At 37.5% G+C, this 72,089-nt stretch overlaps 2 long non-coding RNA genes across 2 annotated transcripts; both read right to left on the bottom strand.

Moving 5' to 3' along the window:
• Positions 1-13,598: 13,598 nt before the first annotated feature.
• On the bottom strand, positions 13,599-48,984 carry LOC148132738 (uncharacterized). Its single transcript, XR_015746883.1, has 3 exons — positions 48,694-48,984; positions 45,599-45,713; positions 13,599-14,712 (listed from the first exon to the last, which is right to left on the bottom strand). It is a non-coding gene; the product is annotated as an uncharacterized LOC148132738 (long non-coding RNA).
• Positions 48,985-59,103: 10,119 nt separating this feature from the next.
• LOC113425938 (uncharacterized) lies at positions 59,104-61,320 on the bottom strand. The gene is made up of 3 exons (XR_015748645.1): positions 61,160-61,320; positions 59,465-59,582; positions 59,104-59,286 (listed from the first exon to the last, which is right to left on the bottom strand). It is a non-coding gene; the product is annotated as an uncharacterized LOC113425938 (long non-coding RNA).
• Positions 61,321-72,089: the final 10,769 nt, after the last annotated feature.

Genomic DNA, 72,089 nt, shown 5'->3' with positions numbered 1-72,089 from the left:
TCTCTAAATCAATCCCATATGCAAAATTCTTCCCCCAAACAATCATAGTTTATTTATTTATTTATTTGATTTGCCAATTGTTTACAAGATAATAAGTATAAGTGTATACATAGTTGTGAATACATGAAATGGGTACATATATAAGAAAAATAAAAGAATAAGAGAAACAATAGGACAGGGACGGTAGGCACGTTGGTGCGCTTATGCACGCCCCTACAGACCTCTTAGGAAAGGGGTGAGGTCAATAGTAGACAGTCTAAGGTTAAAGTTTTTGGGGTTTTGGGGAAGAAACTACAGAGTCGGGTAGAGTATTCCAGACATTGACCACTCTATTGCTGAAGTCGTATTTCCTGCAATCAAGTTTGGTGCGGTTAACTTTGAGTTTGTATCTATTGTGTGCTCTTGTGTTGTTATGGTTGAAGCTGAAGTATTCATTGACAGGTAGGACATTGCAATGTATGATTTTATATACCATGTTTAAGTCAGACCGAAGACGGCGTAATTCAAGGTTTTCTAGTTCTAGAATTTCAAGTCTGGTGGCATAAGGTATTCTACAACGAGTAGAGGAGTGGAGAACTCTTCTTGTGAAATATTTCTGGACTTTCTCAATTGTGCTAATATCAGATACGTAATGTGGGTTCCAGACTGATGAACTGTATTCGAGTATTGGTCTAGCAAATGTTTTGTATGCTCTGGTTAGTAGTGTGATATTACCAGAGAAAAAGCTACGTAGGATTAGGTTAACAACTCTTAATGCCTTTTTGGCTATGTAGTTGCAGTGTGCTCTAGCACTTAGATCATTAGAGGTGAGTATTCCAAGGTCCTTTACAGAGCTTGGGTCATCAACAAGATCTTGACTATTCAGCTTGTATTTTATTTTCTGATTTTTTTTGCCAATATGTAAGACAGAGCATTTATTTGTTGAGATTTGAAGTTGCCATTTGTTTGACCATTCTGATACATAGTCAAGATCTTTTTGTAGGGTAGCAGTATTGTCTGTGGTATTGAACAGCTTTACATCATCAGCGAAGAGAACGCAATTGCTCTTAATATGATCACAGAGGTCATTTATGTAGAATATGAAGAGAGTTGGTCCTAGAACACTGCCTTGGGGGACACCACTATTGACAGGTACTGGATTTGATAGGACGCTCCCAATTTTGACCATTTGTTGTCTGTTTGACAGGAATGCTTCTATCCAGTTATTCAGTTGTCCAGAGATACCATAGGATTTTATTTTTAGGAGTAGTTTGTCGTGTACCACTGAATCAAAGGCTTTACAGAAGTCTATGTAGATTGCGTCTATTGCTTTGCCCTGGTCGAGTTGTGTCGTCCATATGTTTTTGCAGTGTAAGAGTTGCAGATTACAGGATAGTTTTTTTCTGAAACCAAATTGTTTATTTGAGAGTAGGTTATTTGTCTCTAAGTGGAGGATGATGGATTGGTTAATAATTGATTCCATGACTTTACAGGTGACGCAGCATAAGTAGATTGGCCTGTAATTTTCAACTAGGCTTGGGTCTCCCTTTTTGAAGATGGGGATGACTGTGGCTTGTGACCATAGGTTAGGCAAGGAGCTGGTCCTGAAAGATTTTTCAAAGATTATGCTTAGAGGTTTGGCTATGGCAGTGGATAGCTTTTTTAAGAAGTAGGCACATATTCCATCCGGTCCAATAGATAGGGATGGTTTTAGATTGCGTAGTGCTTTTTCAACATTGTCTTCTGTGAAATCGATATGTATTAGATCATTGTTGTTATCTGTGGTACGGCTAGGAAATACTGGGCATGATCCATTGCTGTTTACAAATACTGAGCCGAAGAATGTGTTAAAGTTGTTGGGTTTAATGGTGTCATCGTTGCAGTCTTTACCATCAGGTCCTATCATGGGAGGGATGGACCTTGAGTCTTTTAGTTTGTTGTTTACAAAATTGTAAAAAGCACGGGTGGAATTGGTGCTTAGAAGGTTTTCCTCTTGTTTAATGTGATAATTGGTGCATTCGGTCTTTATCTGGTGGCATAAATTTTTGTATCGGTTTTTGAAATTGGCAACGTGACCAGATTTGTCTTTCCGCCAGAGTGATCTCTTTTTGGATTGAAGTTTCCTTATTGTTATGGGTAATCTGCTTTTTTGTTTTGTTTTGGGAGTTGTTGTTGGTACATATAGTTTGATGACTCTTTTGACTTCAAGTAAAAATATGTTGTAATGGTCTTCAACAGTATTGCATCCAGTGAATAGAGATTGCCAATCAAGGGATGAGAGATCGTTGTCTATAAGATCATAGTTGCCTTTTTTGAAGTTACAATTGGGGATTACATCATTGTGGTGATTTTTGTGTGGACGTATGTTGAGACAAAAGTCAATCATATTGTGGTTACTACTGGAAAAGGGTTCTTTAGTTTGTATTCCGTAAATTAAATTCAAACTATTGCAGAAGATGAGATCGAGGCAGTTGTTTAGTCTAGTGTTGTTGGTTACTAGTTGTTCCAGTCCCAGATTTGTAATAGCATTGTAGAAGGTTGTGTGTATGATTTCAGTTGTACAATCATTTAGGGTCCAGTCAATATGAGGTAGATTGAAATCACCAAGAAAGATAAAAGGGTATGGGCAGGATGCAGCCCATGTTAGTAATGTATTTAGCTTGTTTACATGTTCGATGTCATAATCAGGTGCTCTGTAACATAGTAAGAATCGAATTGTGATATTTAAGGATAGTTCACAGATGATGGTCTCAGGAAGAGCAAGCTCCTGGGTAACTTGGATATTTTTTAGATGTAAGGATTTTTTATAGAAGATAACAACACCACATCCTCGACGATTTTCACGATCTGATCGGTAAACATGATAGTCTCTTACTGTGGTAATGGAGTCAGGGAGAGATGCATTGAGCCATGTTTCACAGACAAATATAATGTCGAAGTTAGCCATATTTAGTAGGATGAGAAATTCAGGTATTTTATTCACGAGGCTTCTTGCATTGAGTAGTTTGCATTTAAGGCCGGCAGTAGTTGGAATTGAGGTAGTTGGGGGCGTGCGTGCCTAGTCTTGGGTGATGGTGGATGGGTTGAGGTAGGGTTGTGGTTGAGGGTAAAAGCTGAGTATTGGGTTGCGTGGCTTACTTTTGATACAGTCAGCATGGTAGTCAATGTACAGGTCCTTCTCTCCATTGTCTAGACGGTTTTTGAGTCCAATGCGGAGTACACGGGAGCGGGCACGTTGCTGTATGGTTAGGTCAGGGCGACAACGGAGGTTCTTATGGTTGGTGTTGGTTTTGGCGAGTGAGTTTATAGTATAAATGAATTTACATTTGCTTGATTCATTTTTGCAAATGACTCTGCACAGGCGTGGGGCCACAGAGCCGTCACTGTTATTGAGCTCTCGGCCAATGCGTGAAATGTCAAGTATTTCATCAGCGGAGATGGTTGATGCTTGATAATCCCTGATGATGTTTCGGACAGTTGTGATGTCATCATTGTTATTGGTGACCTCTAGACCAAATAAGATGGCGTTTGGACGTTTCTGTTCACGCTCAACAGCTTCTCTGATGAGGATAGGGATATCAATATTTGTCTGGGTTGTGTTTATTTGTGGATTGGGTTTTTGATTGGGTTGTGGTTGTTGGGTAGAGATGTGGTTTGTAGCTATTGGAAGTTCAGGTTTTTGCGTTGTTTCTTTTTTTTCAAGGTTGGATATTCTTTCTTTTACGGCGTCCAGGGATGCTACTATGGTTTCAATGGTATCAATTCTTTCCAACAGATCCAGTTTGGGTTTGCATGATTTGCAGTAATATGGAAACTCATTGGATGATTCCAGGTATTGAATAAATTGCTTGGTTAATCCCAAGCAGTCATGATGAGTGTATTTCTTACACAGAGAACATTTGATGGAGTTTTCATTATCCTTTAGATTTTTGTAGCATTTAAGGCATGTGCCATACCAAAGTCTTGTGGATCATTGGTGGGGATTATGTTCTCTTTAGGTTGTGATTTGGCATTGGATTTTTTTTTGGCATGGTAAGATAGTATGTTGATTGAATTAATTAAAGAAACAGTTTTAGGTAATCTATATAGCTAATATCACACCAACCACTCAATTGCAGTAATCTCTCTAGTCAGATAATATTTCTGGGCAACAATCAGCCTAATCAATTAAATATTCTAAACACTAATCAATTAATTACACTAATCATTAATCACACTGTTCATTTAAATTCACTAAATCATTGATTTTACTATTCAATTAAATTACATGAATCTTGATCTTTTCAACTAGTCAGTAATCACACTATTTGCACTAAACACTCTAGTCACACTAATCAATTAGGACGATAAATCAATTGAACCATTAATAAAATATTTTATAGAAATTGATTATCTAACCGTAGATATAGGTGATGAGGTAGAAAAGTTGTAAGTTTTGAGGTAATGAGTTAATCAGTGTTTGATTAAAGTAATGAGGTAGTATTAAGAGTCTGCAAGGAAAGGGTTAATGCTGTTGTTGACTGAGAGGAAATTATTGCTCTTTGTAATAGTAGATTGCTATTACTCTGTAAACAAAAGACTGTAATACGATGCTCAAAGGGTTTTTGAAATAGTGTAAAACTTTCGTAAGCTGTTCAAGTTGAGTAGTAGAAGAAAATACAGTCACGTGGCTTGGGTTAACTTATCCGATTTGTCATTTACTTCCAACTAAATCTGGTAGTAACTCCAGATCATTAAATGGACCTCAGTTCTCCATAATTCACAGCCATTCAGAATCACACCCTCTGTCAGTTCCGTCTCTTTCTCTGCAGCTTAAAATCACACTGTCCACCAGTCACAGCTCATTGAATGGCTCAAAATCAGTCTCTCTGTAAGTGTCCGAATCACACACTCATAAATTACAGCTCGTCCAGGCTCTTATCTCTCTCTGCTTCTCCTCAAGTCTTTGCCTCTCTCTCCTCCCTCGTTGTTTGTCCCTGCCAGCTATCCACTGGCTCCGGGGAAACTTGTCTGGGGGATTTGAAATGAGACACGTTGTCTGGCGTGGAAGATTCTCCGATTAGCTGTGTGTGGGATTTAAATGAAGGTGCGTTGTTTGTGCTCCACTGGCTCCAGCTCGCTTGAGTTCCACCGGTGTGGTTAATAGGGATCGAGGGAAGGAGCTCTGCTTCTCTGGGGAGGGCTCCGGAATTCAGTGTTGTTACATTTTTGGAATTTAACGCTCCTGCTAGCAGGAGCTCCGCTGGCGTGATTAGGGCTCCAGGGCTTTAACTTGTTCTTTAACTTGTTCTTCCTCTAGTTTAATTTCCAGTAAATAATCATATAATTTTTTAATCACTTTTTCATCAGTACCTGTCAAAATCTTATCTAAGTCAGTCAATTTATCATAGAATCCCTCTGTTTTAGAATCTTTAACATACCTCGAGTGTATTTGCGCATATGAAAACCAATTCATCTTTATACCTTGTTTTTCTAGATTTTGCATCATTTTAAGTTCACCCTTTTCATCCAATATTTCCCCATATCTAACTGTTTGTTCCTTCTTGTATGTTATAGAATAAGAAAAAGCTTCAATAGTTGATAACCAAACTGGGATTTTCAAATAACATTGTCTCTTAATTTTCTCCCAGTTTAACCATAAAGACTCTCGTATATAATGCCTTCTAAAATAGCCCTGCGATTTAGTTCCCTTATACCACTGAAAAGCATGCCAGCCCAGTAATAAATCATGTCCTTCTAGTGTCAACAATCTAGTCTTTCTTAATGTTATCCATTCTTTGGCCCACATCAAATTTGCAGCTTGATAATACAACTCCCAATTAGGGAGGCCAAATCCTCCTCTAGTTCTAGCATCTTGTAACAGTTTTAATTTTATTCTTGATTTCTTGCCTTGCCATATATACTTCAACACAATTTTATTTAAGTCTTCAAAATAATCTTTGCCAAGCCTAATTGGTGTTGTTTGAAACAAATATAAAATTCTGGGTAAAATATTCATCTTGATTGTTGAAATTCTGCCTATTAATGACAGTTGTAGGTTTTCCCATTTCTTCAGATCAAGTGCTATCTGCTGTTTAAGTTTAATATAGTTATTCTCTTTCAATGTAGTACATCTTGACGTCAAATATATCCCCAAATACTTAACCTTATTTGTGACTTGAATTTTCAATAGGTCTGCCAGTTCTTCTCTTTGTCTTAGTAACATGTTCTTTGTCAGAATCTTTGTTTTATCTTTATTTATTTTCAAACCAGCCATCTCACCATACGTCTCTATCTTTTCCAATAGTTTTAAAGCTGTCTCTAAAGGATCCTCCAGAATGAAAACCAAATCATCCGCAAAAGCTTGTAGTTTAAATTCCTCCTTTTTGATTTTCATTCCTTTTATATTTTGGTCCTCTCTAATATTTCTATTCAACACTTCCAAAGTCAATACAAATAACAAAGGTGATAATGGGCATCCTTGTCTTGTGCCTTTTCTTATGTTAATAGAGTCTGTAAGTTCTCCCTCTATCATTACTTTTGCCGTTTGCTTATAGTATATGGCTTCTATTGCTTGAATAAATTTTCTGGCAAAACCCATCTGTTCCAGCAGTAGTAACATAAATCTCCAGTTCACATTATCAAATGCCTTTTGGGCATCTAGGAATATGAAAGCCATTTATTTTTCAGGATGCGCCTCATAATATTCCAAAGTGTCCAGAATTACTCTCATATTGTCTTTGATTTGTCTCTTTGGCAGAAATCCATTCTGATTGGGATGAATAAAATTATTTAAGTATTTTTAAGCCTTTCTGCCAAAATTGAAGCAAAGATTTTATAATCTGCATTCAATAAAGAAATAGGTCTATAGTTCTTGATTTGTACTGGATCGGCCCCTTCTTTTGGAATAAGTGTAATGTAAGCTTCTGACCATGTTTTAGGTATATTCTTATTTGACATAACTTCATTCATGACTTCTAGCAATGGAATGCTCAACGATTCTTGTAGTGTTTTATAAAATTCTGCTGGAAGCCCATCTGGACCTGGTGCTTTCCCATTATTTTGTTTCTTAAGTGCTTCAGTTAATTCCATCATTGTTATATTGCTTTCTAACATTTTTTCAGTCTCTTTAGATATCTTAGGTAGATTAGCATTCTGTAGGTACTGTTTGACTCTTTCCTCATCAATATTCTCTTGCTTATATAGTTGCCTGTAGAAGTCTCGAATAATTTCCTTTTTCTCTTTATTACCATAGCAAACTTGGCCTTGATCATCTATTAACTGCAATATTTTCCTTGATTCTTTCTCCTTTCTCAATTTATATGCTAGCCATCTACCTGGTTTATTTGCATCTTCAAAATAGTTCTGTTTAGCATTTCTAATTTTCTGTGCCAATTCTTCTTTCTCTATTTGACCCATTTTATGTTTAACTATGTCCAATTTTAGTTTAATGTCTTTTTTCTGTGGTATTTTCTGTAGTTCTTGTTCAAGTCTTTTATGCTCATCTTCCAAAACTTTAGTGGCTTGCCTTTTCTTAATATTCTTTTTCCTTGTATAGTCTATTATCAAGCCTCTAGCATATGCCTTCATTGTATCCCAAACATTCTGAATTGAAGTATCTTCTTTTTTATTTTCTCTAAAGAAAAAAGGCAATTCTTTCTCGATCCATTGTGTAAAATCTTTTTCCTTTAAAATAGTATTATTTAGCGTCCATCTCGATCTTTTTTTTTGTCCTTTCCATTTAATTGTCATTGGATTATGGTCTGCCCAAGTACTTGTTTCAATATTTATTTCTTGAATATTAGATATTAGTTCTGTTGAGATCCAAATCATATCTAATCTGGACCATGATAAATGTCTGTTTGAATAAAAAGTGTATAGTTTAGTTTTAGCATTTCTTTCTCTCCATATATCTTTTAAATTTAATTCATCTATCATTTTAAAAAAGGATTTAGGGAGAGTCTTTCTGTTTTGCTTTGTTGTTTTTGCTGTATAGTCCAGTTTATTGTCCACAATTCCATTAAAATCTCCCACCATAACTGTATTGGCATAGTCCAGTCCAATTATTTTCATGTGTAATTTATGAAAATTTTTCCTTCTTTTAACAGCTGAATTAAGTCCATTTATATTCATTGTAATCAGTTTTTTCTCTTCCATGATTATATTTTGTAATTTGGTTTGGCAGCTCTCGTAGATCTTGGTTCACATTGTTCTTTGATTTCCACCTGTCCACCTACTGCGCCTTCTTCTTTTTCAGTCCCCATTTGGTCCTCTTGGAATTCAATTAGTGAGACCTCTTTTCTGCCTCTTCCTCTCTCCTTCCAAAAAATTCTGCGTAGAAAAGTTCTGCTTTCTCAATTGAATCAATTCTATGTCTCTGTTCTTGCCATGTAAACATTAGTCCCTGTGGAATCAACCATCTATAATTCACCTTCTGTGGAATCAGCCATCTATAATTCAGAGGGGAGGAGCTGGTGTCGTGACGGTACGGTCTGCAATCGAGTTCCAAGATTGCAGCCGATATCTTTTCCCCTGGCCAGTCCAAATGGACCTAAACCGTCCCGTAGAGATGGTGATAGCGAAGGGTACATCCTGTGGGTCCCAGGGACACTGCAAAGTCCCTGGTTGATTCAGGAGAAGTCCCTTTTGCCAGCGGCGGAGAGGCAGCCCCAAAGCTGCTGAAGTTGGGACAGCTCCGGAAAGGAAGAGACTGAAAGAGAAAGTGTGTCGGCTGGGTGAGAATCCTTTTTTTACTAATATTTTGAGACTTGAAAGGACACCCTAAGTATAAGAAGAAATCTGTAAGATTTCTGACAAAATTGAATAAGCGGCGATTTTTAAAGGGAGACGTCAAAGTGAGGCTTGGCTTTTTATTTCTTTACTTTTTTTACTGGACTTTATTGCGACTTAGCAGTTAACTGGACTGAATTTTCCTTTATATATATTCTTTTTTTCTCTTCTCCTTTTTGATTTTTCAATTTTTTAGATTAGAAGCTCCCTTTAGTTACTTTTCTTTATATATATATATATATATGTATATACTTTTTTTTTTTTAACCTCAATTACGTTTTTCTGGGAAAGTAGGGGGAAAGTGAGAACAAAGAAACTTTGTAACACTGCCAACTAGACGCTTGAAAATATTTTATTTGAAGTGGAGAGAACTGTGAAAGACTCCTTCTCAAGGACATTGCAACTTGATAAGATAGAGGGAAGAGTGCGGGAGAATATTATTACAGGTGTTCTTCTGGACTTCTATCAACAATCTAACTCTTGAAGCTTGGCTTTGAAGTTTGTGGAGAAGAGAGTCATAATAAGAGCCTTGGATAATTGAATAAAGTGCAGTGTGTTTTCTTCTATTTTATTTTAGTTGTGCTACTCCTCCTTACCAGCTCTACTGTAAACTTTTATTTTTGCAATATTTTTATTTTCGCTTTTTATTTTAAAGGGAAAGCCTCAGAATTTTTCCCTTTTCTTTTTTTTCATTGGGATTTTTGCTTCTTCCATCCATGTTTTGGTTTATTTTGGTTTCTTTTTATTATTGAGATCTTTCAATTGGATTAAGGTGTGAAGAACCTGAAGAAACCTTTTTCTTATTTTTTTCTTATTATTTTTGGGCTTTTTCCTTCTTCTTATTTTTATCCTTTATTGTGGATTATAATTGACTATTTCATAATTGGATTAAGGTCCAGAAGAACCTGAAGAATTTTTTCTTTTCCTTCTTCCTTTACTATCATTGGGCTTTTTACTCTCTACTATTTTTATTTCCCACTTTGGATTATAATTGGCTACTTTACTAATTGGATTAAAGTCTAAAAGAATTTGAAGGTCTTGAATCGTTCAAAATGAGTAGGAAACTCATACCTTGTGGCATCTCTACCTCTACTTCTGCCTCCTCACCATCTGGAGGACAATGTTTAATTCAGACAATGTTAAAGCAAGATAAAGAACAAGAAAAAGTGACCCTGCAGATGATTATGCAAGGAATCCAAGATCTCAAGATAAAATCAGACACCATTGAAAAGAGAACAGAGAATATTGAACAAAGAATAGAGAACATTGAACAAAGAACAGGGAAGACCAATGAAAAAATTGAAAATATCCAACAAATGATGGCGAAGTATGACAAGAGATTCCAAAAAATTGAAGAAGATAAACAAAGAGAGGAGAAGATTGGAAATATTGATAGCAGATTAACAGTGGTTGAACAAGATAAAAGTGGGATGCTGAAGTGGGAGATGGATAGGTCAGAATTCTATCTTAGATTTCAAAATATAGAGGAAGAAAAAGGACAAAATTTGGCTGCAATAATGATAGAAATTCTGGCTGAAGCTTTGGAAATAACAGAGGAAAAGATGATGGATGGAGTAGATGAGGTATATCGAGTCTTTACAAGATATGCGATGAGAAACAACTTACCAAGAGAAGTTCACATCAGATTTACCAAAAAATCCATTAAAACACAAATATTACAAGTGGCAAGAGAGAAGACGTTGAAATACAAAGACAAGGAGATTGTGGTTTTAAAACAAATACCTAGAAGAGTGAGAGAGATGAGAAGAGAAGAGAATATCGATTTTTGACTAAAATGCTATTGAAAAAGGAGGTGAATTATAGATGGTTGATTCCAGAAGGACTAATGTTTACATGGCAAGAACAGAGACACAGAATTGATTCAATTGAGAAGACTATCTGTTTTTGGTTTAAGGTCACTTCCACCATCAAATTTCTCCCTTCTTTATCTTTGAAAATTTGATTGGCACCTATTGTTTTTTTTTTAAATATATAATGCCACTCCTCTTCTTTTTTGTTGCGATAGTGAGTAAAATAGTTTTCCCAATTTAGGGTACTCCAATAATTTATTGTGGTGGTTTTTTTTTAATTCTTGAAGTGGTATTATGTCTAATCTTAATCTTTGTAAGTTTTGTAAATAGTTTTTTCTTTTCATAGGGGAATTCAGTTTATATTAACTGATAGCATTATTTTTTCTTCTTGCATTGCTTTACTTATATATAGGTCTTATGCTCCTAGTTGCTCTTATTTCTCTATGTTCCTTTGCTCTTGCTCCTTCTCGTTCTGCTCATTCTTTTTTCTCCATTTTACTTTCGTCTTGCTGTGAATGTTTTTCTTCTACCATCGACGTGTCTTGGCCTTTATGCACTATTTTTCCTCTCATTTTCTATTCCTCTTCCATGTTAAAGTGATGATCATAAAATTACATTGCTTTGTCCAATGAGTGCAATCTTTGTCTTTTTTCCTGCCAAGTAACTAATATTCCTTCAGGTATTAGCCTTCTAAAATTTACATTGTATTTAATCAACATTGTAGTAAAAAAAATGATATTGTTTTCAAAGGTCCCTTACTCTCCTTAGGATCTGTTTCAAGACTACTAATGATAGAACATCCACATCTTCTCAAGGCAGGCCATTCCACTTAATTTTTCTCACCGTTAGGACATTTCATTTCTCCTTCTAGATTGTTTATCTCTTTGATTAGCTCCCATCCATTTTTTATCTTGCCTTCTGGTGCTTTGGAAAATAGATTAACCCTCTCTTCTTTCTGTCAGTCCCTTAGATATTGGAACTCTGCTATCATGTCATCCTCTGTTCCTACTTTTCACTAGACTAGACATACCCAATTTCTGCAATCATTCTTCATATCCTTGGCTTCATAGATTTAGAGAAAAGTATTTTTACTAGGAATAAAACTGAAAGCAAGAAGTTCCAGGCAAGCTCTGAGGCAAAGCACAGGAAAACAGCAACTTGAAATAAACTGTACAATCCTACCCGCTTGTAGGTAGGCAACCAGAGGCCACTGCATACCAGAGCTAACGGAAATGCATACCACAGCTAGCACAAATGGCCTTGGAGAGACATAGGTGAAACCCAGGCCATAGTTGCAAAACTGAAATGAAAAATTCTCCACTGACACCTCCCCAATTTTCTATGGCAGCAAGCAGCAGGCTACCTGATATTAGCCTCCTTTGTTTCTCTGTTCGGCACTCTTTCCAGAGTCTCAACACCTCTTTTTATAATGTGATGAACAAAAGTGGATGCAGTATTCTAAATATGGTGTTACTACGGCTTTATAAAGTGATACTAGCACTTCATGTAATCTTGATTCTAACCCTCTATTAATGCAATCTAGGATTACATTGGCTTTTCTGGCTGCTGCTGCATATTTAAGTGGTTATCCACTTAAATATCCTTCTCACAGTTACTGCTACTGAATCAGGTTTCACTTAATCTGTAATTTTTTGCTTGCCTAAGTACATTCAAGTCTGTTGAGAGTAATCTGGATTTTGAGCCTATCTATGTACTGTGTATGTTTGTACGTATATATGTATGTATGTAGTATGCCTATGTGTGTAGTAGTCTCTATTATGTAGTAATTAAGATATTCATATACATTTGAATTAATGAAATAGGTCTGTAATTAGCACAAACATTGGGATCCTTATCTGACTTTTAAAATACCTTATATACATATTCATAATACAATGATGGCCATTTGCCATTCATAAAATATTTATGATGTGCTTCCAAAAGTCTAGGAGCTAGGAAAATTGCCAAGGGTGGAATTCTACCAATTTGGACTGGTTCAGGCAAACCGGATATTAAGTTTGCATCTGGTTCACTGAACTGGTATTTTAACTGACCAGCTGGTCCTGCCCACCCCACCATTCCCAGTTGTCTCCATGCAGCCCATTTTCAATGCAGGTAAGTTCAGGGTCAGTTCTGGGAGGGGGGAAAATGGGCCTTCTGGAACTCGAGAAACATGGCTTTTTTCTGGCTTACAGAGGGCCTCCAGAGCCTGGGGGACATCATTTTCGCTCTCCCAGAAGCCCGGTGGAGGCCTCCAGACCCTTGGGAAGGCAAAAACAGCCCTCCCAGAAGTACCAGAAGTACCAGAAGTCTGGAAATGGACCTGTTCCAGCTTCTGGGGGGCCTCCAGAGCCCAGGGGAGGCTGTTTTCAGCCTGTTGATGTTTTTGCTTCAAACAATGTACCAGAAATTTATTGGCTTTTTCCATGGAATCTCAATACTCTTAACAGGTTTCTTTAGCACATATTTAATGAGGTTCCTATGACCAGTCAAACCTGACCTCATAGTGAGGGTTCAGGTTGAGTTCATCTGTCATCTTATGTTTGATTGTCATTTTTACAAAAATATCTGTAGAAGGCTCTTCTTTTGTCTCTTCTCTCATGATTCAGCTCAGCCTGAGGAATTTTAGCCTGACTTTCTTCCATCAAATAAAGAAGATTTTATTCCATATGATTGGTGAGGTGTTGTAGAGCAGCAGTTATACAATAAAGTAAATACCAATGTAAGCCTTAGACTAATTTTTAAAAAACAAAGGCTTACATTGTGGTAATTACTTTATTATTTGTATTTTAAATGGTTTTTTCCTGTGGTCTATGAGTAATAGCCCGGATATTCAGCAAATAAATAAAGGGGAATAATGACACTATATGACATAACATGGGCTTGAAAAGTGGGGAAAGATTTCCACACCGAAATTTAAACAAAAATATACGTGAAAGTACACACACATACACATATAGACATTCATGCAGTCTAATGATTATAGTGCTCCAAACCCCTCTTAAAGAAGTCACATAATAACTGCAATGCCCATTTAGCTGTATTTCAAGGACAAAATGCCAAATTTTACTTCAATGCATAAATGTTTTACAGTTTCATAGATAGTGATTTGGATTTATACAAAACAAGATAAAGTAGGTGGTGATGTCAGGTCATTGGCCACATCTTGAAGATATCCGGCTAGCAAATGGAACTCATATTATTTTATTGGATACCTAAAGAAATGAGATAAAACAATATACACAATCAATGTGTGTTCAATATTTATTCTATCCCCTGAACTGCAAAACCAGAACTTCCTTCATCATAGATTTCCCCTGGAAACTCTTTTCCTTTTCATGCCATTGCCTTGAAATGTTTGTTAATTCAGACAAATTATCCCAATTTGTATTTGTGGCATCTCTATTAGGGAAGGATTTTCTTGCTGTGAGGGTGAAGGTTCATTGTCCAAGCTTGTGGATTGGTTTATGAACATTTCATTACCAGGTTCAATAATATCTTCAGCAGAGTTTAGGCAAAGGTGGGCTGCACTTTTGTTGACAAGGAGTTTGCTGGTCGTGAATGTGCACATACCGCTTTGGGGCTGCAATACAGCTTCAAACAGGCAGCTAATTGATTCAGGCAGCTCCGGTGAGTACAGCAAGGTGGTGCAGAACTCACCTGGGCATCCTGGCTGGGGAAAAAAGTTAGTTATTTAGGGAAAGCATAGAACAAGGGTGGGTGGATGGGCCCAGCCAGAGATCACAGCAAGGGGTTTGCCCGAACCTCGCCAACCATCCAGCAACCTACCACTGTGTTTAGGGGATGTTGGTGTCAATGGTCTTCTGTTTATAAGGGCTTCAGGTGTGGGTGTGTCAAGTGAGGATTTTGTGAAGGGTCAAGTGTGAGTCATCAGTGAGAGGCGTGTGATGGTTCTTGTGATGGGGAGGTTAGATCAGTGCCATTCGGAGGTGAACTTGTGGTGGGGGTGGGGCTTGCATGAGTTGATTGAGGATCCATTGTGGTATTGGTTGGCTGTGCAGTTGATTTGGATTTATCCGGTCTACAGCACACTTTATGATGACGACAATCCATTTTTCCTATGGAATAATAGTCAGCAGGACAGTGATGAAAGCAGGTTCCTCCTTCAATAGTACACACATCAGTGCATTGCCTGTGAAAAGGAAAAGAGGAAACAGGTGAATGATGATGAAAGGTACTTCAATGTTTACTTACATTTCCTCTTCCAAAACACCACCACCAATGCAGAAGAACTATTTCTTCAGGCAGTTTCATCTGACCATAGGAATCAATTTCTGCTTGTTCCCCCTGCTCAGCCCTGGCTCTGAGTAGAATTGACTTGCACTTCTTTACTGCTTTTCAAGAGAACTACATTGGGCTGTTCACATAATCCCCAAGAGTCTTATAGACTGAAAAATACAGCAATCTGTTCTGATAAATCTCCTCATTATCTATGAAAATGTTATTCCCCAAAAGTGACAAAAGATTATAGAACTTACAATGAAATGGGTCAAATGAATCCTTAATTATTTTTTACACAAACAATGTAGAAAATATTATATTCATCCTTCAAGTACATTCTTTGGAGAATCCTATACACTAGATATAATTTTAGGATCTTTCAACTTTAATCTCAAATCCTTCAATAACATTTGATCATTTTCAAGAATAAGAAACCACTGGGAGGGTGGAGCTGGTATTGCGGTGGTACAACGCGTGATCTTGATGCTCCAAGATCACCGTCGATATCTCCACTGTTGGACAGTCCCACCAGACCTAAACCATCCCATAGAAATGGTGATCGATAAGGGCGTGTCCTGCTGATCCCAGGGACACCACAAAGTCCCTGGTAGATCAGGAGAAGCCCTTTTTGCTGGTGGCAGAGAGGCAGCCATTTAAGCTGCTGAAGCTGGGACAGCTCCAGAATGGAAGAGATCAGAAGAAAGTGTGTCAGTTTGGTGAGATGATTTTTTACTTACTATTTTTTGGAGAGAACACCCTAAAAGACTTAAAGTGAAATCAAAAGTGAAGAGAAAAGAGGTCAAGCGGCAATATTAAGCTAGTTAAACTGAGGGGTTCCCCCCCCCCCTTTTTATTGGAACTTGGAAATTGGCAAAGCTTCTCAATTTTAAACTGGACTGGTCTTTTTTAATTTTTTATTTTCTTTAACAATTTTCTTGAAAGTCTGTTTTGATTAAGACTCGTCTTTCTGATTTGAGATTTATTTATTTCCCTTTTTTAAAAATAATACTTTTTTTTAATCTGTTCCTGGCTTTGGATATATGAGGCGAAGTGAAAGTGAAGGAAAATAAGTAGCACTGCCATCTAGAGGCTTGGATATATTGTTTTCTTTTCTCTCTTGTTTGTGTATTGGTGTTACATTCAAGGACTCTGAACTTTTTACTGAAAAAGATAGTGGGATGAGCATGTTTATACAGGTTTGTTTATACAGGTGCTCATCTATGAAACTATACATAACCGGAGTCTGGAGTTGAAGTTGAAAGAAAGAAAATTGAAGTGACTTGAAAATACTGGAACTGAAAAGTCTGATTTGATTTACTAAAGAGCCTTGGACATTTAGTGGCAGTGGTTTGCTTTTTGGTAGAATTGCTTGCTATTCCCTTTTTTTTTTTTTTTACTTCCGCTCTAGCTGGATTTTTATGTTTGGATTTTAGCCTTTTAACCCAGGAACTATGTTTTTCTCTTTGCTTCCTTTTTTTATTAAGGGAAATAAATAGACTATTATTTTTTAATTGTTTTTCTTCTTTCCCTTTATCCCTTTTTTTTTTAAAAAAAAATCTTTTCTACTCTTTTACCTGTCCCCTTTTTCACATTTTCCTCCTTTTCTTTTTGCATATTACTGGAACCAATTGGATTAAGGTATACAAGTGCCTAAAGATCTTTTCAACTCCTTTTTTATTTTTTTGGAGTGGCAGCTTCTTGCTTTTGTTTTCTTTTTTCCTTTTTTTATTGCTAAGTATTACAAGATGAGCAGAAAGACAGCAGCCCCAGCTTCTTCAATGCCAATAGCTTCCCCTTCACCATCTGGAGGACAATGATCAATACAGATGATGTTACAACAGGAGAAAGAGAAGGAAGTGACATTGCAAAAAGATTTCAAAAGGAAGGATTATGCAAGGAATCCAAAAGATTGAAAAGAGAATAGAGAATATTGAGCAAAGAACTGAAAAGACAGTTGAGAAAGTAGAGAATATCCAACAGATGATGATGAAATATGAGGACAGATTTAAGAAAATTGAAGAACAAGATATACAAAGAGATAAGAAAATCGGAGATATTGATACTCGATTGAGTGAAGTTGAAAAGGGCAGGAGTAGACCATTAGGATGGGAAATTGATATATAAGAATTCTATTTGAGATTTCAAAATGTAGAAGAAAAAAAGGGTGAAAACCTTGCTGAATAATGATAGAAATACTGGCAGAAGCATTAGAGATAACCAAAGAGAAAATGATGGATGGGATGGATGAAGTGTTCCATGTCTATACAAGATATGCAATGAGAAATAAGTTACCAAGAGAAGTTCACATCAGATTTACTAAGAAAACTATTAAAACACAGATACTGCAGGTGGCAAGAGAGAAAAAATTAAAGTACAAAGATAAAGAAATTGTGGTGCTGAAACAGGTGTCAGCCTTCAAGATTTTCTCCAATGTCAGCCTTCAAGATTTTCTCCCTTTGCTTTGCATCTTTCGGCTGTCATAAGTAATGGGGGGAGGAGGGTGGAATGGTTATGGGAAGTGAGCTGGAGGTGTTACAAACCAGAAATGTATAAGCTGGGGGGGGGGATACATTCTTGCTTAGGTTTCTATCCTATGCTATGCGCAGCTGCAACTCTTTATCAAACCATGTCAAGGTCAACGGACAGAAGCCTCATCACCACCTGGAGATGCCCACATGATGACATACACAACTTTTAATTGGATGAGCCAATTGAACTATTGGGGGTTGCCATTACTTTGTATATGTGATTTACGTGCCCATTTTCTCAGATTCAGAATTCTTTTGTTGCTACCACTTGATTTCCAGTAAAAGATATCTTTTCTCTGATTAAAGGAGTCTAAGTATTTCTTTCTTGGATTTTGAATGGAGCAAGAAGAGTAAGAGAGATGAGAAGAGAATACTTATTTTTGACTAAAGAGTTACTTAAAAGAGGAGCAAATTACAGATGGTTGATACCAGAAGTTCTCTTGTTCACCTGGCAGGAACAAAGACACAGAATTGACACAGTTGAAAAAGTGGAGCTATTCTATTTAGAATATCTTAGAGAAAAGGAGGAAGACACAAGAAAAGAAGAGTTGCTAATCGAATTTCAAGAGCAGTGTACAGCAGTAATTGAAAAAGAAAAAGAAGAAGGTGCAGTAGGTAGTGTATCCAGAGAACAATGAGAACTAAGTTCTACTAGAGCAACAAAACCCTCCTACAAAGCCTAATATGGATGAAAGAAAATTGATTATGATTAACATAAATGGACTTAATTTAGTTACTAAGAGAAGAAAAGTATTTCATAAATTAGAGAAATTAAAGTTTGATATAATCTGCCTATAAGAAGTGCATATTAAAAAACAACATGAATATATATTGAAACAAAAAATAAATTAGGGAAATTATTCACGTCATTGACACAATGTAAAAAAAGAGGTGTGGTGTTATGTATTAGAGATACAATTCTGGCAGAACCAATGTACACAGATGATGATGGAAGGATTTTGATGGTGGAAATAATGGATAATAATGTAAAAACACTTTTAATAGCAATTAATGCTCCAAATGATAACCAAGAAGAATTCTACAGGAAATTACATATGAAAATAATTGAACTGGACTATGTTAATATTTGTATGATGGGAGACCTTAATGGAATAATTAATGATCAGTTGGACTATAAAACACAGAAATCTACAAAGAAAGCAAGAAAAATATTACCAAAATCTTTCTTTCAAATGATAGAGGAAATAAACTTAAAAGATACACAGAGAGAGAGAAATGTGGAAAATAAAGCAATATACTTTCTATTCAAACAGACATGCATCATGATCTAGAATAGATATGATATGGATATCAGCAGAACTACTTTTTAATATACAAGAAATTGAAATAGACCATAACCCAATGACAGTTATTTGGAAAGGACAAAAGAGGATATCTAGATGCACCTTAAATAATACAATATTGAAGGAAAAAGACTTTAAATAGAAAATGGAGAAAGAATTGGTTTTCTTTTTTAAAGAAAATAAAAAAGAGGATACATCTGTACAGAATCTCTGGGACATGATGAAGGCCTACACAAGAGGCTTTATAATAGATTATACAAGGAAAAGAAATATAAAACAGAAATAGACTTTCAAAATACTGGAAGATGACTATAAGAGACTGGAAAAAGAATTACAGAAGTTTCCGCAAAAAAAAGACATTAAAATTAAAATGGACATAACTAAACATAAAATGGGACTAATGGAAAAAGAGTAATTAGCACAAAAAATTAAAAATGCTAAACAGAATTACTTTGAAGATGCAAACAAACCAGGCAGATGGTTAGCCTATAAATTAAGAAAGGAAAGAGAATCAAGAAGGATTAGTCAATTAATAGATGAAGAAGGACATGTTTGCTATGGAAATGAGGAAAAAAAAAATTATACAAGATTATTATGGAAAACTGTATTATCAAGAGAATATTCAAGAAGAAAAAGTTAAGAAATATTTACAGAAAGCAAAGTTACCCCAGATACCCAAAGACATTGAAACAATGTTAGAAGGAACATAACGATGATGGAATTAACAGAAGCCTTAAAAAAACAGAATGCTGGAAAAGCACCAGGTCCAGATGGATTGCCAGCAGAATTTTACAAAACTTTCCAAGAAATACTGAATCTTCAACTATTAGAAGTCATGAATAAAGTTATGTCAAAGAAGAGAATACCCAAAACATTATCAGAAGCATATATTACAATTATACCGAAGGAAGACACAGACCCGCAGCAAGTTAAAAACTATAGACCTATATAGATTGCACTTATGTTTTTAGATGCAGAGAAGGCCTTCGATAATTTAAATTGGCAATTTTTAATCCAAAAAATTTATAATATGAATTTAGGCACCAAATTTGAAAATATTATAACAACCATTTATGATACACAACAGGCGAATATTATAATAAACGGGAAATATATCCGCCCAATAAAAATAGAAAAAGGAGTCAGACAGGGCTGCCCACTCTCATCCCTGCTCTTCATATTATCACTGGAAGCATTATTAACACGAATTAGACAGAACCCAGACATAAAAGGATTAAAGGGTAAGAAAGAAGAATATAACTTGCAAGCGTTTGCGGATGATATGATTTTTTTCATTGAAGAACCAATAGAAAGAGGACAAAATTGATGAATGAAAGGGAGCCTCCTCGCTGACGGACCATAGATCGCGACTCTCTGCGGCTATGGTCTTTGCTCTTTCGTTGGAGAGCCCCAATTATTATGATTAGGGGCTGAAGCTGCCTTAGAGGGGTGGCGGAGTAAGGGGAAGCCGCAGGCCAGGTGGAGGGGAGCTGCATTTCCCCCCCTGGGCTTGGTCTTTTTCCCCCCGAAGACGATTGCAGCAGTGGTTTAAAATGGCCACCCCGAAGAGGAGGATTCAGCTGGATTAAGATTTGTGTAGGAGGGAAGAAAGAGGTGGATAACATCTGAACCAGGACAACTGGGCAGTACAACTAAACAAAAGTACTCTGGGATTAAGGTAACATGGAATTTTTAAGAAAAGAAAAGTGAGCAGTGAAATTACAAAGGGACAGGGGGAAAAAAAGAAAATATTTTTGACAGCTAAGCAGGGCTTCAAACCAGGAAAGGAAGAAGAAAATATAAGAGTGTGTAATGATGATATCTCTTCGGGAATTAAAAATGGAACTTAAAAATATGAGAGAATTACTACAGGAAGGAGGCTAATAACTTTGCTCTGTGTTAGAAAAAATGGAAATGGCGATTGAAGAACAAGAAGAAAGAGCTTCAGAGGAGGAGGAGTCAATTCAAGGAGAAGACATTTTAAATAGAAAATTAATACAAAGAATACTACAAAGAAGTAGGGAAAGAAGGAAGATTAAAAAGTTGAAATTTAAGAAGGCAATTAAAAGAGGGAATACCTGTGAAGTTGGGAAAGACAGAAAGACCCAGCAGAAAAGGGGAAAGGAAGATATTAAGAAAGAGAGGGATATAAACTGGAATGAGAAAAGATATGGGGAAAAGAGCAGGAGGAGAAGCAGTAAGAAACAGGTGCATGAAATAAAGAAATATGGAAATAGTAAAACGTTGAAAAGAAATTGTTTTTTTCAGAGATAATGGGATTCTGCAGGGTAACAAGGGGTAATAAGAATATTTCTGCAATTAAAAATATTTAGAAAATAGGGTAATATAGATACTGATAACTTTTATTAAAAATTAAGGGGGGGAAATATGCTGCGGAATCCAAATGAAAAGATGTAATGATTATTATTGTAACTTCTTTTTTTCTTTTTTTTTAAAAAAACAATTTTATTGGTTTTTAAAGACAAACAAAAACAAACAAAAGATAAAAACATCCAGCTTTCTTTCATAAATATACAAGCAGTGTGTCGGTTGGTTTACCAATTTTATGTGCATCCATTTCATAGTCTCAATTACAGTTACATTGCATGATAACTCATATTATCAATCAAAGATTAAGTACCCTAGTATCACTATTAAACAATCATTTGACTATAATTTTATTCATTCATACTTTGTGAGATAACTATAATTTACTTAGTTTATTTTATAACAATTCATATAGTCCTACCAAATCTATCCTAAAAACATTTTATGAATATGATATCAAAAAAAGAAATATATCTTAATATATTCATTATTTTCTAGAATTCTACATATTCTATCATTGTATTTTATTATCTAACCATTGATAGAAAAGGTCCTAAATTTTATAGAATTGTTTATCCTCTTGTTCTCTAATTTCAAATGTCAATCTACTCATTTCAGCACATTCCAATAATGGTTTCCTCCTACAATGGTATTTTCTCATTTTTCCAATTTTTAGCAAATACAATCCTAGCTGCTGTTAATACATTTACAATCAGGTATTTCAAATCTTTACTATATGTATCAGGTAAAATTCCCCCCCAAAAAATCTCTGGTTTCAAGTCTATGTGTTTCTTTGTCATTTTTTCCAGCCACATGTGAATTTTATTTATTTTATTTATTTTTATTTATTTATTTATTTTATTTTATTTATTTGATTTGCCAATTGTTTACAAGATAATAAGTATAAATGTATACATAGTTGTGAATACATGAAATGGGTACATATAAGAAAAATAAAAGAATAAGAGAAACAATAATTTTAGTCCAATATTTTCTAGCATCCTCACAAGTCCACCACATATGGTAATATGAGCCAGGTATCTGATGACATTTCCAACATTTTTCAGATTTATTCTTGAACATTCTTGCTATTCTTGTCGGGGGGAAATGCCACCTGTAAAACATCTTATACAAGTTTTCTTTATAAGCTGTTGACATTGTCATTTTATAATTTTGAGACCACAATTTTTGCCATTTCTCTAGATCAATCCCATATCCAAAATTCTTCCCCCAAGCAATCATAGTTTCTTTAACTTGTTCTTCCTCTAGTTTAATTTCCAATAAATAACCATATAGTTTTTAATCACCTTTTCATCAGTACCTGTCAAGATCTTATCTAAATCAGTCAATTTATCATAGAAACCTGTTTTAAAGTCTTCATCATACCTTGAATGTATTTGCACATATGAAAACCAATTCATCTTTATACCTTGTTCCTCTAATTTTTGCATAGATTTAAGTTCACCCTTTTCATCCAATATTTCCCCATATCTAACTGTTTGTTCCTTCTTGTATATTATAGGATAGGAAAATGCTTCAATAACCAAACTGGGATTTTCAAATAACATTGTCTTTTAATCTTCTCCCAATTTAACCACAAAGACTCCCGTATATGATGTCTTCTAAAATAACCCTGTGTTTTAGTTCCCTTATACCATAGAAAAGCATGCCAGCCCAACAACAAATCATGTCCTTCTAGTGTCAACAATCTAGTCTTTCTTAATGTTATCCACTCCTTAACCCACATCAAATTTGCAGCTTGATAGTACAACTCCCAATTAGGCAAACCAAATCCTCCTCTAATTCTAGCATCTTGTAAAAGTTTTAACTTTATTCTCGCTTTCTTGCCTTGACATATATACTTCAACACAATTTTATTTAATTCTTCAAAATAGTCTTTTCCAAGCCTAATTGGTATTATTTGAAACAGATATAAAATTCTGGGTAGGATATTCATCTTGATTGTTGAGATTCTCCTTATTAATGACAATTGTAGATTTTCCCATTTCATCAAATCTAGCGCTATCTGCTGTTTAAGTTTAATGTAATTATTCTCTTTTAATGTACTGCATCTTGGTGTCAAATGTATCCCCAAATACTTAACCTTATTCGTTACTTGAATATTCAATAGGTCTGCCAGTTCTTCTCTTTGTCTTAGTAGCATATTCTTTGTCAAAATCTTTGTTTTATCTTTGTTTATTTTCAAACCAGCCACCTCACCATATGTCTCTATCTTTTCCAATAATTTTGGAGCTGTTTCTAAAGGGTCTTCCAAAATAAAGACCAAATCATCCTTAAAGGCTTGCAATTTAAATTCTTCCTTTTTGATTTTCATTCCTTTTATACTTTTATCATCTCTAATATTTCTATTCAACACTTCCAAAGTTAATACAAATAGGAAAGGTGATAGTGGGCATCCTTGTCTTGTACCTTTTCTTACATTGATAGAATCTGTAAATTCTCCCTCTATCATTACCTTTGCCGTTTCCTTATGGTATATGGCTTCTATTGCTTGAATAAATTTTCTGGCAAAACCCATCTGTTCCAATAATAATAACATGAATCTCCAATTCACATTATCAAATGCCTTTTGGGCATCTAAGAATATCAAAGCCATTTGCTTTTCGGGATGTGCCTCATAATATTCCAAAGTGTCCAGAATTACTGTCATATTGTCTTTGATTTATCTCTTTGGCAGAAATCCATTTTGATCTGGATGAATAAAGTTATTTAAGTATTTTTAAGTCTTTCTGCCAAAATTGAAGCAAAAATTTTATAGTCTGCATTGAGTAAAGAAATAGGTCTATACTTCTTAATTTGCAATGGATCCATCTCTTTTTTTGGAATAAGTGTAATATAGGCTTCTGACCATGTTTTAGGTATCTTCTTTGACATAACTTCGTTCATGACTTCTAGCAATGGAAGGCTCAGCAATTCTTGTAGTGTATTATAAAACTCTGCCAGAAGCCCATCTGGACCTGGTGCTTTTCCATTATTTTGCTTCTTAAATGCTTCAGTTAATTCCATCATTGTTATATTACTTTCTAACATTTTTTCAGACTCTTTAGGTATCTTAGGTAGATTAGCATTCTGTAGGTATTGTTTGACTCTTTCCTCATCAATATTCTCTTGCTTATATAATTGCCCATAGAAGTCTTGAATAATTTCCTTTTTCTCTTTATTGCCATAGCAAACTTGGCCTTGATCATCTATTAACTGCAATATTTTCCTTGATTCTTTCTCCTTTCTCAATTTGTATGCTAACCATCTACCTGGTTTATTTGCATCTTCAAAGTACTTCTGTTTAGCACTTCTAATTTTCTGTGCCAATTCTTCTTTCTCTATTTGACCCATTTTATGTTTAACTATGTCCAATTTTAGTTTAATGTCTTTTTTCTGTGGTATTTTCTGTAGTTCTTATTCAAGTCTTTTATGCTCATCTTCTAAAACTTTAGTGGCTTGCCTTTTCCTAATGTTCTTTTTCCTTATATAGTCTATTATCAAGCCTCTAGCATATGCCTTCATTGTGTCCCAGACATTCTGAATTGAAGTATCTTCTTTTTTATTTTCTCTAAAGAAAAAGGCCAATTCTTTCTCCATCCATTGTGTAAAGTCTTTTTCCTTTAAAATGGTATTATTTAGGGTCCATCTCGATCTTCTTTTTTGTCCTTTCCATTTAATTGTCATTGGATTATGGTCTGCCCAAGTACTTGTTTCAATGTTTGTTTCTTGAATGTTGGATATTAGTTCTGTTGAGATCCAAATCATATCTATTCTGGACCATGATAAGTGTCTATTTGAATAAAAAGTATATTGTTTGGTTTTAGCATTTCTTTCTCTCCATAAATCTTTTAAATTTATTTCATCTATCATTTAAAAAAAGGAACTGCGAACATAATTAACAAAGTTTGACCTGAATGGGGATTCCAAGCTAACACGCCTCCTTATATTCCTTGAAGGGGCGTGTCAGTCTCTCTACTCAGTCCCTGATTTGACGTTTCCTTTCAATTTGTGCTTGACATCTCAGCCTACGTCTAGTCCTTACATCAACCCAACATTCATCGGCTTGATCATCACCCAAGGACTCCGGCATGTTCTGTCGATCATCTGCTGACACCTGAGGCATAATTGACGAGGAAGGTTCTGGAGAGGATGGTGATTCTGACACTTCCTCATCCTCCTGGCTCACGTCTGCATCTCCCATTAAAGCAGGCTCAAATCCCAATGCCAAACCCTCCTCATCACTCGAACCTGTGTCTTCTGACACATCAGACTCAAAGCGCACAGCAGGCTCAAACCTCCCAGTCACAACACACACACACTTCCACGTAAAAAGCAGACTCACACCCACACAGAAGATGAGACACGACCACAGACCAGAAGCCGCACTGCAGCTGCATCACTACCCACTTCAAATCCCTCTGAGCCATACATGAAGCGAACTGACCCCCACCATGAAGATGCAGCATGACCATGAACTCGAAGCCAAACAGCAAGATCACAGCTCACCAGCTCAAATCCCCCAGTAACTAAGACCAACCTGAGCACAACCAAGCCCCCACCTGAACAGAACACACCTCCAGCCAATCAGAACATGGCCAACCCCCCAACCAATCAGAACACAGCCAAACCCCCAACCAATGAGAACACACCCCCACCCAATCAGAACACAGCCAAGCCCCCACCCAATCAAGTCACACCCCCACTAGCAGTTAAAAGGAAGAAGCAGCTGCAAGCTCACATCACTCTGAGAAGCACAGAGCTGAAGACAGAAGCCTGAAGATGATGAATGAGACTTCATCGAAACGTTGCCTAGATACTTCCAATCTTACGCGGGAGAAAACCCGAATAACCAAAGATCCATATATATATATATATATAGATATATATATAGATATAGATAGATAGATAGATAGATAGATAGATAGATAGATAGATAGATAGATATTTTTAAGTTTTCGCGGGTACTTACATGTATGGCATTCAGCTTTGTTCGGGTATTTTCCCACGTCATAGTAGTTGTGCTTTTAAAGTTGTAGCGACGTTTCGGCAGAATCTCATCTGCTATCATCAGGCTTCTGATGGCAGATGAGATTCTGCCGAAACATCACAAGAAGCCACTGAAACCATCGATGGGGCATTATCTTGCCTAATAAATAGACCTAACAAAAGAGCCAGTAGAGTTGCATTACATAAAAGATAGTTACATCTCTACAGAAATACACAACCAAGGATGAAAACCTCCTAGAATGGATCAATATAAAAGGGGGGGAAATGACATTGCTATAGTCATATACTACTGACTACCTAACCAAGCAGAAGAAATAGATCAACTCTTTGCTAATCTATTTACAAATGTTTGTAGGAAACACACCACAATAGTAATGAGACACTTTAACTTCCCTGATATTAACTGGGAGACAAACTTGTAGCAAGTGGGAGATCAAACAAATTCTTAACCAATTTAGCTGACAACTTTCTCATCCAAAAGGTAGAGGAGGGAACTTGATCAAAAGCTATATTGGACCTAATTCTTACTTATAGAGAAGAGGGAGTTGAAGTTGCCAGAACCTTGGGTGAGAGTGACCACATCACATTGGAATTCAACATAATGCAAACACAAGCAATAGAATATAATCCAGCTTGTGGCTTAAACTTTAAAAGAATTGATTTTAACAAACTCAGAGAAAGCATAAGAAAAATTCAATGGATAAAAATCCTAAAGGGAAAAACAACTCACAAAGCATGGGAAATTAAAAAAATATGATAAAAAGTCCAATCCAACACAATAGCACTGGGGAAAAAAACAAGAAATCCAAGAAGAAACCAGCATGGTTGCATAAAGATCTCTCTGATAAATTGAAAGACAAAAAGAAGTACAAAAATCGAAAGAGGGACACATAACTAAGACAGAGTATTAGCAGATAGCCCAAATCTGCAAAGATGAAGTCAGGAAAGCAAAGGCTCAGAATTGAAAAAGACTTGCAACAAAAGTCAAGGATAATTTTAAAAAGTTTTTTCAACATATAAATAACAAGGAAAAAAGACAAGGAAACAGTAGGTATACTTAAGAGAGAAGATGGCAATGAAGTAACAGGCATCAGAAAGAAAGCAGAACTGCTTAACTCATTCTTTGCATCAGTCTTCACACAAAAAGAAACTATAGCCCAACCTATAGCCCAACCTATAGAATAGCAGGCTAACATCAATACCTGGAAAGATACTGGAAAAGACAACAACAACAACAACAACAACAACAACAATAAAACAGATCTATGAACATCTATAAACAAATAAAGTTATAACTAGAAAGCAACACAGGTTTGTTAAAAACAGATCATGCCAAACCAATCTTATTTCATTCTTTGACAAAGACCAGCAAAATGCTATAGCCATGGAATACTTAGATTTCAGTAAAACATTTAACAAAGTTGACCACAACCTACTACTTGGTAAGCTAGAAAACTATGGGATAGAGAGCATCACCACCAGATGGATTTTTAACTGGCTGAAAACCATACACAATGAGTAGTTCTTAATGGTACTACATCTACAAGGAGGGAAGTAAACAGTGGGATACCACAATGTTCTGTCTTAGGCCCAGTACTCTTCAATATCTTCATAAATGACTTAGATGAGAGAATAGAAGAGAAACTCATCAAAATTGTAGATGACACTAACCTGGCAGGAATAGCCAACACCCCCAGAAGGCAAGATCAGGATCCAAAAAGATCTTGACAGACTTGAACAACGGGCCCTATCTAACAAAATGAAATTGAATGTGGAGAAAAGCAAGGTTTTAATGTAGATAGGAAAAACCAAAGGTAGAAGTACAAATTAGGCAAAAACTGGCTCAAAAATAGTAATTATGAGCAGAGCCTTGGAGTCCTAGTAGATGATCACTTGAATATGTGCACTGTGCAGCAGGGACCAAAAAAGCAAATGCAATCCTTGTTTGTATAACAGAGGCATAGAATCAAAATCACATGAAATATTAGTAACCACCTTATTAAGTCTTAATAAGGCCACACTAGGAATATTGCATACAATTTTGGCCACCAAATTAAAAAAAAAAGATGTTGAGAGTTTGGATAAAGTTGCTCAAAGAAAAGCAACTAAGATGATTAAGGGCTGCAGGATTTGTGTTTGGCTAGTCTAGAGAAAAGAAGGACTAAGGGGACATGATAGCAGTATTCTAGTATTTGAGGAGCTGCCAGAAAGAGGAGGGGGTCAACTTATTTTCCAAAGCATCAGAGGGCAGGACAACAAAAAAAGGATGAAATGAAATCAAGGAGAGATTCAACCTAGAAATAAGGAGAAATTTTCCAACAGTGAGAACAATTAACTAGTAGAACAGCTTGCCATCAGAAGTTATCAGTGCTTAATTTTTTAAGCTTTTAAAGAAAAGACTGGGCAGTCACTTGTCTGAAATGGTATAGGATCTCCTGCTTGAGCATGGGGTTGGACTAGAAGACCTCCAAGGTTTCTTCCAGCTCTGTTCTGATTGATAAAAAGTGCTGCAGGGATAGTCTCAATTGAGACATATGACTTTGGGAAGTGAGATTTGTAAAGAACATGGTTACAATTTTGAGAAAAAGTTTTATTATCAAGACACAATCCAGAATATTTGATCCTAAATGGATCTGAGAATGATTGTAGTGGGATTATGGTAGTTTAAAAGACATTTGAGAACATTTTGGGAGTTAAATAAAATAATAGATTGTTAACATTGGGCTTTGAAGTTTAGCTAGTTGTTGGGATTACTTATTACCTGTTTTACAGTAGATAGATGGTAAGTCAAATTGGGTAATTGATAATTTTTTTTTTGATATTTGTAATATTTTTAATGATATATAGTATTTTAGCAAATAGAGATGTAAAAGTTCATAATGTTGTTGTTCCAAAAATTGAAGTCCAGGAAGTCAGGACTCTGAGACTTTGTTCAGGTTCAAGAAACCCTTTATTGGGTACATCATATCAGCACTTGGAAAGGTAAAGCTACCTCTAAATTATTTCTATGCATAGGGATAGTTAAAAGAATAAGATTTTCCTACCACCCTAGGTCTCTCAGGTCATATGGGCCAATCAGTCCAGTCCCAGATTCCCAACCGGCTTTGACAAGTATCCATTGACATGACTTTGGTTCTCACATGCCGGCTGGTAGATGTTATGGTTTGCCAGGTGAGGTACCACACTCCTAAGTTCCCCCTCCCCTCCTTGAATGGCAACCAAGAAACAAAGCAGAAGTATGGTTTCAGCTGAAGTCGTTTTGCAGGTTGACACATAAATTATGGACCTGATTAGCAAGGGGGGGTGGTTTAAACTATTAAAGCTGAAATACATTAATCCATATTCAACCCTAATCCTAATCTTAACCCCAACCCTTACGAGGACTGGGGGAAAATCAAATAAACCCCCATTTTCCAAAGTAAAATATCAGCCATAAGATAAAAACCTCAGAAAAGCCAAGCCAATAAGAAAAAACTGCCTGAGGGTCATTCCATATTCCAGCCAGCCACCTAAAGAAAACACTGTAACAAGAAACTAGCCACAAATAGCTACCGGTGTTTAAAAATAATTAGCATATTGAAAGTGGTAGCCAGACTTTCAGGCGAACACAATCAGCACAAATCCATTCAAGACAGGATATTTCAAAATCTCCTTGTAGCAAAATTTGATAGTGTAAGAAAAGACACAACTTCCCCAAAGGAAACCCCCCCATTAACCCCTAATTAGAGAACCCCCAAGGAAGAGAGAAGCAAAAGAAAAGAACACACAAGGCACTAAAAGTAAAAAGACACCACCTCTGTTTTTCTTCTCTAAACTGGGTGTCAGCAATCTGTAGCTCCTGAGCCACATGTGGTTCTTTGACCCCTCTCCTGTAGCTCTCTGCCAACCTGGTTGCATGACCTCTCTCCACCCCAAGACACTGGCCCAACTGGCCGTGGCTGACGCCAAACTTGCTAATATAATGAGGGTTGGCGGGATGGGAAGGAGGATACAATAGAAAGGGGGACAATTCCACAGCTGAGGAGCGAGCAAGAGCTGCAGTGGCAGCTTCACCAAAGATGATCCTCCTTCTTCTCACACAATCCCCTGGCCAGCTGTTGTGGGAGGGCACACATGAGCGGGGATACCCTTCTCAAGTGACTGCTTGGATTCGGCCAAAGTGCAGTGAAGGAGCGGGTGGGTTGACTGGGCTTTCTCCAAGCTTGACTGCCAGGGATGGGTGTGTGAGGTTCGATGAGGCCAACCCCCTTTTCCCGCTGCCCTGAGCTTCTTTACTCCTCCAGCTGAGAAGTGCTGCTGCCGGTGTTGAAAAGCATTGAAAAGCATTGTGATGAAAGTCCCCCATGTGAGGTTTAAAGATGCCTGGAGAACACTTTTCAATCAATGGTGGCAGCAGCACTGCTCCATTCACTTGAGGAAAGTATGCCCACTCATGTGTGCCCTCCTGGCCCTGAAACAGCTGGCCAGGGGGTCTCATGAGGAGGAGGAGGGTCATCCGTGGCTCATACTCTCTCCTCAGCCAGCTTGGATTTCCAAAAGTTGCCAAAAAGAAAGAAAAGGAGTAGCAAAGTCCTCCAAGGAGAGCTTGCCAGGTTGGCCCAGCCTCAGCTTTCCAAGAGAGAAAGAACACACACACACACACACACACACACACACAGAGGGAGACAGAGACAGAGAGAGGGGGTAGGGTAGGGAAGAGAGAGAGAGAAAGAAATGAGAAAATGATGGAGAGATAGAATGAGAGAGGAAAAACAGAAACAAATGAGAGAGAGAGACAGGGAGAGAAAAATAAGAGAGAGATGGAGGGAGAGAATGAGAGAGAGGGAAAAGAGAGGGGGAAATAAGAGAGAGAAAGGGGAGAGAAAGAAAAGGAAGAAAGAAAGAAGAAGAAGAGAGAGGGAAAGGCAGAGGAAAATGAGAGAAAAACAGAAATGAAAGGGAGGGAGGGAGGGAGGGAGGGAGGGGGAGAGAGAGAGAGACCTATTTCCCACAGAAAACACCGAGAGCCAAAAATCCTGGGTAGGCATGGCTGGGTGGGTCATATGACTGGGTGGGAGTGAAGTTGAGTTGGCCACATCCACCCAGATTTTGTGGCTCCCACCATTTTCTGTGGGAAATGGGTCTAAATGGCTCTTTGAGTGTTTAAGGTTGCAGACCCCTGCTTTAAATTGTCAAACTATAGCTAGAAATGCATGTCTCACTCTAAGAATACAATGTTGCAATCGGAATCCTCCTGAAGACATGGTACAAGCCATTGAAGCCGCAGAGATGGCATGAAGGCTAGGCACTCAGCTCAAGGAGATGGATTCCTGGAAAAGTTGTCAGACTGATCCAACTCCAGAAATGGGACTAACAGACAGGAAGCAGCAGGTGAAGGTAGAATCATATCTGATACTTGTACAATTAACACAGGGCCCCCCCAAGGCTGTGTGCTTTCTCCACTTCTCCCTATATACCAATGACTGCATCTCAAACGATCCATCTGTTAAAATACTGAAATTTGCAGATTATATAACAGTGATTGGTCTCATTGGAGACAACAATGAATCCGCATACAGATGGAAGATGGTACAACTTGCCTCGTGGTGTGACCAGAACAATCTGGAACTGAACACACTCAAAACTGTAGAAATGGTGGTAGACTTCAGGAGAAACCCTCCTGTACTATCAACTCTTTTTTTTTTAAACAAATTTTATTAATTTTAAAGACAAACAAACCATCATTAACCATTAATACATGAACCTCTTTCCATTATAAATTTTACAAGTCAAATAAAACATTATTTTATACAATATAATTCTATTTTAGACCATTTCCATATGAGCATACAAATATTTCTTATCCAATTTCTCTTTATTACTCTTTACTCTTATCCAATTTCACTATTATTATTTTTCTCTATATTTATCCAATTTATAATTATCATCTATTTCTCTCTGACTTGGTTACCATTATTCTCATTCTATATTCCTGCAAGGTTTTATTAATTCTCCCACATACATAAACACACAAAACACAAAAATATAAAAGATATTTTAGGAAAGTAACTTGGCCCCAGAAACCTCTCTCTACATGGACTTCAATTATATTCATGCTCATCTTACATGCCATTACCTATTTTATTTACCATTCTATATCTTCTAAATTAGCTTCTCCATACATTTCACTCTTCTTAATTCTATCTTATTTAATTCATTTTAATTTAAGTCATTATATTTGTATCCTTTGTCCATTCTTTATTATCCATTTGTCTCATTCCCTATAGTAAAAAGAAAAAAGAGTTTTTCCTGAAATCACTAATCAGAGTATGATGCCTTTCTATCATCCCCCTAAATTAACATTTAAAATAACACCTAATACCCAATCTGATTCTGCTTGGTACATTCTATCTACTAATTTTTTAAAAAGAAAAATAATAAATCCAAAATGATTAAATACATTACTAAACATTTCAATATTTTAATCTCTTATTAACTCTTAAACCATTCTAATTTTCTATTTCTAATACAAATGCTACAATACCATCTTATGTACCTTGCAGAATCTTTTTTTTTAAACAAATTATACATTACCCTTTGTCCCTAAAAAAAATTCCTCTTTTCCCATCTGGTTTCAAAGCTTTGTGGCTTTTCTCCACCTTTTCCCTTTCTTTCTTCTCCCACCAGGCCTTTCTACCCCCCCTTCTCCTAGCCTCTGCCTTGTTAGCTTCCCTTCTCTGTTGTGTTCCTTTTTTCTTTTGTTTTCTAGCATTATATTGATTTTGCATCTTATTTTTCTCTTTCTTGGATGTTTTTTTAAGTCTTAAGTCCTTCATTTTCCTTCCTCTCTTTCTCCTCTCTTTCTTAATTAAATTTTGAGATTCATCAAAGATGGCTTCTTCTTCTTCTTCTTCTTCTTCTTCTTCTTCTTCTTCTTCTTCTTCTTCTTCTTCTTCTTCTTCTTCTTCTTCTTCTTCTTCTTCTTCTTCTTCTTCTTCTTCTTCTTCTTCTTCTTCTTCTTCTTCTGTTGCTGCCTCCATCTGTTGTTGTGTTTGTTGATAAATAGCAAGCGCCATTTCTAAAAAGAGAAAAGCTTCCTTTACAGCATCCTTGCCCTCTCTTTTTGTTTGTTCATATTCTTTTCTCAGTTCCTCAACGGAAAAAGCCATTATAAATATTTTCTTTTCTTTTTTTCCCTCTTTCTTCTTACAACAACCAAGATGTTTCAAAAGTTAGAACAGTCCCAAAATCCCAAAGTCACCACTCAGTCCAAGCCAAAACAAAGTTCTCACTTTCTCTTCCTGGGGTAATATCAATCAAAAAAATGACCAAATCTGTATTTTAAAGCCAGACCAGATAGCAAAAACACCTCTGAAGTTTATTTCATTCCTTCATTAGCAGTTCTCCCAGAATAATATATTCACAAGATGACCAGATAACAGGATCACGAGATAACAGACTTAGCAGAATGACTCTCACAGTAACAACAGAAAGAGCCAAAATTCATTCCGACAATAAATTATCGTTAGCAGTTCTCCCAGAGACTGTCGGCCAGACCAGATAGCAAAATACCTTTGAAGTTCTCTTCTACACAAGCAAATAACGCCTCTTCCAAAAACTCACAGTTTAACAGAATGTTAAGACGACAAGTATGACAGTCATAACAGGTTCCCAGTTTTCACAGTTTGTAACAGAGTTGGTAACAGTTTGTAACAAATTGACCCGAACAAAACTTGAGGGCTGACACACTTCCTTTTATGTCCTGGGGGTGTGTCCGCTTCCCCAGTAAACCCTGATTGAAACCTCCCCACAACTCCGGTTAGTTTTACTAATTAATCCTGAAGGTCCGGGAGCAAGACAAGAACTCTGAGATTTAAAGCAAACAGTTTCAAAAACTCCCATAGTCACATCATGTCCTGAGGATGAGTTAGCTTCCTGAATAAAACCTGATTGAAACATCCCACAGCTCTGGTAAAGTTTTCTTAATTAATCCTGAAGGTCCGGGAGCAAGATAAGAACTCTGAGATTTACAGCAACCAGTTTCAAAAACTCCCGTAGTCACAACATATATATATATATATATATATATATATATATATATATATATATATATATATATATATATATATATATATATATATATATATTGTCCTCTCCCTTCCCACTTATCACAGAAAGCAAATTTTAACTTTCTATAAAAAGACAAGTTTCTCAATATCCATTTGTTGATTCCATAGGGAAGGAGAGTAAACTTTCCTTTCAGCACCTCAAAATTGCCGCTTATAGTTCTCTTCTGGAAAGTATCATTCAGAAAGCCATAATTTTCAGGATGTTAAATATGTCTTAAAGTCCTGGGTCAGCCAAGAAAAACTTTCACTTTAAAAAAACTTTCTCCTCTTCCTCCTGCACATTCTTACCCAGCTGCCGGCTTCTTTGTGGCGGCCATTGCGGACCGCCGCTGCACCGTCTTGAGAAAAGGGGGTTTTGCCGGCCAGGGAGGGGGTCTGCAACACCCCCAAACCCCTCTCCGGATCCCCCTGTCTTCAGCCACCCCTGCAGGGCAGCCTTAGCCTCCAAACCCGTGTGGATCGGAGGCACCAAAACGGCTAGCGCCGCAGGGATCGCGCAGTATCGCGAATCCCTGCCGCTAGCAAAGCTGACAAACCAGAAGTTCCTGTACTATCAACTTTTACAATACTAGACAACACAGTATCAACATCTTCAAATTTCTAGGTTCTATCATATCACAAAGCCTAAAATGGACACCTAACATCAAAAATGTCATCAAAAAAGCACAAAGAATGTTCTTTCTGTGCCAATTCAGAAAGCTCAAACTGCCCAAGGAGCTGCTGATACAGTTCTACAGAGGAATTATTGAGTCTGTCGTCTGGACTTCTATAACTGTCTGGTTTGGTTCTGCAACCCAACAAGACAGACACAGACTCCAGAGAGTAATTAGGACTGCAGAAAAAAACAATTACTACCAACCATTGAAGACCTGTATACTGCAGGAGTCAAAAAGAGGGCTGTGAAAATATTTACAGACCCCTCACATCCTGGACATAAACTGTTTTAACTCCTACCTCAAAACAATGCTATAGAGCACTGCACACCAGAACAACTAGACACAAGAACAGTCTTTCCTCGAACACCATCACTCTGCTAAACAAATAATTCCCTCAACACTGTCTAACTATTTACTAAGTCTGCATTACTATTACTATTAATCCTCCCATCCTTCCTTTCACCCATCTCCTCCCACTTATGACTTTAACCTTGTTGCTTCTATCCTAATGATTTTTATTGAAAAGTATGATTTGATTGCTTATTGTACCCTATGACTATTTTTAATATGTTTTTATTAAGTTTCTAATTTTCAACATAAAACATCATAGTTTCAACAACATTCTTGACATCTATACATGTTCTTATCATGAATATCTTAATACATTGTTATTTATATTTATCAACTATTAGTTAATAACTTTAACTATAATCATTATTCTATATTCTTATACAGTTTACAAATTTACAATTTTATATTCTTAAGGCTTCTTATAGTTAAGTTTCTTGTCTTATTTTTTTGTTCTGTTTACTAACCAGTCATACCATTTGTTCCAGATTAGGAAATATTCAGAATCACCTCTTTCTTTCAATTTCAATGTTAACATATTTATTTCAGTGCTTTCTGTTACTTTTTGTAATATCAGTTCTTCTTTAGGAATATTGGGAGTTTTCCATACCTGTGCAAAGGCTATTCTGGTGGCTGTTGTGATGTGTAACAATAGATATTTTATTTCTTTTGGTATTCTATCTTTAATAATTCCTAAAAGGAAGGTTTCCAGTCTGAGCTCAATCTAATAACCAGTAATCTCTTATAGCCAGTTTTTAATTTGAATCCAAAATGTCCTAGTCTTGGAGCATAGCCACCACATATGATAAAATGTACCGTCAATCTTCTTACATTTTCAGCATTTTGGACTTGTGTTGGGATAAATTCTTGCCAATCTTGTTGGTGCTAAATACCATCTATAAAACATTCTCTGACTGTATTCTTTTTCTTTTATAATTTGTGGGTTTAATATCCATCTCCTTTTTCTTTTCTTTTGTCCACTCCAAGTAATTTTCACCGGATTATGGTCAGCCCATATATTGGGCATTATTTCTACTGCAGTGATATCTTTCTCAATTTCCCCATTCACCCACCCATATTGATTCTGGACCACAATTTTTGTGGACTGGAGTAAAATGTGTAATTCTTCTCATTTAGGTTCCTCTTCCACCAAATATCTTCCAGATTAATTTCTTTCTTTAGATCATAGAAAGTTTTTGGTAGTATTCTCTTTTTTTCTTCCTAATTTCTTCCATACTAACATAAACCTTTTCTACTTCTACAATGGCATTAAAATCCCCTATTAAAGTAATATTTTCTTCACCTACACGAATTATTTTATCATGTAATCTTTTGTAGAACTCCTTTTGGTTATCATTGGGGGTATAAATCCCCACCAGTAGTGATTGGTTTTGATATATTTTTATTCGTATCATTAAAATTCTGTCTTCTTCATTTGTATATACTTGTTTTGCATTTATCCCCTTTTTAACATAAATTGCTACCCTCTCCCTTTTCTTTTGGTCTGCCAATGCTGTAAAAAGTACGCCTAATTTGGGATATGCTAGGTATTTTCTGTGTTGATTTTGGATATGTACCTCCTGTAGTTATATTATGTCAACATTTTGTTTTGTTAATTTGGTCAATATTTGTTTTCTCTTAATCTGGGAGTTCAATCCATTGATGTTTATTGAAAGTATTTTGATTTCTTCATCCATTATCAATTATAGGTCTACCTAAATCTTCTGTTGGTTCTTGCTTCTCTTAGTGGTCTTGTTCTTAGTCCCTCTCTTCTTGGATGTTCTCTTCTCTACCTTTTTCTTCTTGGTCCATCTCCTGTATTCCTTGTTGCCAAACTTCCTGTTGATCCTTTTGACTCTTACTTTCCAACTCTTCTTTGCTGCTCCCTTCCTGTTCCATTTCTACTAGGTGGTCATAGAATTCTTGCGCCTTTTTGATGTTATCAATTTTTACTCTTCTTTCTTGCCATGTCACCACCATTTCTTCTGGCACCAGCCATCAGAACCAGATATTTTGTTTGTTCAGAAGTATTGCCAGAGATCTATAATCTGTCCTTAACTCTCTCACTCACCTTGGGATCTGTCTTAGGGTCATAATCTCTTTTTCTTTGTACACCATCGGCTTATCCTTTGTAATTCTATAAACAATGTCTCTTACATTTTTTCTGGCAAACCTAATATGGACCTCCCTTGGCAACTTATTTCATCTCACGTAATTTGTGTGGATTCGAAAGACCTTGTCTAGTTCTTTTACGATCTCTTGTTGATCCTTCTGCAATGCTTCTGCTATTAGTTGCTACATTATGTTTCCTAGATCTTCATCCTTAGATTCAGGTACATTCTGGAACCTCAGATAAAATGCTGCACATTCCATTTTGAGGTGAATTATCGAATCTTCCAAGTCTCTATTAATCTCTGTTACTTTTCTGTCCATCCCTTCCAATCTCTTATCAGTTTGTTCAGCTTTGATTTCTATATTCTTTATTTTTTGTTTGTTCTTCTCCATTGTCTGTTGAATCATTCCCATCTTCTCATCCAGTTTTTGGATATTACCCTTCATTTCTCCCATTTCTGTCTTTAAATCTGTATGTTTATTTGCCATTGTCTCCTGCATTTTAAGCATAGTTTCTTGGATGGCTGACAATGTTGCTTGCATCATTTGCATATTAGCAGTATTGCTTGTTTTTTCTATATTCAACATTCCTTCTATTGTTTTTTGGCTTGCTGGAGAGAAGCAATGGACATTGATGAGCCTGAAACCAGTTTTTTCCCTTTCGAAGTCATCATTGTAATGCTGGTCATATTCTTAATGTTATTATAAATTTCTTCCCACTTTATCATTCACTTTTTAGTCTTATCTTCATTATCAATTCTATTCAATAACTCCCCTTAATATGTATCTTTCCACAGATCTAGCCTGTTATGTTATATATCTATATTATTCAGGACTAATTCTATCTTATATTAAAGTTAGGGTTAGGAAGCTCACCAATAAAAGAAGATAAGAGGAAAAGGGGGAGAAGAAAATATTATAAGTAAAAAGAAGGAAAGAAAAAAGAAGATAAAATAGGGCAAAGTATAGATACAATAGGTTATTCTTATTCAGCTATATCATATTATTGTATTGTATTGTATCAACTATATTATTTATCCTTAACACTAGAATTTAATTTATTTTAAGCAAGTGATAAATATAAAGATAAAGATATAGAATTAATTAGATAGTAATAATCAATCAATCAATAATCATCCATATTACAATTTATTAATCTTTTCACAATTTCATATCATTTAAGTTTTTAAATGCTTAATAAATTCAACCAAACCTTAATCAAGATGTTATTTCATTAATTGTTTCTTGGGTATAACTCAGTTATTGTTCAATTATTTTCTATTCACATTCTGTTTAGTCACAGTCTATAGCATCAGCTTCTCTTCTCTCTTTGCAGTCTCAAATGGTCACTTCCATTCTATTTCTAAGTCCAGTTCTATCTCTTCCTTTCACCTTTCTTCTTCGTTTTGAAATCACAAATCCATCAAGTTAAATTCCAAATCTCTGAACCCTCTGTCTTAATCAGCTCCAAGTTAATCAGAACAAATCCAAAGCATCAGTCAATCTTCCATCCTCAAATAAATTGGCTCCAGTTCTCTATCTTAAAAGTTCCTTGCTTTCACTGCTGGATCACCATTTTCTGATCGGACTTTCGTATTCTATTTTAAGACTCACAGTTCTGCCATCTCTCCTCTGCTGTTTCCTCTCCCCGACTTTCATTTTCTGCCTTCTCCACTATCTATCCAAAATGCTGCTCACACTCTGGTATCTTCCTCGTTGTGTGAAAGCACCATGGCTTCGGTCTGCCATCGAGATGACCGATCTCTCACACACTGGAGTAAATGAGGTCTCCCTCAAAACTGCCGACCGTCGCTACCATCAACCTACTTCTCGGGCTTCCCCACACCTTTGTCTTCCCCTCCAGGGTCTATGCACCCCTCTCCTGGGCCTCCAAGTGTGCATATTGGGGATGAGAGAGCAGAGCTCTCTCTTCTCTCCCCACACTGCTGCAGCGCCACAACAGGAAGATCTGTACCCTATGACGATATTAAGTGTTGTAACTTACGATTCTTGACTCTTGACAAATATATCTTTTATTCTATGTACACTGAGCATATGCACCAAGACAAATTCCTTATGTGTCCAATCACACTTGGCCAATAGAGAATTCTATTCTATTCTAAAAAAAGATTTTGACAAACTTGAACAATTGGCCCTATCCAATGTGAGAAAAGCAAAGTTTTACATTTAGGCAGGAAAAATCAAAGGTGTAAGCAGGGGTGGGGTTCTACCGGTTCTATCCAGTTCTTTAGAACCCCTTGTTAACTTTTCATCTCTTCTTTTTGGAATCAAGACTGGCTGAACAAGGATCACCAGCTGCGGCACTTTGTACAAATGCCCCCGGACCTCTTTTTTCTATCTTTCTCTTTTCTCTATCTTTTCTATCTTATCTTTCTCCCTTCCTCTCTCATTCCCTCTTTTTCTCTCTTTCCCTCTTTTCCCCTCTCTCTCTCAAAGCCACAGCTGGCCAAGTGCTCTTCCGTATCTTCCCCTCTCTCTCCCCCACTCTGTGTGTCTCTCTGTGTGTGTCTCTCTCCCTCAAAGCCGCAGTTGGGCTTTCCTTGGTGCTCTTTGCTATTTTCATTTCTTCTTTTTGGAATCAAGACTGGCTGAACAAGGACCGCCAGCCGTGCTGGAAGCATCCCTTTGGGTGACTCTCCTCTTCCTCCTTCTCTTCCTCAGGTGTGCACGCCATCCTCCCAGCCCTGCCACAGCTGCCAGTTGTGAGTGGAGGGGGAGATGGGTCACCCAAAGAGATTCTTCCAGCGTGGCTGGCGATCCTTGTTCAGCCAGTCTGGATTCCAAAAAGAAGAAATGAAAATAGCAAAGAGCACCAAGGAAAGCCCAGCTGTGGTTTTGAGGGAGACACACACACACACACAGAGAGTGGGGGAGAGAGAGGGGAAGATAGGGACCTGGCCGCTTCACTATCCCCTGCCGTCACCCTTACCTTCTCCGGCCAGACGAGGGAGGGGAGGGTGAGGGACAGGAGAACCAGCCACTTCAGGCAAGGTGAAGAGGCATCGACCAAGCATGGGAAAGTAGAAGCCTGGGAATGGTGGCTCCCGGCTCAGCTGGCCTGAGGGGCTGCTGCAGGCATATCGGGACAAAGGCAGCGAGAAGCCCTGGGACATCCGCCCACCCACCTGCTGGCTGGCCAGGCCGGGCTGGGCTTGGAGAGGTGCATCAGCTAGGAGAAGGCAGAAAATGTGCTCTGGGAGGGCAGGCAGGCAGGCAGTTGTCCCAGGGCTGTTGCACATGCAGTGCGCATGGTGTAACAGCCCTGGGAAATCCGCCTGAGCTGCGCCATGGCCACCATGTGGTAGGGAAAGCTAGAAGAGTGACCGGGACCAGCGGGCGACCCGGTTCGGGGGCGTGGCCAGCCAGGGGTCGCTACCAGTTCTGAGACCCATGGCAAATCACCACTACCGGTTCTCCCGAATAGGTGCAAACCAGTTGAATACCACCTCTGGTGAAGTTTAATCCTGTGTTTATTGATCGTATACTTTTCCCTATTCAGCTTCAACAAGCAACATCTACTGTTGTGATTTAATTATTTGCATTGCGTTTGAATTTTTTCTTGCCTCGTGGTTTCTTTTTCTATCTGGGGAGGGGGACTTCCTCACTGCTCTGGCACTGTCCTTTTGCGGTATACTTCCAAGAGGCAGGATGCAAACTTGGCACTGATTTTTTTTACTGCCTTTCTGGGGGGCATGTGACCTTTCCTTAAATCTGGATGATTTCCTTAGGATATCTTGTGAGGTGAGTGAGACCACTGGTGTCTTTAAGTGGTGCAAATGGATCTAAGGATTGCTTCTCCTGGGTGTGCTCTTTCTGGAGAGCTTAAATGACCTCTCCGCTAAAGGGTTTCACTTTATGAGCAAGAGTTGGCTGCTTGATAGTTATCACTGCATTTTAACTATTTTCATTCCTCAAGGTTTTCTGGCACCCTGCCTGATTTGTAACTCCGGCTTGCAGGTATTTTTAATCTAAGGATTGGTATTTAGGACAGCTGTTTGCAAGCAAAGAAGCTTTTTGTATTTTTGTACAGGTAATCCTTGACTTACAACAGTTCATTTAGTGACCATTCAAAGTTACAATGGCACTGAAAAAAGTGACTTATGACCATTTTTCACACTTATGACCATTGCAGCATCTACACAGTCATGAGAGGCCAGGTGATGAGAAGAGCCCCTTGACATGAGTGATGTTGAGTTGGCCATGCCCACCCAGTCACATGACCATCAAGCTACACCCACCAACTAAGCCATGCTCACAGAACTGGTTGTTAAAAAAACTGAATCCCACCTCTGGGTGTAAGTACAGATTAGGTGAGACCTGGCTCAAAAACAGTAACTGTGAGTGGGACCTTGGAACCCTAGTGCTTGATCACCTGAATATGAGCCAGCAGTGTGCAGCCGCCACCAAAAAAGCTAATACAATCCTGGGTTGTATAAATAGAGGCATAGAATCAAGATCACATGAAGTATTAATACCACTTTATAAAACCCTAGTAAGAGCACATCTGGAATACTGCAGCCAATTTTGGTCACCATACTACAAAAACGATGTTGAGGCTTTGGAAAAAGTTCAGAGAAAATCAATTAAGATGATCAAAGGCCTGGCGACCAAAACATATGAAGAATGACTGCAGAATATGGGTTTGGCTAATCTAAAGAAAAGAAGAATTAGGGGTGACATGATAGCAGTATTCCAGTATTTGAGGGGCTGTCACAGAGAAGAAGAGGTCAAATTATTCTCCAAAGCACCAGAGGGCAGGACAAGAAACAATGGTTGGAATGTTTTTAATGGATGTTTTTAAGAAGAGTCTAGACTGGGTGTCAGCAACCTGTGGCTCAAGAGCCACATGCAGCTCTTTGGGCCCTTGGCTGTGGCTCCCTGTCCCATCACTGGCTGGCCCCACCCCTTGCCCTCCCTCACCTGGCCTTAGAAGGTAAGGGTGACAGTGGGGGATGGAGAAATGGCTGACTGTCTGGCACCTCACTCTTGCTAATTGTTGGTGCTGGACGTGCCTCACTAATACTAGGGATGGCGGGGTGGGAATTGGATCTGGGAGGAGGGGACATTGGAAAGAGTGATGGGCTTACAGTGTCCACCCAGCCATGACTTTAAGAAGCTCAGGGCAACAGGAAAAGGGGGCTGGGCCCTGCCAAACCTGTCTCTGCATCTCTTCTCTCTCTCTCAGAAAGCCGTGGCTGGACCAAGCCAGCAAGCTCTTTTTGAGGCCTCTTGGCTATTTTTTTATTTTTTATTTCTGGAAATCCAAGCTGGCTGAGAAACTATAACAGTCGTGGCAGAGGCTTCTCTTTGGGCGACCTTCATCCTCCTCCTCCTCCTCTCGCAACCAGCTGGCTGGCTTTGGAGGGGCTGGGAGGGTGCACACTTGTGGGGAGATCCCCATTAAATGAGCAGCCACCTGCCCTGTGCTCTCCTTTGCTGTGCTTTGGCCAAGCCAAAGAGGAAAGCTTCTGCAATGGCTGGCGATTGTTCCTCAGCCAGTTTGGATTTCAAAAAAGAAGAAATAAAAGGAATAGCCAGGAGGCGGGGTGCCGGAGCCTTAGTGCAGGAGAGAAGCCGTGTCCTTTAAGATCCTCAAGCGAGCACCCACCTGCCCCTGCACATGCCTTTGCTGCACTTTACTGCTTGCTTGAGGAGGGTGTCCCCATGCATGTGCACCCTTCCAGCCGTGCCACAGCAAGAAGAGAAGGAGGGGGGAGGGTTGCCCAAAGGAAAGCCTCTGCCATGGCTGGTGATCAGATTTCCAGAAAGAAGAAATAAAAGGAGGAGGGGGAGGGAGGGAGGGAGGGAGGGAGGGAGAGCCACACACACACAGTGATACACACACAGAGAGAGTGATACACACAGAAAGACAGACACACACAGTGATACACACACAGAGAGAGACAGTGATACACAGAGAGAGAGGGAGATAGTGATACAGACAGAAAGAGGGGAACATAGGAAGAGGGACACACACAGAGAGACACAGAGAGATAGAAAGGGGGGAGAGAGATAGAGGGGGAGAGAGGGGAGGAGAGGGAGAGAGGCAGGGATGGGATTCAAATTTTTTAACAACCGGTTCTGTGGGCGTGGCTAAGTTGATAGGTGTGGCTTGGTGGTCATGTTATTGGCTGGGCATGGCCAATTCAATATCACTCACATCAAGGCACGCATCTCCTCACCTGGCCTCTCATGACTGTGGGGATGCTGCAACAGTCGTAAGTGTGGAAAATGGTCATAAGTCACTTTTTTCAGTGCCATTGTAACTTTGAATGGTCACTCAACACGAGCAAAGTACCATCAAAGGAGTGGGAAAAAACTCCAGAGAAGTTCCTGAGACAGAAAGTCTAGTCCTGCCAAGAACGTAATAAGGGTTAAACAGAGAGGCAGTTTCTGCAAGCAACACCACTTCCTGCCTTCCTTACAGGATTAGGCCAGTAATTTCTTCTAACAACTGGTTCTCCAAACTGCTTGGAATGTTAACAACTGGTTAACAACCATAAAGAGGATCTAATGATAAAACAAGAGATAGCATGGAAAAGGAATAAACTGTATGTCCCAAGTAGCCAAAGGACACTAGTATTAGCATTAGAAAGAACACATGATGCTAAATCAATTGGTCATTTTGGATCTAAATCCCTTCATCTTGTGGAAAGACAATTCTGGTGGCCAAAAAATGGAAAGGGATATAAAAGAATATATTATTAGTTGCTCAGTTTGCATTTCAGTGAAGCGATTGCTTGAGAAAACACTGGCTAATCAACCAGTGGCTAATCCTTTGAGACCATGGGAAGAAATAGCAATGGATTTCATTGTCAAATTGCCTGAGAGTGCTAGGAATACAGTAGTATGGACAGTAGTTGACTTATTCTCAAAACAAGCTTGTGCAAAACTCCGTTCACCTAAAAACTTAGCTAAGATGTTTGTACAGCACATTTATAGACTGCACGGAGTCCCCAAAATAATTATTTCAGACAGAGGGGTGCAATTCACTGCAAATTTTGGAGAAAGTTCATATGATCAATAGGATAGTCCCAAGGTCTTAATTCTGGATTTTGTCTGTGTACTAATAGAGCGGCAGAACATACAAATGCAATAATGGAACAATATATAAGGTGTTATGTAAACTATCAACTGAATAACTGGACTGAATGTTTACCATTTACTGAAGTAGCCTACAATAATGTGATACATAGAAGTATTGGCTACAGAGATTGAATATGTAGTTATACCTAAGTTCCAACAAGATCCAATCTCTTCAACATCATTAAGAGAATGGATGGATAATATGAAGGACACATGGGTTGGGGTACACAAAGCTTTGAAAAAAGCATATAAAATTCAAAAGAAGCAAGCAGATAGAAAAAGAGTTAACCAAAAAGAGTTTAAAGTATGAGGCAAGGTATATTTATCCACAAAATACTTAAATTTTAAAATTCCTTGTAAAAAATGTGGTCCCAAATATATAGATCCTTTTATTGTCACAAGAGTCATCAGTACAATTACTATAAAACTGCAATTGCCAAGGGTTTTTAAAAGATTCACCTTGTACTTCATTATAGCTTATTAAAGCCTGTTCAAGATTCAAGAATGAGGCCAGTAGAAAAATCACCTCCACTTCCAATACTAGTTAAGGGAGAGAGGCACTATGAAATTGATGAAATATTAGATTCTAGATACTGGTTTTGGTATTGGTCTAAGGCTTATATTGGTAATTTTATTATTTGCATTTTTTTCCAGAGATCTGTGATTAATAATTGAGATATTCAGTAAATAAACAAGGGGAAAGGATTAAACTATGTGAATTTATAGTATAGAGTGGAGAATGTCTTCCACACTGAAATGTAAACAAAGAGATATATGCATGCATATATACACACAAACACACATACACATAGAGTCATGCAGTCACATGAATATAATGCCCCATGCCCCTTTAAAAAAACATACAACTGCAATGCTTATTTAACTGTATTTCAAGGAACAATTGCTATATTTTACTTCAATGCATAAATATTTTAAAGTCTGATAGATAGCAATTTGGATTCATACAAAGGAAGATAAAATGATAGCAGGTGGTGATGTCAGGATACTGGCCAGTTGTTGAAGAAAGGGAAAGTAGACGGAGGTGGTGTTATTGGTTTGGAGTGCAATAGAAATGAGAGGATTGACAATAGGTAGATCAAAGTGTGTTTAATGTTTCCTCTGCCCCATGAACTCCAAAACATATTCTCTCCTGCCCTTGTTTCTGCACAGAGTTTTCCAGTAAATTCTTTTCCTGATCATGTCAACACCTTGCAATGCTTTGTGAAAGCAAACAATATCAGGTAAATTGTCCCAATATACATTTGTGGCATCGCTATTAGGGAAGGGTTTTCTTACCATTTACAGCAAAATTGTTGGAAACAATCCCATGATCCAATAAAGTAAGAATGGGGAGGACAGGGGGGATCAAAGCATTGTCCTCCTCGTTGGTAACAAATTATGTCAGCACTTGCTGTGAAAAGGAAAAAAGAAGGCAGGTTAATGGTGAATAACAATACTTTGATACTTACATACATTTCTCTATCTATCTATCTATCTATCTATCTATCTATCTATCTATCTATCTATCTATCTAACTATTTATTTGTCAAGCGATTATAATATAACAGGTATTAGTATAAACATAGTTATGAATACATGAAATGGATACATATAAGAAAAAAAACAGTAGGACAGGGATGGTAGGTACATTGGTGTGCTTATGCATGCCCCCTACAGACCTCTTAGGAAAGGGGTGAGGTCAATAGTAGACAGAATAAGGTTAAAGTTTTTGGGGTTTGGGGAAGAAACCATAGAGTCAGGTAGAGTATTCCAGACATTGACCACTCTGTTGCTGAAGTCTCATTTCCTGCAATCAAGTTTGGTGCGGTTTACCTTGAGTTTGTATTTATTGTGTGCTCTTGTATTATTATGGTTGAAACTGAAGTATTCATTGACAGGTAGGACATTGCAATATATAATTCTATGTACTATACTTAGATCGGACCGAAGACGGTGTAGTTCTAGATTTTCTAGGTCTAGAATTTCGAGTCTGGTGGCATTAGGTATTCTGCAACGAGTAGAGGAGTGGAGAACTCTTCTTGTGAAATATTTCTGGACTTTCTCAACTGTGTTAATATCAGATACGTAATGTGGGTTCTAGACTGATGAGCTGTATTCAAGTATTGGTCTAGCAAATGTTTTGTATGCTTTAGTTAGTAGTGTGATATTACCAGAGAAAAAGCTACACAGGATTAGGTTAACAATTCTTAATGCCTTTTTGGCTACGTATTACAGTGGGCTCTAGCACTTAGATCATTTGAGATGAGTACTCCAAGGTCCTTGACAGAGTTTGGATCATCAACAAGGTATTGACTATTCAGCTTGTATTTTATTTTCTGATTTTTTTTGCCAATATATAAGACAGAGCATTTATTTGTTGAGATTTGAAGTTGCCATTTGTTTGACCGTAGTCTAGGTCTTTTTGAAGGGTAGCAGTATTGTCAGTGGTGTTGAATAGCTTAACATCATCAGTGAAAAGAACGCAGTTGCTCTTAATATGATCACAGACTAAGACACCACCACCATTGCAGAATTCCTGTGCCTTCAGGCAATTTCATCTGACCAGATGAATCAATTTCTGCTGCTCCCCTTGCAATAGCCAAATAAATCACAAATCAACCCAAGTCTCAACTCTGGTCCAGGCGTGTGGACTATACAGGCAGTTGAGAGGAAACAATCTCTTTCATCGCAAAGGAGACCTTGCTTTGATATCTCCCTCTTCCCACTATTACAATGAATTCTTTTTTTAAAAAAAAATTGTTTTTATTGGTTTTTAAAACAAACATAGACAAACAAAACAAAAACATCAAGCCATCTTCCATATATATACATACAGTGTGCCAGTTGGTTTACAAATTGTTTTGTGCTTCCATTTCGTAGTCTTCAATTACAATTACATTGTATATATTCTCATATTTTCAATCAAATATTAAAAACATTAATATCATTATTAATCAATCATTTGTCTATACTATTATTCATTCATGTTTTACGAAATAATCATATTTTACAATTTGTTATTATGACAGTTCATATTATCATCTCAAATCTATCCTAAAATCATTTTGTTTATATAATAAGAAAAGAATACATCCTTATATATTTATTATTTTCTAAGCATCTACATATTTCATTACTATATTTTATTGTCTAACCATTGATAGAATAAATCCCAAATTTTATAAAATTGTTTATCATCTTGTTCTCTGATTTCAAATGTCAATCTACTCATTTAAGCACATTCCAATATTTTCTTAATGATTTCCTCCTGTGATGGTATTTTCTCATTTTTCCAGTTTTTAGCAAATACAATCCTAGCCGCTGTTAATACATTTACAATCAAGTATTTCAGTTCTTTACTATATATTTCAGGTAAAATTCCCAATAAAAATATCTCTGGTTTCAAATCTATATGCTTTTTTGTCATTTTTTCCAACCACGTGTGGATTTTAGTCCAGTACTTTTTAGCATCCGCACATGTCACAATGAATTCTTGCTTGTTGAAAATAATCTTGAGTTACATTAGCTGCCTCTAGTAGGCATTTTGGCTGGAGAATTATTGGGTAAGTATGAATAATTTTCTTTGAACTTCAGGGCCTGATTTTCCTCTGGATTTTTCTCTCTTTGCTTAATGTAGAAAACATTTTCATTGTTACTCTTTTCTGTTCTCGAAAAACCGGACATATGAAAGCTCGTTATGATTTGCATGAGTGATTCCCTAGGATATCCCAGCTGTCAAAAAAGCTTTAGAGAAAATGCAAAAGATACACCAGTTTTGAACTTCTCTGAAAGAGAAGTACTTTGGATTGTTCAATTAATCCCCAAGAATCAAGCTTTTCTTGAGGGAATATGTACAGCTCACTATCTCTATTAAGAAAATAATGATAGCTATGTGGAAAAAAGAGAATTTCTCTGCATCTAGATATTTTGTTAAAAGTCCAACTAAGTATGAATAGATTCACTCAATGATTACTATAGTATAGTATAAACATTTTTCTTCTTTACTCAAATAGAACATAAATAGAATAGTGAATCAATAAATTGGTTTTCTAGTCCCTTCTTGATTCACATATGTCATATTGGATCTCTAGTTTTAATTGAAAAGAAAAATCAATGACATATTTTTCAGAGGTTTGGAAGTTCAGGTTTTCATATTCCAACCCTCATAACTATATCATTTTAAAGTAAAAAAAAAAAAAGATCCAAATGATTGAGATATTTCTAGCTAAAAGATGAAAATGTAATTTAATTCCTTAAACTTGTGCAAAATTTGGCCCTGGATTGAATGATAGACCCAAGAAATATGTTGTAGATTATCCTGCTTTCAAACATTATCATACTTGTTTAAAGTTATCAGTTCTTTCTAAATTATCAACAAGTTAGTTTTTTACCTGGTTTAAATGCAAGGCAAAGGAATGCGAAGAGCACATAAAAGATCTTCATGTTGGAATTGGTACTGGATCAAATCTAACTTCTGGGATAGCACACAACTCTCTATTTATAGAGCTATAATGATTGCATCACGTTTCCTCACTGAGATTTTGCAACTATTTTTAAGAGTTATATTAACTTACATAAATATTGTTATATTTTCCTTTTTTTGAAATACTCCTGTGGTTTGGCTTTTGCAAATGTCTTTGGAAAAGCAAGAGATTTATGTGAATGGTAATTATTTGTGGTTTCCAAAGATCTCAGCACTTGCCATGTCCAGGAGAGGAAGACAAAAATTCTTTCTCAGTCACTGCTGAACTGAAATGTGTACATTGCCCCTTTGCTGTTCTTAGGAATGTATGGATTTCTTGGTTTTGATCATCTAGTTCTACTTGATTCTCTGTGACATTAAATATTAGCTCTGTACAGCCTGTAGTAGTGGCTGTATGGAGGTGGAGCATGTCTCAGCAGTTTTTGATAATCTTGACTTTTAAGAGTGATTCTCCCTTTCACCTACATTTTCTCCCTTTCTCATAGCTTGACAAAAAAGGGAAGAGATTGTGGAATTGAATGCTAAGGTGGGAGTTTTGGTATCTAGGTAATCGAGGCATCTTTGAAAGTTTGCAGGGACAATGAGTTTGGCTAATTGTTTTCTCATAACAAAATGAACAGAAGAGATTGGTGAACATTTTGGGCTATAGGTGGATCAGAGGAAAATGATAAATAAACCATACCAGTGTTTGTGCAGGAAATCAGAGCTGGTTTTACTTCTTCTGTGCATTGTAGATTTTCATTAAAGTATTATACTCCTAATAAATCATGTCCCAGGCATATCTTTTTCTGGAAATGTCAAATGGACAGTTGACATTGATAATGATATCCTTTTGCTCTAGTGGCTGGAAATAGTGGGCACCATTTTATAATGATTCTCTTAATTTTTAAAAAGCTGATTGTAGTCAGTGTCCATTGTGTATGTAAAGCATGAGTGACTATGAAAAAAGTCATCTGATCTAGGAAAGGATATGATGGACATGGTAGCTATCATCTGCCATTTAAGTGGGAGCTTTGGGTACAAAAGCATTGCCTTGTCATAAGATAAAGTCTCTACTCCCAACTCATGAAAAAAGTAAAATGTCATGATAAACAGTATCAAAAACCAGAAATTGTAGGCACAATTGTAGGTCCAGAAAGATGGGAAAGAGTGTTACAGTATACTTTTGCTCAGTCTCACTACAGGTTATCCACAAAAAATATCATATCATTCCGTCTACATTTTGGATAGGTAGATAAGTTCGGGACCTGTGGTTGCTGCAACCAAACCCCTTCGCATGTGTATTGGGCAGCATATGGAGGAAGCCATGTTCAACGTTACCGCAGTACCTCATTTTCAGGTGATGTTGGTTTGGAGTGGTTACAAGCCCATGATCCACAGATTGTCTGGTTGTCTGGAACTGTGTAATTTCTTGATAGGAAGTGTGCCAACCATTGCTTGTGTTCTTGTGTAGGGAGTGTGATTATACCCATGGATTTGGATCTACCTGCGGAGTTGGTGACCTATGTTCTAAGTGGGGGGAATCAACGTGCTGATGCATTGTCCTGGAAGCCTGAGTATACTTGAAGTGTATACTTTGGAACAACAATGTCATCTCAACATAGAGCAATTCTGTAAATCTTTATAGCAGGGGTGCCAAACTCAAGGCCTGCAGGCTGAATCCAGGCAATGATGAGGTCAGATCTGGCCCATGTGGCCATCCTGGAAACTGTAAGGGGCCAGCCTGTGTCATTTCAGTCTGGCCCACACCATCCCAGGGTGCTTCTCACTCAGCTACTTTCCTACTTTTTTCTTCCTGCTCCACTTCCTCCATTAGACAAAAACTGTGCTTTTCATCTGTCCATTGCAGCTCAGTGCCTGGAATCTACTTTGACAGTGGTAGAGCTTGGGAGATGGTCGATTCCCATCCATGACACAACGGAGAAGGTGGAAGGCAATCCCCTCAACCAGAGCAAACCAGCCTGGCGGGTGTCGGATGGGAAACCGAGCAGTATCAAAAGCAGCTGAAGGTGCATTGGCTGTAGCTGCCCCATCCCCTGCCTTACCTCACCTCATCCCACAGGATAAGCCTCCTGCCCCATCCACCAGAGACCCCTGGATTCTCTCCCCAACTCTGCCCAGTCACCACAGGCACTACCCTTGTGAGCTCTATCAAGATGGCCACACCCCAGGCCATGTCCAGTTGGCTGCGACCACCCCAGCCATTTCCCATCACCCGCGGCCCCTGAAAGACAACCACAATGCTTAATGAAATTGAGTTTGACACCCCTGCTCTATAGCGTTGAAATTTGCAATCTCCCAAGGACACAGATTGCAATTGCAATTTCCACACTTCAACACTTTGTGGAAAAAACAGAGTTGGAATAAAGATTTTAAAACTAATATGTGCAGCACATTCCTTTCTCCAGAGTGAAGGGGCTACCACTTCTTCTCTTTTGTCATATTTGCATCACATTTTTTTACTACAAGGCAGTGCCATCTGACCATATTTATTTCTTGACACTGATCATCCTGATTGATTTAGTGACTATGTGCCACCAAGTCAGTTTTTACTCCTAGAATCCATACAAATATATTTTCCTTCACATGATGGTGCTTAACCTGGTCCTTTAGCTGTTTTAACTGTGCAACATGGCCATCTAAGTGAATCCATCTAATCTTCAGCTGATTGTCCTCCTCTCCTCTTTCCTTCTAACTTCCCCAGAATTAGAACCTACTCCAAAGAGCTGTTTTCATATATTGTTTCTAAATAGGATAATTTGAGCATTTGTCCTGCAAATGAAAACTCTGAGTAATTATTCAATCTAGTTTTGTTTTCTTGGCTGTCCACAGTGTGCTTAGGATATCCAATATCAACTTTAAATTTGTCAATAATCTTCAATATTGCATTTACTCACTGTAGAGACATCCCCTCTTTGCGTTTCTGATTCTACAAGTTAATATGCCTCTGTGCATATTAACTCATACAGTCAAATTACAAGTTATTAATAAATCCAAATTGAATAATGCGTTGCTGAATTAGCAGATTGAAACACATAAACACAACTGAAAGATGGCAGCAACAGTCATTTTTCAGTTCAGACAAGTGGAAAAGTGCTCTATTCTAGCCTTTTTTCAGTAAATAAAATATGTCAAAACAAGGATTTCATGTTCAGAAATAACAGTGAGATATCTATGATCCCAGGAAACCTCATGTCCTCTGATGCAACATGCTGTGAAAATGTGGAAATATGGATAAATTAGAAGACCTCAGCTGACTTGGAATTTAGCAATCACAATTCCCAAGTTTAAAAGCAAACATTAGAACAGGCAGTTGGTTAACAAACAAAATTCAAGCTCAAGATGAATTCAAGGACTAGAGAATTTGAAAATGAGTGCTGCAAAGTTATTAGACTTGATAATATTCATAGTTTCCATCATGATATTTCATCTTGCTGTTGAAATGTGATATCAGTGGAATTATTGGTCAGGAATCCCTGGAAGTCAACAATCAAGAATTAATGTGTAACTAACAAGGATTTCACCATAAATGGACAAATTCTCCTAAGTTCAGTTACTTACCTTTCCACTTTCCTTTTACTGGTAATAATAATGGAAATGCCACGAAATGACATTCATCATGGCTCTAGGGGAGGATAGAGGTGTCCATAGCATTCTAGGTAGATTTCAGCTGAATCAAGGAATAGAGCTAGATGGTCTGAGTCCCCATCAAATTTTCCCCTGAACCGGGGCAGTTTGTAGAGCTCTTCTCTGCCCTCTTCCTGTTGCACTATATAAACCTGTGCATGTGGTGGCTGACCTTCCTCCCCAGCTCTAGTTCACACAGGAGGAGGGGGATGCCTGCTGTGTAGGGAAGGCACTGGTTGCCACTGTGGGCTCTTGTTTCTTCTGCTGGGTAGAGGAGGGGGCTATAATCTCGCCTGCTTCTCCTCATTTGAGAAGGCTCTCTGGAAACTCCTCTCTGTTTTGGGTGGCATGATGGGCCATCATCTCTAATGGTAGCCTGGTCAAATTCCTCTCTCAGCTGCTCTATGGATCTCCCCAGGGATCCCATCAGGAGCTTTGGGGCACTGGCTTTTTCCCAGTCCCACATCCATTCCACGCTTCCCAGCTCGTTCAGGGGTCTTCCCCCCTTTTTGAGATAGAAGAACTCAACTTCTGAAGTTTGGGGGAATTTTGTTTCCCATCAGTACTCATCTGTTTTTCTTCCCTTCAATGGATCAGGTTTCTCAACTTCAGCTGTAATTACATCGTTAGCTTCTGTTTGCATTTGGGTAGTTTGGAGCAAGTCCTCCTCTGATAATCCCTCTTCTGCCATGGCCGCCTCACTTTCTCTCCACTCATTCCAAATGTCAAGAAATGATGGAAGAGGCCAGGCATCAGGTGTCCCATTAATGATGATGAATTATGAGAGTTAGCTAGCTGTCAGGATTCCAGCAGTTAACCCATTTAATTCATGAGTCTTGAGCCAAACTTCCAAAACTTAAAAAAAGATTTATTGGGAGTTAAAAAGTCAGGCACTGCCTGGGTGTAGCTGACTTTGAGATACATAATTCATTGTCACCCTCAACCCTGATTTTCCCTTACCCCCTGGGTGTATCATAATTCATATTCTCCAATGGGACACAGCCATAGCCAAGAGTCATCAATCATGCTCTCCAGTTAGAATTTTGCATGGCAGAAACTTTGGTCACCTAGTTACTATCACAGGTAGGATGCTACCAGTTCTGCCCAACTCTATAGAACCAGTAGCTCTGAAGAGCAGCAGACACTGAACCAGTTCTGTGTTTGCTGCTGTTTGGCCCACCGACCTACCCGCCTGGGTTCTTACCTGTCCTTTATTTCCTGCTTTTTCAACCTCAGTTGCTTTGTACGGCAGAGCTGAAGTTGAAAAAGCAGTAAAAAAGAGGCTTTCCAAATGCTGTGCACCTGCACACTGCACTTTTCAACTGTCCAGGAGGCACAGCTAAAGGTTTTTTACATGCATGCGTGCACAAAATATAGTCACCGAACTGGTAGAAACACCAGATGAATCCCACCACTGGTTACTATCTTTGAAAACATTTATGGAATGCACTTTCAGTTTGCAAATTACTCTTCCCTCCCTTTCTGTTGGCAACTCTAAAAAGACCATAGAAATATTTTATGACAGGAAGATTATAACTGAACATTAAGTTGTGCATTAACGTTAGAACTATATAAAATTGTGAAAGATTGTAAATATATAATAATATTATTAATATATTATTGGATGTAAAAGGAAGATACTAGAATATAAGGATTAGCATAAAAATAATATACTGAAATATTGAAAATCAAATAAGGAGAATTTGAATTTAATAAAATATGGGTAGTAACATTAAAATTATATAAGCTCATTAAAAGTTAAATATGTTGAATATTATTTTAATTGTATTAAAATGTAAGACACCCAGGTGCAACACTGTTCACGCATTGATATGTATGTAAAAACAAAAAATAAAAAACTTTTTGCAAAAAAAGAGAAAAGATAATTCAGCAGGATCATTCAAGGTCATGCCAGTAGCCCAGCTAAAGCCAGCAGGAACATTTAGTGGGCAGCAACAGTAGTAGGATTCAAATAATTTAACAACTGGTTCTCTGCCCTAATGACCAGCTGGGTAAGCGTGGTTGGGTGAACATGTGACTGGGTGGTCATGGCCAACTCAACATCACTCATATCGAGGAGCACCTTGCCTCGCCTGGTTTCTCCTTGCATGCCCAGCCTCGCCTCACCGCTCCCCTCCCAGCCAGTCCTTGTCACAACCAGCCTCGCCTCTCCTTGACTTATAACCACAATTGAGCCCAAAATTGTGTTGCTAAGTGAGAAATTTATAGTGAATTTTACACCATTTTATGACTTTCTTGCCACATTTGTTAAGTGAATCACTGCGTTTGGGTTAAGTTAGTAACATGGCTGTTAAGTGAATCTGGCCTCCCCATTGACTTTGCTTGTCAGAAGTTTGCAAAAGAGGATCATATGACCCTGGGAGACTACAACCATCATAAATGTGAGACAATTGTCAACCATCTGAATTTTTATCATGTGACTGTGGGAATGCTGCAACAGCCAAGTGTGAAAAGTGGTCATAAGTCAGTTTTTTCAGTGCCACTGAAACTAAATGAACTGTTGTAAATCAAGGATTATCTGTACAAAAATACAAAAAGCTTCTTCACTTGCAAAAAGTTGGCCTAAATATCAATCGTTAGATTAGAAATACCTGCAATACATACTGAACATCAATGAGTCAAAGCCATCGTGAAATCCTAAACCATTGTGTCTGAATCAGGGATGAGATTCATGGTTCTGACCGGTTCTATAGAACCCCTTGTTAACTTTCTAAGCAGTTCGGAGAACTGGTAGTTAGAAGCAATCTCCTTTTGTTTTGTTTTTTCATCCTTATTACATTCTTGCCAGTATGCCTAGACTTCCTGTCTCTGGAGCTTCTGAGGCTTGACTTTCTTAAAGGGGAAGGGTTGTTTTAAGATTTTTACACTGCTGTTGGGAGGAAATACTTTCCTGGACAATCAGCAATTTGAAGAAATAATTGAATAATGAAGCAGAGCTGTCAGAAAAAAGCTTTTAATGACAGGGAACTAAGATGAGTGACATTCAGCAAGGCTTCTTGGCTAGCTAGAAAGATTGACATTCAAATGTGAGTTTTCATATCCTTTCTGAGTTTTGGTTTAAAACTGGTTTTTGGTGAAGGTTAATTCTGTGCTTGGTGATGTTTAATCCTGTGTTTATTGATCGTATACTTTTCCCTATTCAGCTTCAACAAGCAACAGCTACTGTTGTGATTTAATTATTTGTATTGTGTTTTAATTTTTTCCTGCCTCATGGTTTATTTTTCTATCTGGGGAGGGGGTCTTCCTTCACTGCTTTAGTGGTATCTGGCACTGTCCTTTTGGGGTATACTTCCAAGAGGCAGGATGCAAGCTTGGCACTGATTTTTTTTACTGTCTTTCTGGGGGGCATGTGACCTTTTCTTAAATCTGGATGATTTCCTTAGGATATCTTGTGAGGTGAGTGAGACCAGCTGGTGTCTTTAAGTGGTGCAAATGGATCTAAGGATTACTTCTCCTGTGTGTGCTCTTTCTGGAGAGCTTAAATGACCTCTCTGCTAAAGGGTTTCACTTTATGAGCAAGAGTTGGCTGCTTGATAGTTATCACTGCATTTTAACTATTTTCATTCCTCAAGGTGCTCTGGCACCCTGCCTGATTTGTAACTCTGGCTTGCAGGTATTTTTAATCTAATGATTGGTATTTAGGGCAGCTTTTTGCAAGCAAAGAAGCTTTTTGTATTTTTGTGCAGGTAATCCTTGATTTACAACAGTTCATTTAGTGACCATTCAAAGTTACAATGGCACTGAAAAAAGACTTATGACCATTTCTCACACTTATGACCATTGCAGCATCTGCATAGTCATGAGAGGCCAGGTGAGGAAAAGCACCCCTTGACATGAGTGATGTTGAGTTGGCCATGCCCACCCAGTCACATGACCACCAAGCCACAGCACCAACTAAGCCCACAGAATCAGTTGTTAAAAAATTGAAAATTGTCTGAATACTTTCCTTTTCATCAGCAATACCTACAACCTGGAGTTACAAATCAGGCTAAGTGCCAGAGCACCTTGAGGAATTAATATAATTAAAATACAATGATAACTATCATCAGCCAACTCTTGTTCTTAAAGTGAAACCCTTTAGCAGGGGCTGCCACAAACAATATTCTCCATTTTGTCTTTCAATTTGTTAGAGAGTTCTTTATGCAGCCATGCTGGTTTCTTTTGAGAACTGTTATTTTTCTTCTTCATTTGGTATTGTGCTAGATTGGGCTTTTATAATCTCACTTTTCAAAATTTCCCAAGCTTCTTGAATTGTTTTCTCCTTGAGGATTCTCATCCATGGAATCTTTCCCAACATCTCTCTAAGTTTATTGAAATTAGCTCTCTTAAAGTCCAAGACTCTAGTTTGACTTTGTTCGACTACTTGTGCTTGCATAATGTTGAATTCCAATGTTGCATGTTTGCTTGCCCCCAAGATTCCTGTAGTTTCAACACCTTCTATCATTTCATCTCTGTTAGTGAGAATTAAGTCCAATATGGCTGATCCCCTTGTTCCCTTCTCTACTTTTTGGGAAACAAAGTTGTCTGTTAGGTTTGTTAGGAATGTTGGATCTTCCACTTGGTGCAGAGTTTGTCTCCCAGTTGATGTCAGGGTAGTTGAAATCCCCCATTACTATTGTGATGTGCTTCCTACATAGTTAGGTGGCTGGCAAAAAGTTCATCTATTTCCTCTGTTTGGTTGAGTGGCCTATAGTATACACCTTTGGCAATATCATTTTTTCCCCTTTAATATTGACCCAAATGCATTCAAGATAATTTTCATCATTAATCAGAACTCAGTAATCACTCCTGCATGAACTGCACTGGTTACCAGTATGTTTCCAGGTGCAATTCAAGATGCTGGTGATTACCTATAAAGCCCTACATGACTTGGGACCAGGGTACATGAGGAATCACTTTTCTCCAAGAATTTCTACCTATCCAATTAGATTAAACAGGATGGGCATGATACAGATGCAGACTAGAAAGTTAGCTTTTTCTACCACAGCTCCTTTTCTGTGGGACATTCTCTCTCTTTGCTTTGTGTTGGGCTCTGATAGTTATTCTCCTATCATAATCTCATTCATGATTCTACCTTCCTGAATCTAATTACTGGTGTTAAGATTACAACTTTATGGGTTCTAATTATCAGTTTACAAAGCAGCCCTGGGATTACCCCTAACATCAAGGCCTACCCACCATGAAGGGTTGAATTCCTGCCTTGACTAGGGGACATCTTCAGTGTTCTAAAGTTGTTCATGCTATATTATGGCTTTTATTTTTCTCATTGATTCTGCCTTATAAGAGAGCATCTTAGGTGCCTTTGAAGTCGTTAAAGATTTGGGCCCATATTGAGCTGTTAAAATGTCATTTATTTTAAAATATTGCCTCTGATGTGACCTAAATTTCAAGTCAGGAGAAATCCTTAAAATTGTCATTGTACAATACTTTTAAATCCCAATTATTCTTAAAAGCAGAATGTGTTTCATAATTCTGTACTTCTCTTACAAAATACAGTAAGGTAGAAAGTAGAGTAGTGCATAAAATTGTTAAAATATTATTGCATATATAAAAAATGTATAGCCACACCATGCTGAAATAAGACATTTCAGGTCTAACTACTGCTTTACAATGTTGACCAAAAGTTCAAGGATCAAATAAAACCCTGACAAGTGCCATATTACAACTCAAAAAGAAACTACTGTACTGCAGGAGTTGAAATATTAAATATTAATCCCCAAACTAACTTTTGGGGATAGAGATAGCTAATCATCACTTGCTTTAAAAATTTAATCTAAACTAAATCAGGTATTATTTCTGGGTCTCAGATGCCATTCAATTCTTGGCTATCTCCCACAAATTGATTAATAAAAGTAAAGTTTCTGCTGACTTTCTGAGACTTATAGAAAAGGGAAAAACATTTATTATTCAGTTAATATTTAAACCCAACTCTCTTCTGTAATTATTTCATAAACTAAGCTCTGTTGATGTTGTTGCTGCAAACAATATACCAGAAGCTTATTAGCTTTCTCTATGGATTCCGAATACTTTTAATAGCTTTCTCTCAGCACATATTTAATAACGATCCTATGGCCAGTCAAATCTGCCCTGCTATTGACTGTCCAGGTTGATTTCATATGCAGTTATATTGTCCTTTTTACAATATTGTGTGCAGAAGGGTCATATTTTGTCTCTGCTCCTATTAATAATGCTAGATGCTTCAGGTCAGCCTGACAAACTTTAGGTTGATCTTGTTCCATCAGATAAGGAAGATTTTCTTCCATAATTGGAAGAAATAATTGGAAGTATAACAGTGGTGGATGAGATAAACAAAAAAACCAAACAAAAACATTTAAAATACCAATAATTGGTAACTATCAATAATATTGAATAATATCAATAACATTGAATAATATCAATAATATTGAAAGTTACTAATTATTGGTATTTTAAGTGTTTTTTTCAGTGATCTGTGATTAATACTTGAGATATTGAATAAATAAATATGGGCAAAGAATGAGAATATGTGAATTTATAGTATAGAATAGAGAATGTCTTCTACACTGAAATGTAAATAAAGCTTTATGTGCACGCAGATACTCATACATACACAAACACACACGGAAAGAGCCATGCAATCACATGAATATAATGCCCCGGGCCCATGTTAAAAAAAAATCACACAACTAAATTTGCTCATTTAACTGTATTTCAAGGAAAAATTTCCAAGTTTTACTTTAATGCATTTTTAGAGTCTGATAGATAGCAATTTGGATTTATGTAAAGAAAGATAAAGTGATAGCACATGGTGATGTCAGGTCATTCGCCAGTTGTTGAAGATATCCACGGCAGTAGATGTAGATGACATTATTGTCTATTAAAATGTATAAAATAATAGGTTAATAAAAGTGGATTTAACATTTATTTTGCCTTCTGAATTCCAAAACACATTTCCTGTAAATGCCTTGCAATGCTTTGTGAATGCAAACAATATCAGGCACATTATCCCAATCTACATTTGTGACATTTCTATTAGGAAAGGATTTTCTTACTGTTTACAGCAAACTTCCGTGCTGCTACAATCCCATTGTCCAATAAAGTAGAAGCCTACAGGACAGGGAGGTTGAAAGCAGCTTCCTCCTCGTTGAAAACAAAGCATACCAGCACTCACTGCAAAAAGGAAAAGATGAGACAAGTTAATGATAAATAAATATACTTTATTATTTACATGCATTTCTCTTTCTATGCTACCACCACTGCTAAGTATTCCTGTGCTTTCAAGCAGTTTCATTTGACCAAATCAGTGGTGGTATTCAGCAGGTTCTGACCAGTTCTGGAGAACTAGCAGAAATTTTGAGTAGTTAGGAGAACCGGCAAATACCACCTCTGACTCGCCCCATCTCAATCTATTCTCTGCCTCCTGAGTCCCAGCTGATCAGCTGGGTCTTCTTTTGTTGCCCTGAACAGGAGAACGGAGCTGGAAAGCAGGTTAGTAGGGTGGGGAGGGAATGGGATTTTGCAGTAACCTTCTCCTTCGAATGGGGTGGGAATGGAGATTTTGAAATATCCTTCCCCTGCCATGCCCACCAAGCCACACTCACCAAGCTACGTCATGCCTACCAAGCCATGCCCACAGAATTGGTAGTAAAATTTTTTGAATCCCACCACTGGACCAGATGTATCAGTTTTCACTGCTACCCCTGCAATAGCCCAAATATCACAAATCAAACAAAATCTCAACCGTGGCCAGAGTAGAATTGGCTGGTAGGTGTGTACCTTTTGAGGCAGTTGAGAGGAAACAATCTGCTTCATTACAAAGGACACCTTGCTTTGATATCTCTCTCTTCCCAGTATTACAATTAATTCTTGATTGCTAAGAAACATTCTTGGGTTACAATGGCTGTGTCCAGTAGGTGTTTTAAATAGAGATTTTTTGGGGGGGAGGGGGTAAAAATGGATAATTTTCTGATTTGCCTCTGGATTTTTCTCTCTTTCCTTAATGTACAAAATATTTCCACTGCTGCTCTTTTCTGCTCTTAAAAGACTGCACATATGTGAGCTAGTTAAGATTTGCATGAGCAACCTCCAGGATATCCCAGCTGTCAAAAAAGCTTTAGAGAAAATGGGAAGAATACACCAGTTTTGAACTGCTCTGAAAGAGAAGTACATTGAGTTGTTCACTTAATCATCAAGAGTCAAGCTTTTCTTAAGGGAGTGTGTATACGTTGCTTTCTCTATTAAGAAAATAATGATATGTACTTGGAAAAAGATAATTTATCTACTTCTAGATATTTCCATTTTGAAATAAGTATGAGTAAATTCACTTGATGATTACTATAGTATAAACATTTTCCTTCTTTACTCAACCCCCCCCCCCCAAATAGAATAGTGAATTAATACATTGGGTTTTTTGGGCCCTTCTTGGCACATATATCATATTGGATATCTAGTTTTAATTAAGCAGAAAAATCAAATACATATTTTTCAGATGTTTGGAAGTTCAGATTGTCAGTATTCCAAACCTCATAACTATTTTTAGAGCAAAGAAAGGTCCTAATTGTTGAGATATTTATAGCGAAAAGATGAAGATTTAATTTAAATTCCTTAAATTGTAAAAATTCTGGCCCTGGATTGAATGATAGACCCAAGAAATATGTAGTAGTTTACACTGCCTTCAAATATTATCAGACTTGTTTAGAACAAGAATTATCAGTCCTTTCTAAATAATCAGTAAGTTAGTTTTTTACCTGATTCAAGAAGTAATGCAAGAAAAAGGCATGCAAAGAGCACATAAAAGATCTTCATGTTGGAATTGGTACTGGATCAAATCTAACTCCTGGGGCAGGACACAGAACTCTATTTATAGAGCTATAATGATTGCATCACTTTGCCTCACTGAAATTTTGCAACTATTCTTAAGTGTTATGTTTACTGTTCTTACATAAGGTATTGTTGTATCTTCCTTCTTTAGAAATACTCCTATGGTTTAATTATGATTTAATTGAATGGTTAATTATTTACGGTTTCCAAAGATCCCAGCCTTATCACTTTCCATGTCCAGGAGGAGCAGAAAAAAGTTCTTTCTGAATCACTGTTGAACCTCCAGCAGTTCAGAAAGATAATACTTAGCCAGATTCAACAGTGATGGCAGTTTTGAAAGTGCCATGATACAGTTTAGAAGTATAGGAAAGAAATTCTGGATCTCCCACCTCTTGAGGTCCTAAATATAAAAATTTGTTTATTTCCCCTTTGTTGTTTCTGGGAATGCAAAACAATTCCTTTGTTTTGATCATCTTATTCTGCTTGATCTCCTGTTAAATATTATCTTGATTGATTAACTTACCATAGGTCTTTGCAAATGAACACATTGTGAACATTGGAATATAGAGAACAATCTGCTCAACTGAGCAAGAGTCAAAGTGGGTTACAGCAAAAATTTGAAATAAATGAAATAAAATGAAGAAGCAACTGTCAGGATTCCAGCGATTGCTCTAAGTAAGTCATGAGCCCCGAGCCAAACTTCAACAAACTTCCAAAGATTTATAAGGAGTGACATGCTAGCATGATCTGTATGAAGCCAACTCTGAGATACGTAATTTACAATCACCTATGACCCTGTTCCCCCCCCTCCTCTGGGTGTATCATAATTCAGATTGTCCAACAGAGGAACTCCCCCAAGGCTTCCCCATCAGGTGTGATGAAATGCTTCCGCCCTAGTGGCCACCTCTTTGGAAGGGTGGGCCAGCCTTTTTACTCTGATCCCCAGTTTCAGGACCATGGTTAGGTTGATCAGGAACTTAGTGCCACCTGAATCTATTGGGGCTTGGAAAGTCCCCTGAATCCCTGTTTTTGGGGCTGTGAGCCATATTGGGAAGATGAAAGGGGAGACTGGTCCACTCACCATTGGGTCATTTTCATCCTTATCCTTGCTGTCACAAGAATCTGGCAACTGGTCATCATTGTTTGGTGTTGCCCCCCTTTGGCTGGGAGGGAAGAGACCTCTGCAGCTGAAGGGCCTTCTGGGATGTGTTGATGGCATGTTTGAGGCCTCATTCCAGTTGTGCCCTGGGTGGTGGTTCTTGCCTTGGTTTTGGGCCTGGGGTTGCACACGCCGCTGCCATGTGACACTCCCCAACATGAGTAGCATTTAATTGGGCTTTGTGGGAGGGCTGGTTTTGGGGCTAATTGTGGTGCTGTGGTTCCCCATTGCCTGGGTGGTCTCTCATCTAGCTGACTCCCTTTGGTTTTCAGCAGCTTTCTCATGCCATTAGTGCATGCTGCCTTATTGACTTTTATGGCCACTTGGAACCACTCAGAGAGTCAGTTTGGGATGTCCCAATAGGTGGTTATTTGCAAATTTGCTTGTCCAGGCTGGTTCTAAAAAATGAACCAGCATCCACTCAGAGCAAAAGGGATAGCTTCCCACTGATTCTCCTGAATTCATGGATGTATTCCTTGATGGGTTGCTCTCCCTGCTTTAGGTTGCTGAGCTCATCTTCTGCATACAGATCATCCTCTGCCTCCTCAAATCTGGCAGTCATAGGAAGTCATCTACATCCTGCAGTTGTGGGGGACCCTTATCTTGTGGAGAGTTGCTAGCCATCCTCTTGCTTCTCCCTCCAACCTTTCAGAAATGGCATTCATCATGGCTCTAGGGGAGGATAGAGGTGTCCATAGCATTCTAGGTGGATTTCAGCTGAATCAAGGAATAGAGCTAGATGGTCTGGGTCCCCATCAAATTTTTCCCCGAACCAGGGCAGTTTGTAGAGCTCTTCTCTGCTCTCTTCCTGTTGCCCTATGTAAACCTGTGCATGTGGTGGCTGACCTTCCTGCTCAGCTCTAGTTCACACAGGAGGAGGGGGATGCCTGCTGTGTGGGGAAGGCACTGGTTGCCACTGTGGGCTCTTGTTTCTTCTGCTGGGTAGAGGAGGGGGTTATGATCTCGCCTGCTTCTCCTCATTTCAGAAGGCTCTCTGGAAACTCCTCTTTGTTTTGAGTGGTCATCTCTAATGGTAGCCTGGACAAATTCCTCTCTCAGCTTCTCCATGGATCTCCCCAGGGATCCCATCAGGAGCTTTTAGGCTCCTCTCTCATCCTGTCCCCCTCTGTAAGCCTGTACTTGAGGTGGCTGGCCTTCCTCCCGGCTCTAGTTCACACAGGGGGAGGGGGCTGCCTGCTGTGTGAGGGAGGCATGGGTGGAGAAGGAGCCCTGTGGTCTCACCTCCTTCTCCTCACTTCAAAGAGCTCTGTAAAAATGCCCCTCTGTTTTGGGCAGCATGATGAGTCATCATTCCAAATGGTGGCCTGGTCAAATTCCTCCCTTAGCTGTTCTATGGATTTCCCCAGGGATTCTGTCAGAGGCTTTGGGGCCCTGACCTGTGCCCAGTCCCACATCCAATCCACTTTTCCAAGCTCACTCAGGGGCCTTCCACTTTTTTGGCCTGGGGGGTGGTGGGGGAACTCAACTTTAGGGTTTTTTTTCCACCCATACTCATCCATTTTTCTTTCCTTCACAAGAAAGAAAGTTCAGAAAGATAATGCTTAACCAGATTCAACAGTGGTGGCAGTTTTGAAAGTGCCATGATACAGTTTACAAGTATAGGAGACAAATTCTGAAGTTTCCATCTCTTGAGGTCCTAAATATAAAAATGTGTTCATTTCCCCTTTGCTGTTCCTGGGAATGCATGAATTCCTTTGTTTTGATCATCTTATTCCGCTTGATCTTCTATTAAATATTAGCTTGATTGATTAACTTACCATAATACATATAATTTTTGTCTTTGCAAATGAACACATTGTGAACATTGGAATAATCTGCTCAATTGAGCAAGAGTCAAAGTGGGTTACAGCAAAAATCTGAAATAAATGAAATAAAATGAAGAACCAACATTAAAATAAACAGCTATCGTAACAAAGTGGAGCAACAGTGTTTTAACAACAGTTCTGAAATACAATATCTCTCACAGCTAATATAATACTGAGATTGTTTGTAAAAGGCAGGTTAAAATTATTTTTTGAAATAATGAATATAATTGTAGGCAACTGAAACAGAGGATGAATGCTGTGGAAAAAGATGGCAAATGAGAAGACATGTCTCTATCATTCCCTCATCATCTTTAGGGCAAAGGGCTCTGGGAAAATACCATTCGATAGATTCATAGGTCTTAAGTGTGTGAAAGCCTTAGATTAAGACAGAACATTTGAACTAGGTCTCTATCTCCAACCTTCTTTTGTTAACAAAATCGTCAGATTGGACCTTTTTAAAATGAACCTTACCTCAACAATCCGTATTATCTACACTCACTTCATCTGGATTTCATGCTGACATTTAGGATGGAGACACTTTTAGTCTTGCTTGTTAGAAATCTGTGGCAGAGCCTGTATTGAAGTGGAGCATGTCTCGGCAGCTTTTGTTAATTTTAACCATAGTATTCTTTTGCACCAATTCTAGTGGCCAGAAATAGTGGGCATCATTTTATAGTAATACTCTTAACTTTTCAAAAGCTGATTATAGTCAGAGTCCATTGTATATGTAAAGCATGAGTGACAATGAGAAGAATCCTCTTCTCATAGTCAAGGAAAGGCTATAATGGACATGGTAGTTGCCATCTGATATTTAAGCAGAAGCTTTGAGTCCAATAACATTGCCTAGTTAGAAGACAGTCTCCATTTCCACTTCATGAAGAAAGTAAAATGCCATGATTAATAGTATTAAAAGTCAGAGAGAGGTCAAGAAAGATGGGAAATTTTTGCCCAGTCTCACTACAGGTTATCCTAAAAACAATATTTTATCATTCAGTCTTAATTTTGGATAGGTAGGTAGGTTGTTGCATCACTTTCTGGAACAAGAGAGTTATGTCAACACAGAGCAATTCTGTAAACCTCTATAGCAATGCTGCAATCTCTCAAGGACACAGATTGCAATAGTGATTACCACAGTTAAGCCTGCACCAGGAATAAACTGCAACTCTTTGTGGAAAGAACGGAGTTGGGATAAAAATTTGAAAACTGATATGTACAGCACATTCCTTTCTCCATCCAGAGTGAAGGGGCTACCACTCCATCTCTTTGGCATATTTGCATCACATTTGATGTGATGTTGCACATTTCTGTTTCTTAGGTGAGGGATCCAACAGTGTCTGAAGACATTATTGTGGTCATGTGGCCAGCATGACTATATGCCAAGGTGCACAGAAAGCTTTCCCACCAAAGTGGTACTACTCTCATTTACATGCTTTCAAACTGCTGGGATGGCAGGAACTGGGGCAAGGACAGAAGATCATCCTGTTACATGGCATTGGGATCTTGAACCCAGGTTGTCAGTTTTTCAGCTGACAAGCTCTGCATCTTTAGCCACTGAGCCATCATGTCTTCCCCCAATACTTTATAAAGTCAATTTTATGGCAGAAAACAAAATTAACAGGCTATTTTTCAAGTGTTTTTGTGATCTATATGGTAAGCAAAATATACCACAATGAACAAATATTACGTATATCAATTCTTCTCAACAGTAAAGGGACTCATTTACTGAACTGAATCATATCTATAATTATTTTGCATCGTTACTCAATAGAGCCAAAGTGTACAGGGATCTGAGGATTTGTTCTGTGGGTAAGAAACCTACAGAAAGGGTGCAGTTCTTTCCTGACAAGTGAAAAGCTAAGTAGGATACAATTATATAGAGACCACACAGTCTTTCTGTCAATACCACTCTCTTCATACCATAATAGAATTCTGCCATTTCTGTTTCTGTGTGGTGAGGGTATGTATTTAATTGTTAGGTTCAGCTTGTAGAATTTTTAAAAAATCCGGAAATTTAAAGAAAAAGCTTTTTTTCCCCTAAATTGCCCTGTGATATCCACTACCTTTATCTGCACCTGATGCTGGAAGGTGACAGTGATGCTTTAATGAGACACTATGAGATCCTGGACCTGGTCTCCAACACCCTTCACTTTGGAATCTAATCGGAAGCACGGCACAGCTCTACTAATTGATCCCTGATCTAGCCATCTCCTCTCAGGTTTACAATTCTCTCTGTTCCTCCAAATCTGTAATTTCTGCTCATCCTACACTTTATTAAGCTTGTAGAATTAAATTACAGATTTGGAGGAACAGAAGAAGTGGCCCTAGGCTATTGCTTCAGACTAAGGATCATATTGTTGACACCCATAAAAGTGCCTGCACTTCTTTCAAAAAAATTAACATAAACACCCCGTTGTACTTGTTAACTTTTACAGTTTGTCCTTTGCTTGCCTTTTGAAATGAATTATATGAAATTACAGAAATTTATACAAAAATATTTTCTGCAATCTTTCTGAAAGAATGTATATTTTCTCTCTGAGATTATTATGTTTCCTATAAGTGTACAAAGACAGTGGGAGATCAAATCCATCCCCATGTGACAGAAGTTTCAACTTCCATGGATGTTATAGAGTCAGAGAGATGATTTCTCAGTGAAACATAAGGCATTCTCCTTTACTTAAGTCTTTCTTCACATAACACAATAATCTGACACAGATATGTAGTCAACCTTGTAATGGGTCCAAACTAAATATACCTCTTCAATATTTGTTAAGGAAATCAATAGTTGTGGGTTGCTGTTGAGGGTAGTATGTATTTACATGATGAAGCAACAGACTTAGATTAATAAGTGTAGAAATTCCACACGTTAACCATGGTTTCTTTCATTCAACAGAATGAGAAGAAGGGAGATCATTTCAGGATATATTAAACTATCCCTTCTACTTTCACCTCCCTGCATACAATAGAAGTGCTCTGGCAAAGGGATGGAGGAAGAGGGAGGAAAAGAAAGCTGGTCTCAATAATTTCTGTGTTACATGCATCTTCCTATAAAAATGGGATGACCCAAAGTATAGTATAGAATATTTGATGAGGACATTGAATGAGTTTGGGGCTTTGGCAGGTTTCAAAATAAATAAACAGAAAATAACAATGCTGATCAAGAATGTGTCTTATCAGGATAGTGAAATATTGAATAAAAAGTCTGGTTTTAGGTTGACAAAAAGGTGATATACTTAGGGGTTATGTTGACAAATACAAATATAAAACTGTTTCAAAATAACTACATCCCTCTTTGGGATATTAAACAGAATTTACAAAGATGGAATAAATTGCATTTATCACTATTGGGTAGAATTTCTGTAACCAAGATGAATATCTTACCAAAGATGATTTTTCTTTATTTCAGATGTTACCAATGCTTACAACTGATAATCCATTTAAACAATGGCAGAATGATATTTCTAAGTTCATATAGCAAGGGAACAAACCAAGAATTAGATATAAGCTACTGCAAGATGCTAAGGAAAGAGGGGGTTTGGGTCTACCAGATATGAAATCGTATTTTGATGGGCAATTTTTGACCTGGGAAAAAGAATGGGTCAGCACCAGAATAAGGCTACTTGAACTAGAGTGCCATGAATTAAGGATTGGATGACATGGCTACTTAGGGTATGATAAAAGTAAAGTTAATGTTGATTTTAATAACCATTTTGTTAGATGTGTCATACTTAGAGTTTGGCATAAATATAAAACACTTTACGAAGTAAACAAATAACAAATCTAAATAACAAATCTAGGACTGGAACAACTAGTAACCAACAATACTAGACTAAACAACTGTCTTGATCTCAATTTCTGCAATAGTTTGAATTCAATTTACAGAATACAAATTAAAAAACCCTTTTCCAACAGTGACCACAACATGATTGACTTTTGTCTTAAAATAAAATACAAGCTGAATAGTCAAGACCTTGTTGATGATCCAAACTCTGTCAAGGACCTTCTCAAGTGATCTAAGTGCTAGAGTCCACTGTAACTACATAGCCAAAAAAGCATTAAGAGTTGTTAACCTAATCCTATTTAGCTTTTCTCTGGTAATATCACACTACTAACTAGAGCATACAAAACATTTGCTAGACCAATACTTGAATACAGCTCATCAGTCTGGAACCCACATTACATATCTGATATTAACACAGTTGAGAAAGTCCAGAAATATTTCACAAGAAGAGTTCTCCACTCCTCTACGCGTTGCAGAATACCTTATGCCACCAGACTCGACGAGATCTAGAAAACCTAGAACTACACCTCCTTTGGTCCGATCTAACTATAGTATATAAAATTATACATTGCAATGTCCTACCTGTCAATGAATACTTCAGCTTCAACCATAACAACACAAGAGCAAACAATAGACACAAACTCAAGGTTAACCGCACCAAACTTGATTGCAGGAAATATGACTTCAGCAACAGAGTGGTCAATGTCTGGAATACTCTACCTGACTATGTGGTTTCTTCCCCAAACCCCCAAAACTTTAACCTTAGACTGTCTACGATTGACTTCACTCCTTTCCTAAGAGGTCTGTAGGGAGCATGCATAAGCTCACCAACGTGCCTTCAGTCCCTGTTCTATTGTTTCTTTTATTTTTCCTATATGTATCCATTTCAAGTATTCATAACTATGTTTATTCTTATACTTATTATTTTGTAAGCGATTGACAAATCAAATAAAAATAAATAAAAAATAAATAAAATAACAAAAATAAAAAATAAAGAAGCTGCCCTTTTGGATGTCACCACAGGAAGCATTTTTTAAAAGAAATGGTGGCAAAGCCAGACTGGTTGATGTACGGTAAAATTTTATCTCTCAGCTTTGGTGACCCAATATTAAAGCCGAGGGAAGAACTTTAATCCAGAGATTATGTTTGCCATTGGTTTACTTATTACTAACAACTGAAAGAAAAGTTTAAACTGGATAAAAATTGTTATGGATTTTACTTTGTTAAAAATGAATTGGAAATTTCATTATGTGGGAATATAAAATGTTATTGAAATTGAATTTGGAAAATGAACATGTAAGACATTGTATGATTCAGTGGGCAAGGAATTTTGGATATAATGTGATGCTTGAACAATGGGAAAATATTTGGATGAAGGGTTTAAAATTTACATTAAATTATAATCTAAAAAAAAATTTCAATAGGATGATGTATGGTTGGTATTTAACACCAGATAAATTATGTAAGATTTATAAAGGTATGTCAAATGAATGTTGGAAGTGTAACAGTGAAGAGGGGACTTTTTATCATCTATGGTGAACATGTGATATAGCAAAAAAAAAAAATGGAGTGTGATTCATATTTTGATACAGAAAATTTTGAAAATGGAAATAAAAATGAAACTAGAACTTTTCTTCCTTTTGGGCTTAATGGAAAAAGAATTGGAGAAAAAAATTGGAACTTTGTTACTATATATGTTTACAGTGACAAGACTATTTTATGCACAAAAATGGAAGGACACTTCGATTCCTACTACAGATGAATGGTTGCAGAAGTTGATGGCAAAATTGACCTCTTTGATTAAAGAAAAGAACATAAGTACTTTTGTTTCCATATGGAAATTGCTTCTGAACTTCGTGCTTGATGTGGAAAAGAATGAAACTCTGACTTTGGGTTTTACCAATTAGACTGATACATCTTTATAGAAATGGCTTGTTCATATTATTATGAAAAAGCAAAAAAGTTTTGATTTGATGTTAATACCTTATTTTACTGTAACAGAGAGAGTCGGAAGTCAATGATTTTTTCTTTCTTTTTTCTTCTTATTTTTCCTCACTTCTCTTCCCCTTTCCTCCCCCAGTGCTTTTCTATTTACGTTTGTATTTTATAATACATTATAACTCAATAAAAATGATAAACTTGGAAAAAAAATGGGATGAGCAATCAAGTTCTAAAGAATTGCTGCAGTGAGATAAATTTAGTTAAGAAGGTTCATTGTGGAATCAAATATTGAGCTTGGGTATGGGTATAGTGAGTAGGTCAAGGATGCATTCAAGGGAACAATTGGATTTTGTTTATTCAGCCACTTTTCCAAAGCTTTGCCTTGAGGATGGAGTCTATTTCTTTAGGCTTTGAATGATCTCCCCATAACTTTGCTATAGGACTTCATGAATGAGGAAGATATATAAACAGAAGTGAATTAAGAACAGATATATTTAATATTAGCAGTCAGTGAGATTGAAAATGTTAAAACTGGCAACTTGGAAAAGAAAGAAATTTAAGGTTTCTTAAGGTTTCTGACTATGGAAGACAGCTACATCTCTAAAGGTGCCATGAAATCTATAAATCATATGGAAATCCTATTATCCAAGAAATGGTCAATTATATTGTGTCCTGAGTGGGCGCATGAAGGATAATGAGAAAACCTCAGAATCAAACTGACTTGGTGTTTAATGATAAAATTAAATCAGGTAAAGCATAAAATAAAACCAGTAATGCTTCTTGTCTAAATCTACATGTAGAAATAATTGAGGAGCTGTGTTTGAAAAGAAGCTAAGTTTGGCAGTTGTTTAAAAAATGAATGCTCCCATCTGTTATTTATTTTATTTATTTATTTTTATTTGTCAATTGCTTACAAGATAATACATATAAGTAAAAACATAGTTATAAATACATGGATATATATAAGAAAAATATAAAAGAAACAATAGGACAGGGTTGGTAGGCACGTTGGTGCGTTTATGTGCACTCCCTACAGACCTCTTAGGAAAGGGGTGAGGTCAATAGTAGACATTCTAAGGTTAAAGTTTTTGGGGTTTTGGGGAAAAAAACACAGAGTCAGGTAGAGTATTCCAGACATTGACCACTCTGTTGCTGAAGTCGTATTTCCTACAATCAAGTTTGGTGTGATTAACCTTGAGTTTGTATCTATTGTTTGCTCCAGTGTTGTTATGGTTGAAGCTGAAGTATTCATTGACAGGTAGGACATTGCAATGTATGATTTTATATACTATACTTAGATCGGACCAAAGGCGGCGTAGTTCTAGATTTTCTAAGTCTAGAATTTCAAGTTTGGTGGCATAAGGTATTCTGCAATGAGTGGAGAACTCTTCTTGTAAAATATTTCTGGACTTTCTCAACTGTGTTAATATCAGATACGTAATGTGGGTTCCAGACTGATGAGATGTATTTGAGTATTGGTCTGGTAAATGTTTTGTATGCTGTAATTAGTAGTGTAATATTACCAGAGAAAAAGCTAGGTAAGATTAGGTTAACAATTCTAATGCCTTCTTGTCGATATAGCTACAGTGGGCTCTAGCACTTAGATCATTAGAGATGAGTACTCCAAGATCCTTGACAGAGTTTGGATCATCAACAAGGTATTGACTATTCAGCCTGTATTTTATTTTCTGATTTTTTTGCCAATATGTAGGACAGAGCATTTATTTGTTGAGATTTGAAGTTGCCATTTGTTTGACCATTCTGATACATAGTCAAGGTCTTTTTGAAGGGTAGCAGTATTGTCTGTGGTGTTGAATAGCTTTACATCATCAGCGAAGAGAACGCAGTTGCTCTTGATATGATCACAGAGGTCATTTATGTAGAGTATGAAAAGAGTTGGTCCTAGAACACTGCCTTGGGGGATACCACTGTTGAAAGATAGAGAATTTGATAGGAAGCTCCCAGTTTTGACCATTTGTTGTCTGTTTGACAGGAATGCTTCTATCCAGTTATGTATGTGTCCAGAGATACCATAAGATTTTAGTTTTAGTAGTAGTTTGTCATGTACCACTGAATCAAAGGCTTTACAGAAGTCTATGTAGATTGCGTCTATTGCTTTGCCCTGATCGAGTTGTGTAGTCCATATGTTTTTG

Source organism: Notechis scutatus, chromosome 1 (genome assembly GCF_049901735.1).
Source record: "Notechis scutatus isolate UNSWTSFEM ecotype Mainland chromosome 1, rNotScu1.2, whole genome shotgun sequence".
Classification (NCBI taxonomy): domain Eukaryota; kingdom Metazoa; phylum Chordata; class Lepidosauria; order Squamata; family Elapidae; genus Notechis; species Notechis scutatus.
This window is presented reverse-complemented; position numbering and strand designations above follow the sequence as displayed.